Source organism: Schistocerca gregaria, unplaced genomic scaffold (genome assembly GCF_023897955.1).
Source record: "Schistocerca gregaria isolate iqSchGreg1 unplaced genomic scaffold, iqSchGreg1.2 ptg000049l, whole genome shotgun sequence".
Lineage (NCBI taxonomy): Eukaryota > Metazoa > Arthropoda > Insecta > Orthoptera > Acrididae > Schistocerca > Schistocerca gregaria.
Window position 1 is genome coordinate 1,909,158 of NW_026061705.1, and position 72,089 is coordinate 1,981,246.

Genomic DNA, 72,089 nt, shown 5'->3' on the forward strand with positions numbered 1-72,089 from the left:
ATCGATACGTAAAACTTGAATTGTACTACTTCTTACTGGCTATTACATCAACTTAGAAGCTTCATCTGTGTTCTACTATGGTGCTTTTAGTGTCTCCGCATACCGCAGCACGCGACATAGCTTTGAAGACGATAAGTATAACCGTTTCAGAGAGAAGAGCGGCCAATGTGACGATCTGGCTTTAAGTCGATTCGATAACAAATGACGAAAACGGAAGTATTTCTCAGGTTTTTACTACATATGAACACTTTTCACATTCTCCTATCCAACGCGGCTGCTAGTCCTCCTTTCATGCAGAATCTTAAGGTCCTAGCTCATGTCCAAGGCACCAAAGCCAGCTAAAAAGTCAATAATCGATACCTAAAACTTGAATTGTACTACTTCTTACTGGCTATTACATCATCATAGAAGCTTCATCTGTGTTCTACTATGGTGCTTTTAGTGTCTCCGCATACCGCAGCACGCGACATAGCTTTGCAGACGATAAGTACAACCGTTTCAGAGAGAAGAGCGGAAAATGTGACGATCTGGCTTTAAGTCGATTCGATATCAAATGACGAAAACGGACGGATTTCTCAGGTTTTTACTACATATGAACACTTTTCACATTCTCCCGTGCAACTCGGCTGCTCGTCCCCCTTTCATGCAGAATCTTAAGGTCCTAGCTCATGTCCAAGGCACCAAAGCCAGCTAAAAAGTCAATAATAAGCACCTAAAACTTGAATTATACTACTTCTTACTGGCTATTACATCGACTTAGAAGCTTCATCTGTGTTCTGCTATGGTGATTTTATTGTCTCCGCATACCGCAGCAAGCGACATAGCTTTGCAGACGATAAGTACAACCGTTTCAGAGAGAAGAGCGGCCAATGTGACGATCTGGCTTTAAGTCGATTCGATAACAAATGACGAAAACGGACGGATTTTTCAGGTTTTTACTACATATGAACACTTTTCACATTCTCCCGTGCAACTCGGCTGCTAGTCCTCCTGTCATGCAGAATCTTAAGGTCCTAGCTCATGCAAAAGGCACCAAAGCCAGCTAAAAAGTCAATAATCGATACCTAAAACTTGAATTGTACTACTTCTTACTGGCTATTACATCATCATAGAAGCTTCGTCTGTGTTCTACTATGGTGCTTTTAGTGTCACCGCATACCGCAGCACGCGACATAGCTTTCCAGACGATAAGTACAACCGTTTCAGAGAGAAGAGCGGCCAATGTGACGATCTGGCTTTAAGTCGCATCGATAACAAATGACGAAAACGGACGGATTTCTCAGGTTTTTACTACATATGAACACTTTTCACATTCTCCCGTGCAACTCGGCTGCTAGTCCCCCTTTCATGCAGAATCTTAAGGTCCTAGCTCATGTCCAAGGCACCAAAGCCAGCTAAAAAGTCAATAATCGATACCTAAAACTTGAATTGTACTACTTCTTACTGGCTATTACATCAACTTAGAAGCTTCATCTGTGTTCTACCATGGTGCTTTTAGTGTCTCCGCACACCGCAGCACGCGACATAGCTTTGCAGACGATAAGTACAACAGTTTCAGAGAAAAGAGGGGCCAATGTGACGATCTGGCTTTAAGTCGATTCGATAACAAATGACGAAAACGGACGGATTTCTCAGGTTTTTACTACATATGAACACTATTCACATTCTCCCGTGCAACTCGGCTGCTAGTCCTCCTTTCATGCAGAATCTTAAGGTCCTAGCTCATGTCCAAGGCACCAAAGCCAGCTAAAAAGTCAATAATCGATACCTAAAACTGGAATTGTACTACTTCTTACTGGCTATCACATCAACTTAGAAGCTTCATCTGTGTTTTACTATGGTGCTTTTAGTGTCTCCGCATACCGCAGCACGCGACATAGCTTTGCAGACGATAAGTACAACCGTTTCAGACAGAAGAGCGGCCAATGTGACGATCTGGCTTTAAGTCGATTCGATAACAAATGACGAAAACGGACGGATTTCTCAGGTTTTTACTACATATGAACACTTTTCACATTCTCCCGTGCAACTCGGCTGCTCGTCCTCCTTTCATGCAGAATCTTAAGGTCCTAGCTCATGTCCAAGGCACCAAAGCCAGCTAAAAAGTCAATAATCAGTACCTGAAACTTGAATTGTACTATTTCCGACTGGCTATTACATCGACTTAGAAGCTTCATCTGTGTTCTACTATGGTGATTTTATTGTCTCCGCATACCGCAGCACGCGACATAGCTTTGAAGACGATAAGTACAACCGTTTCAGAGAGAAGAGCGGCCAATGTGTCGATCGGGCTTTAAGTCGATTCGATAACAAATGACGAAAACGGACGGATTTCTCAGGTTTCTACTACATATGAACACATTTCACACTCTCCCGTGCAACGCGGCTGCTAGTCCTCCTTTCATGCAGAATCTTAAGGTCCTAGCTCATGTCCAAGGCACCAAAGCCAGCTAAAAAGTCAATAATCGATACCTAAAACTTGAACTGTACTACTTCTTACTGGTTATTACATCAACTTAGAAGCTTCATCTGTGTTCTACTACGGTGCTTTTAGTTTCTCCGCATACCGCAGCACGCGACATAGTTTTGCAGACGATAAGTACAACCGTTTCAGAGAGAAGAGCGGCCAATGTGACGATCTGGCTTTAAGTCGATTCGATAACAAATGACGAAAACGGACGGATTTCTCAGGTTTTTACTACATATGAACACTTTTCACATTGTCCCGTGCAACTCGGCTGCTAGTCCTCCTTTTGATGCAGAATCTTAAGGTCTTAGCTCATGTCCAAGGCACCAAAGCCAGCTAAAAAATCAATAATCAATACCTAAAACTTGAATTGTAGTTCTTCTTACTGGCTATTACATCAACTTAGAAGCTTCATCTGTGTTCTACTATGGTGCTTTTAGTGTCTCCGCATACCGCAGCACGCGACATAGCTTTGAAGACGATAAGTACAACCGTTTCAGAGAGTAGAGCGGCCAATGTGACGATCTGGCTTTAAGTCGATTCGATAACAAATGACGAAAACGGACGGATATCTCAGGTTTTTACCACATATGAATACTTTTCACATTCTCCCGTGCAACTCGGCTGCTAGTTCTCCTTTAATGCAGAATCTTAAGGTCCTAGCTCATGTCCAAGACACCAAAGCCAGCTGAAAAGTCAATAATCGATACCTAAAACTTGAATTGTACTACTTCTTACTGGCTATTACATCAACTTAGAAGCTTCATCTGTGTTCTACTATGGTGCTTTTAGTGTCTCCGCATACCGCATCACGCGACATAGCTTTGCAGGCGATAAGTACAACCGTTTCAGAGAGAAGAGCGGCCAATGTGACGATCTGGCTTTAAGTCGATTCGATAACAAATAAAGAAAACGGACGGATTTCTCAGGTTTTTACTACATATGAACACTTTTCACATTCTCCTATCCAACGCGGCTGCTAGTTCTCCTTTCATGCAGAATCTTAAGATCCTAGCTCATGTCCAAGGCACCAAAGCCAGCTAAAAAGTCAATAATCGATACCTAAAACTTGAATTGTACTACTTCTTACTGGCTATTAAATCATCATAGAAGTTTCATCTGTGTTCTACTATGGTGCTTCTAGTGTCTCCGCATACCGCAGCACGCGACAAAGCTTTGCAGACGATAAGTACAACCGTTTCAGAGAGAAGAGCGGCCAATGTGACGATCTGGCTTTAAGTCGATTCGATAACAAATGACGAAAACGGACGGATTTCTCAGGTTTTTACTACATATGAACACTTTTCACATTCTCCCGTGCAACTCGGCTGCTAGTCCTCCTTTCATGCAGAATCTTAAGGTCCTAGCTCATGTCCAAGGCACCAAAGCCAGCTAAAAAGTCAATAATCAGTACCTAAAACTTGAATTGTACTACTTCCTACTGGCTATTACATCGACTTAGAAGCTTCATCTGTGTTCTACTATGGTGATTTTATTGTCTCCGCATACCGCAGCACGCGACATAGCTTTGAAGACGATAAGTACAACCGTTTCAGAGAGAAGAGCGGCCAATGTGACGATCGGGCTTTAAGTCGATTCGATAACAAATGACGAAAACGGACGGATTTCTCAGGTTTCTACTACATATGAACACATTTCACATTCTCCCGTGCAACGCGGCTGCTAGTCCTCCTTTCATGCAGAATCTTAAGGTCCTAGCTCATGTCCAAGGCACCAAAGCCAGCTAAAAAGTCAATAATCGATACCTAAAACTTGAACTGTACTACTTCTTACTGGTTATTACATCAACTTAGAAGCTTCATCTGTTTTCTACTACGGTGCTTTTAGTTTCTCCGCATAATGCAGCACGCGACATAGTTTTGCAGACGATAAGTACAACCGTTTCAGAGAGAAGAGCGGCCAATGTGACGATCTGGCTTTAAGTCGATTCGATAACAAATGACGAAAACGGACGGATTTCTCAGGTTTTTACTACATATGAACACTTTTCACATTGTCCCGTGCAACTCGGCTGCTAGTCCTCATTTTGATGCAGAATCTTAAGGTCCTAGCTCATGTCCAAGGCACCAAAGCCAGCTAAAAAATCAATTATCGATACCTAAAACTTGAATTGTACTACTTCTTACTGGCTACTACATCAACTTAGAAGCTTCATCTGTGTTCTACTATGGTGCTTTTAGTGTCTCCGCATACCGCAGCACGCGACATAGCTTTGAAGACGATAAGTACAACCGTTTCAGAGAGAAGAGCGGCCAATGTGACGATCTGGCTTTAAGTCGATTCGATAACAAATGACGAAAACGGACGGATTTCTCAGGTTATTACTACACATGAATACTTTTCACATTCTCCCTTGCAACTCGGCTGCTAGTCCTCCATTCATGCAGAATCTTAAGGTCCTAGCTCATGTCCAAGGCACCAAAGCCAGCTAAAAAGTCAATAATCGATACCTAAAACTTGAATTGTACTACTTCTTACTGGCTATTACATCATCATAGAAGCTTCATCTGTGTTCTAATATGGTGCTTTTAGTGTCTCCGCATACCGCAGGACGCGACATAGCTTTGCAGACGATAAGTACAACCGTTTCAGAGAGAAGAGCGGCCAATGTGACGATCTGGCTTTAAGTCGATTCGATAACAAATGACGAAAACGGACGGATTTCTCAGGTTTTTACTACATATGAACACTTTTCACATTCTCCCGTGCAACTCGGCTGCTAGTCCTCCTTTCATGCAGAATCTTAAGGTCCTAGCTCATGGACAAGTCATCAAAGCCAGCTAAAAAGTCAATAATCAGTACCTAAAACTTGAATTGTACTACTTCTTACTGGCTATTACATCGACTTAGAAGCTTCATCTGTGTTCTACTATGGTGATTTTATTGTCTCCGCATACCGCAGCACGCGACATAGCTTTGCAGACGATAAGTACAACCGTTTCAGAGAGAAGAGCGGCCAATGTGACGATCGGGCTTTAAGTCGATTCGATAACAAATGACGAAAACGGACGGATTTCTCAGGTTTCTACTACATATGAACACATTTCACATTCTCCCGTGCAACGCGGCTGCTAGTCCTCCTTTCATGCAGAATCTTAAGGTCCTAGCTCATGTCCAAGGCACCAAAGCCAGCTAAAAAGTCAATAATCGATACCTAAAACTTGAATTGTACTACTTCTTACTGGCTATTACATCAACTTAGAAGCTTCATCTGTGTTCTACCATGGTGCTTTTAGTGTGTCCGCACACCGCAGCACGCGACATAGCTTTGCAGACGATAAGTACAACCGTTTCAGAGAAAAGAGGGGCTAATGTGACGATCTGGCTTTAAGTCGATTCGATAACAAATGACGAAAACGGACGGATTTCTCAGGTTTTTACTACATATGAACACTTTTCACATTCTCCCGTGCAACTCGGCTGCTAGTCCCCCTTTCATGCAGAATCTTAAGGTCCTAGCTCATGTCCAAGGCACCAAAGCCAGCTAAAAAGTCAATAATCAGTACCTAAAACTTGAATTGTACTACTTCTTACTGGCTATTACATCGACTTAGAAGCTTCATCTGTGTTCTACTATGGTGATTTTATTGTCTCCGCATACCGCAGCACGCGACATAGCTTTGCAGACGATAAGTACAACCGTTTCAGAGAGAAGAGCGGCCAATGTGACGATCGGGCTTTAAGTCGATTCGATAACAAATGACGAAAACCGGCGGATTTCTCAGGTTTCTACTACATATGAACACATTTCACATTCTCCCGTGCAACGCGGCTGCTAGTCCTCCTTTCATGCAGAATCTTAAGGTCCTAGCTCATGTCCAAGGCACCAAAGCCAGCTAAAAAGTCAATAATCGATACCTAAAACTTGAGTGTACTACTTCTTACTGGATATTACATCAACTTAGAAGCTTCATCTGTGTTCTACCATGGTGCTTTTAGTGTCTCCGCACACCGCAGCACGCGACATAGCTTTGCAGACGATAAGTACAACCGTTTCAGAGAGAAGAGCGGCCAATGTGACGATCTGGCTTTAAGTCGATTCGATAACAAATGACGAAAACGGACGGATTTCTCAGGTTTTTACTACATATGAACACTTTTCACATTCTCCCGTGCACCTCGGCTGCTAGTCCTCCTTTCATGCAGAATCTTAAGGTCCTAGCTCATGTCCAAGGCACCAAAGCCAGCTAAAAAGTCAATAATCGATACCTAAAACTTGAATTGTACTATTTCTTACTGGCTATTACATCATCTTAGAAGCTTCATCTGTTTTCTACTATGGTGCTTTTAGTGTCTCCGCATACCGCAGCACGCGGAAAAGCTTTCCAGACGATAAGTACAACCGTTTCAGAGAAAAGAGGAGCCAATGTGACGATCTGGCTTTAAGTCGATTCGATAACAAATGACGAAAACGGACGGATTTCAAAGGTTTCTACTATATATGAACACTTTTCACATTCTCCCGTGCAACTCGCCTGCTATTCCTCCTTTCATGCAGAATATTAAGGTAATAGCTCATGTCCAAGGCACCAAAGCCAGCTAAAAAGTCAATAATCAGTACCTCAAACTTGAATTGTACTACTTCTTACTGGCTATTACATCAAATTAGAAGCTTCATCTGTGTTCTACTATGGTGCTTTTAGTGTCTCCGCATACCGCAGCACGCGACGTAGCTTTGTAGACGATAAGTACAACCGTTTCAGAGAGAAGAGCGGCCAATGTGACGATCTGGCTTTAAGTCGATTCGATAACAAATGACGAAAACGGACTTATTTCTAAGGTTTTTATTACATATGAACACTTTTCACATTCTCCCGTGCAACTCGGTTGCTAGTCCTCCTTTCATGCAGAATCTTAAGGTCCTAGCTCATGTCCAAGTCACCAAAGCCAGCTAAAAAGTCAATAATCGATACCTAAATTTGAGTTGGACTACTTCTTACTGGCTATTACATCAACTTAGATGCTTCATCCGTGTTCTACTATGGTGATTTTAGTGTCTCCGCATACCGCAGCACGCGAAATAGCTTTGCAGACGATAAGTACTACCGTTTCAGAGAGAAGAGCGGCCAATGTGACGATCGGGCTTTAAGTCGATTCGATAACAAATGACGAAAACGGACGGATATCTCAGGTTTCTACTACTCATGAACACATTTCACATTCTCCCGTGCAACGCGACTGCTAGTCCTCCTTTCATGCAGAATCTTAAGGTCCTAGCTCATGTCCAAGGCACCAAAGCCAGCTAAAAAGTCAATAATCGATACCTAAAACTTGAATTGTACTACTTCTTACTGGCTATTACATCAACTTAGAAGCTTCATCTGTGTTCTACCATGGTGCTTTTAGTGTCTCCGCACACCGCAGCACGCGACATAGCTTTGCAGACGATAAGTACAACCGTTTCAGAGAAAAGAGGGGCCAATGTGACGATCTGGCTTTAAGTCGATTCGATAACAAATGACGAAAACGGACGGATTTCTCAGGTTTTTACTACATATGAACACTTTTCACATTCTCCCGTGCAACTCGGCTGCTAGTCCTCCTTTCATGCAGAATCTTAAGGTCCTAGCTCATGGACAAGTCATCAAAGCCAGCTAAAAAGTCAATAATCAGTACCTAAAACTTGAATTGTACTACTTCTTACTGGCTATTACATCGACTTAGAAGCTTCATCTGTGTTCTACTATGGTGATTTTATTGTCTCCGCATACCGCAGCACGCGACATAGCTTTGCAGACGATAAGTACAACCGTTTCAGAGAGAAGAGCGGCCAATGTGACGATCGGGCTTTAAGTCGATTCGATAACAAATGACGAAAACGGACGGATTTCTCAGGTTTCTACTACATATGAACACATTTCACATTCTCCCGTGCAACGCGGCTGCTAGTCCTCCTTTCATGCAGAATCTTAAGGTCCTAGCTCATGTCCAAGGCACCAAAGCCAGCTAAAAAGTCAATAATCGATACCTAAAACTTGAATTGTACTACTTCTTACTGGCTATTACATCAACTTAGAAGCTTCATCTGTGTTCTACCATGGTGCTTTTAGTGTGTCCGCACACCGCAGCACGCGACATAGCTTTGCAGACGATAAGTACAACCGTTTCAGAGAAAAGAGGGGCTAATGTGACGATCTGGCTTTAAGTCGATTCGATAACAAATGACGAAAACGGACGGATTTCTCAGGTTTTTACTACATATGAACACTTTTCACATTCTCCCGTGCAACTCGGCTGCTAGTCCCCCTTTCATGCAGAATCTTAAGGTCCTAGCTCATGTCCAAGGCACCAAAGCCAGCTAAAAAGTCAATAATCAGTACCTAAAACTTGAATTGTACTACTTCTTACTGGCTATTACATCGACTTAGAAGCTTCATCTGTGTTCTACTATGGTGATTTTATTGTCTCCGCATACCGCAGCACGCGACATAGCTTTGCAGACGATAAGTACAACCGTTTCAGAGAGAAGAGCGGCCAATGTGACGATCGGGCTTTAAGTCGATTCGATAACAAATGACGAAAACCGGCGGATTTCTCAGGTTTCTACTACATATGAACACATTTCACATTCTCCCGTGCAACGCGGCTGCTAGTCCTCCTTTCATGCAGAATCTTAAGGTCCTAGCTCATGTCCAAGGCACCAAAGCCAGCTAAAAAGTCAATAATCGATACCTAAAACTTGAGTGTACTACTTCTTACTGGATATTACATCAACTTAGAAGCTTCATCTGTGTTCTACCATGGTGCTTTTAGTGTCTCCGCACACCGCAGCACGCGACATAGCTTTGCAGACGATAAGTACAACCGTTTCAGAGAGAAGAGCGGCCAATGTGACGATCTGGCTTTAAGTCGATTCGATAACAAATGACGAAAACGGACGGATTTCTCAGGTTTTTACTACATATGAACACTTTTCACATTCTCCCGTGCACCTCGGCTGCTAGTCCTCCTTTCATGCAGAATCTTAAGGTCCTAGCTCATGTCCAAGGCACCAAAGCCAGCTAAAAAGTCAATAATCGATACCTAAAACTTGAATTGTACTATTTCTTACTGGCTATTACATCATCTTAGAAGCTTCATCTGTTTTCTACTATGGTGCTTTTAGTGTCTCCGCATACCGCAGCACGCGGAAAAGCTTTCCAGACGATAAGTACAACCGTTTCAGAGAAAAGAGGAGCCAATGTGACGATCTGGCTTTAAGTCGATTCGATAACAAATGACGAAAACGGACGGATTTCAAAGGTTTCTACTATATATGAACACTTTTCACATTCTCCCGTGCAACTCGCCTGCTATTCCTCCTTTCATGCAGAATATTAAGGTAATAGCTCATGTCCAAGGCACCAAAGCCAGCTAAAAAGTCAATAATCAGTACCTCAAACTTGAATTGTACTACTTCTTACTGGCTATTACATCAAATTAGAAGCTTCATCTGTGTTCTACTATGGTGCTTTTAGTGTCTCCGCATACCGCAGCACGCGACGTAGCTTTGTAGACGATAAGTACAACCGTTTCAGAGAGAAGAGCGGCCAATGTGACGATCTGGCTTTAAGTCGATTCGATAACAAATGACGAAAACGGACTTATTTCTAAGGTTTTTATTACATATGAACACTTTTCACATTCTCCCGTGCAACTCGGTTGCTAGTCCTCCTTTCATGCAGAATCTTAAGGTCCTAGCTCATGTCCAAGTCACCAAAGCCAGCTAAAAAGTCAATAATCGATACCTAAATTTGAGTTGGACTACTTCTTACTGGCTATTACATCAACTTAGATGCTTCATCCGTGTTCTACTATGGTGATTTTAGTGTCTCCGCATACCGCAGCACGCGAAATAGCTTTGCAGACGATAAGTACTACCGTTTCAGAGAGAAGAGCGGCCAATGTGACGATCGGGCTTTAAGTCGATTCGATAACAAATGACGAAAACGGACGGATATCTCAGGTTTCTACTACTCATGAACACATTTCACATTCTCCCGTGCAACGCGACTGCTAGTCCTCCTTTCATGCAGAATCTTAAGGTCCTAGCTCATGTCCAAGGCACCAAAGCCAGCTAAAAAGTCAATAATCGATACCTAAAACTTGAATTGTACTACTTCTTACTGGCTATTACATCAACTTAGAAGCTTCATCTGTGTTCTACCATGGTGCTTTTAGTGTCTCCGCACACCGCAGCACGCGACATAGCTTTGCAGACGATAAGTACAACCGTTTCAGAGAAAAGAGGGGCCAATGTGACGATCTGGCTTTAAGTCGATTCGATAACAAATGACGAAAACGGACGGATTTCTCAGGTTTTTACTACATATGAACACTTTTCACATTCTCCCGTACAACGCGGCTGCTAGTCCTCCTTTCATGCACAATCTTAAGGTCCTAGCTCATGTCCATGGCACCAAAGCCAGCTAAAAAGTCAATAATCAATACCTAAAACTTGAATTGTACTACTTATTACGGGCTATCAAATCAACTTAGAAGCTTCATCTGTGTTCTAGTATGGTGATTTTATTGTCTCCGCATACCGCAGCACGCGACATAGCTTTGCAGACGATAAGTACAACCGTTTGAGAGAGAAGAGCGGCCAATGTGACGATCGGGCTTTAAGTCGATTCGATAACAAATGACGAAAACGGACGGATTTCTCAGGTTTTTACTACATATGAACACTTCTCACATTCTCCCGTGCAACGCGGCTGCTAGTCCTCCTTTCATGCCGAATCTTAAGGTCCTAGCTCATGTCCAAGGCACCAAAGCCAGCTAAAAAGTCAATAATCGATACCTAAAATTTGAATTGTACTACCTCTTACTGGCTATTACATCAACTTAGAAGCTTCATCTGTGTTCTACTATGGTGCTTTTAGTGTCTCCGCATACCGCAGCACGCGACATAGCTTTGCAGACGATAAGTAGAACCGTTTCAGGGAGAAGAGCGGCCAATGTGACGATCTGGCTTTCAGTCGATTCGATAACAAATGTCGAAAACGGACGGATTTCTCAGGTTTTTACTACATATGAACACTTTTCACATTCTCCCGTGCAACTCGGCTGCTAGTCCTCCTTTCATGCAGAATCTTAAGGTCCTAGCTCATGTATAAGGCACCAAAGCCAGCTAAGAAGTCAATAATCGATACCTGAAACTTGAATTGTACTACTTCTTACTGGCTATTACATCAACTTAGAAGCTTCATCTGTGTTCTACTATGGTGCTTTCAGTGTCTCCGCATACCGCAGCACGCGACATAGCTTTGAAGACGATAAGTACAACCGTTTCAGAGAGACGAGCGGCCAATGTGACGATCTGGCTTTAAGTCGATTCGATAACAAATGACGAAAACGGACGGATTTCTCAGGTTTTTACTACATATGAACACTTTTCACATTCTCCCCTGCAACTCGGCTGCTAGTCCTCCTTTCATGCAGAATCTTAAGGTCGTAGCTCATGTCCAAGGCACCAAAGCCAGCTAAAAAGTCAATAATCGATACCTAAAACTTGAATTGTACTACTTCTTACTGGCTACTACATCATCTTAGAAGCTTCATCTGTGTTCTACTATGGTGCTTTTAGTGTCTCCGCATACCGCAGCACGCGACAAAGCTTTCCAGACGATAAGTACAACCGTTTCAGAGAGAAGAGCAGCCAATGTGACAATCTGGCTTTAAGTCGATTTGATAACAAATGACGAAAACGGACGGATTTCTCAGGTTTTTACTACATATGAACACATTTCACATTCTCCCGTACAATGCGGCTGCTAGTCCTCCTTTTCATGCAGAATCTTAAGATCCTAGCTCATGTCCAAGGCACCAAAGCCAGCTAAAAAATCAATAATCGATACCTAAAACTTGAATTGTACTACTTCTTACTGGCTATTACATCAACTTAGAAGCTTCATCTGTGTTCTACTATGGTGCTTTTAGTGTCTCCGCATACCGCAGCACGCGACATAGCTTTGAAGACGATAAGTACAACCGTTTCAGAGAGAAGAGCGGCCAATGTGACGATCTGGCTTTAAGTCGATTCGATAACAAATGACGAAAACGGACGGATTTCTCAGGTTTTTACTACATATGAGCACTTTTCACATTGTCCCGTGCAACTCGGCTGCTAGTCCTCCTTTCATGCAGAATCTTAAGGTCCTAGCTCATGTCCAAGGCATCAAAGCCAGCTTAAAAGTCAATAATCATTACCTAAAACTGGAATTGTACTACTTCTTACTGGCTATTACATCAAATTAGAAGCTTCATCTGTGTTCTACTGTGGTGGTTTTAGTGTCTCCGCCTACCGCAGCATACGACATAGCTTTGCAGACGATAAGTACAACCGTTTCAGAGAGAAGAGCGGCCAATATGACGATCTGGCTTTAAGTCGATTCGATAACAAATGACGAAAACGGACGGATTTCTCAGGTTCTTACTACATATGAACACTTGTCACATTCTCCCGTGCAACTCGGCTGCTAGTCCTCCTTTCATGCAGAATCTTAAGGTCCTAGCTCATGTCCAAGGCACCAAAGCCAGCTAAAAAGTCAATAATCGATACCTAAAACTTGAATTGTACTACTTCTTACTGGCTATTACATCAACTTAGATGCTTAATCTATGTTCTACTATGGTGCTTTCAGTGTCTCCGCATACCGCAGCACGCGACATAGCTTTGCAGACGATAAGTACAACCGTTTCAGAGAGAAGAGCGGCCAAGTGACGATCTGGCATTAAGGCGATTCGATAACAAATGACGAAAACGGACGGATTTCTTAGGTTTTTACTACATATGAACACTTTTCATATTGTCCCATGCAACTCGGCAGCAAGTCCTCTTTTCATGCAGAATCTTTAAGTCCTAGCTCATGTCCAAGGCACCAAATCCATCTAAGAAGTCGATAATCGATACCTTAAACTTGAATTGTACTACTTCTTACTGGCTATTACATCATCATAGAAGCTTCATATGTGTTCTACTATGGTGCTTTTAGTGTCTCCGCATACCGCAGCACGCGACATAGCTTTGCAGACGATAAGTACAACCGTTTCAGAGAGAAGAGCGGCCAATGTGACGATCTGGCTTTAAGTCGATTCGATAACAAATGACGAAAAGGGACGGATTTCTCAGGTTTTTACTACGTATGAACACGTTTCACATTGTCCCGTGCAACTCGGCTGCTAGTCCTCCTTTTCATGCAGAATCTTATGATCCTAGCTCATGTCCAAGGCACCAAAGCCAGCTAAAAAATCAATAATCGATACCTAAAACTTGAATTGTACTACTTCTTACTGGCTATTACGTCAACTTAGAAGCTTCATCTGTGTTCTACTATGGTGCTTTTAGTGTCTCCGCATACCGCAGCACGCGACATAGCTTTGCAGACGATAAGTAGAACCGTTTCAGGGAGAAGAGCGGCCAATGTGACGATCTGGCTTTAAGTCGATTCGATAACAAATGACGAAAACGGACGGATTTCTCAGGTTTTTACTACATATGAACACTTTTCACATTCTCCCGTGCAACTCGGCTGCTAGTCCTCCTTTCATGCAGAATCTTAAGGTCCTAGCTCATGTCCAAGGCACCAAAGCCAGCTAAGAGGTCAATAATCGATACCTAAAACTTGAATTGTACTACTTCTTACTGGCTATTACATCAACTTAGAAGCTTCATCTGTGTTCTACTATGGTGCTTTCAGTGTCTCCGCATACCGCAGCACGCGACATAGCTTTGAAGACGATAAGTACAACCGTTTCAGAGAGACGAGCGGCCAATGTGACGATCTGGCTTTAAGTCGATTCGATAACAAATGACGAAAACGGACGGATTTCTCAGGTTTTTACTACATATGAACACTTTTCACATTCTCCCCTGCAACTCGGCTGCTAGTCCTCCTTTCATGCAGAATCTTAAGGTCCTAGCTCATGTCCGAGGCACCAAAGCCAGTCAAAAAGTCAATAATCGATACCTAAAACTTGAATTGTACTACTTCTTACTGGCTACTACATCATCTTAGAAGCTTCATCTGTGTTCTACTATGGTGCTTTTAGTGTCTCCGCATACCGCAGCACGCGACATAGCTTTGCAAACGATAAGGACAACCGTTTCAGAGAGAAGAGCGGCCAATGTGACGATCTGGCTTTAAGTCGATTCGATAACAAATGACGAAAAGGGACGGATTTCTCAGGTTTTTACTACGTATGAACACTTTTCACATTGTCCCGTGCAACTCGGCTGCTAGTCCTCCTTTTCATGCAGAATCTTAAGATCCTAGCTCATGTCCAAGGCACCAAAGCCAGCTAAAAAATCAATAATCGATACCTAAAACTTGAATTGTACTACTTCTTACTGGCTATTACATCAACTTAGAAGCTTCATCTGTGTTCTACTATGGTGCTTTTAGTGTCTCCGCATACCGCAGCACGCGACATAGCTTTGCAGACGATAAGTACAACCGTTTCAGAGAGAAGAGCGGCCAAGTGACGATCTGGGTTTAAGGCGATTCGATAACAAATGACGAAAACGGACGGATTTCTCAGGTTTTTTACTACATATGAACACTTTTCATATTCTCCCATCCAACGCGGCTGCTAGTCCTCCTTTCATGCAGAATCTTAAGGTCCTAGCTCATGTCCAAGGCACCAAAGCCAGCTAAGAAGTCAATAATCGATACCTAAAACTTGAATTGTACTACTTCTTACTGGCTATTACATCAACTTAGAAGCTTCATCTGTGTTCTACTATGGTGCTTTCAGTGTCTCCGCATACCGCAGCACGCGACATAGCTTTGAAGACGATAAGTACAACCGATTCAGAGAGACGAGCGGCCAATGTGACGATCTGGCTTTAAGTCGATTCGATAACAAATGACGAAGACGGACGGATTTCTCAGGTTTTTACTACATATGAACACTTTTCACATTCTCCCCTGCAACTCGACTGCTAGTCCTCCTTTCATGCAGAATCTTAAGGTCCTAGCTCATGTCCAAGGCACCAAAGCCAGCTAAAAAGTCAATAATCGATACCTAAAACTTGAATTGTACTACTTCTTACTGGCTACTACATCATCTTAGAAGCTTCATCTGTGTTCTACTATGGTGCTTTTAGTGTCTCCGCAGACCGCAGCACGCGACAAAGCTTTCCAGACGATAAGTACAACCGTTTCAGAGAGAAGAGCAGCCAATGTGACGATCTGGCATAAGTCGATTTGATAACAAATGACGAAAACGGACGGATTTCTCAGGTTTTTACTACATATGAACACATTTCACATTCTCCCGTACAACGCGGCTGCTAGTCCTCCTTTCATGCAGAATCTTAAGGTCCTAGCTCATGTCCAAGGCACCAAAGCCAGCTAAAAAGTCAATAATCAATACCTAAAACTTGAATTGTACTACTTCTTACTGGCTATCACATCAACTTAGAAGCTTCATCTGTGTTGCACTATGGTGCTTTTAGTGTCTCCGCATACCGCAGCACGCGACATAGCTTTGAAGACGATAAGTACAACCGTTTCAGAGAGAAGAGCGGCCAATGTGACGATCTGGCTTTAAGTCGATTCGATAACAAATGACGAAAAGGGACGGATTTCTCAGGTTTTTACTACATATGAACACATTTCACATTCTCCCGTACAACGCGGCTGATAGTCCTCCTTTCATGCAGAATCTTAAGGTCCTAGCTCATGTCCAAGGCAACAAATCCATCTAAGAAATCAATAATCGATACCTTTAACTTGAATTGTACTACTTTTTACTGGCTATTACATCAAATTAGAAGCTTCATCTGTGTTTTACTGTGGTGGTTTTAGTGTCTCCGCCTACCGCAGCATACGACATAGCTTTGCAGACGATAAGTACAACCGTTTCAGAGAGAAGAGCGGCCAATGTGATGATCTGGCTTTAAGTCGATTCGATAACAAATGACGAAAACGGACGGATTTCTCAGGTTCTTACTACATATGAACACTTTTCACATTCTCCCGTGCAACTCGGCTGCTACTCCTCCTTTCATCCAGAATCTTAAGGTCCAAGCTCATCTCCAAGGCACCAAAGCCAGCAAAAAAGTCAATAATCGATACCTAAAACTTGAACTGTCCTACTTCTTACTGGCTATTACATCATCTTAGAAGCTTCATATGTGTTCTACTATGGTGGTTTTAGTGTCTCCGCATACCGCAGCATACGACATACCTTTGAAGACGATAAGTACAACCGTTTCAGAGAGAAGAGCGGCCAATATGACGATCTGGCTTGAAGTCGATTCGATAACAAATGACGAAAACGGACGGATTTCTCAGGTTTTTACTACATATGAACAATTTTCACATTCTCCCGTGCAACTCGGCTGCTAGTCCTCCTTTCATGCAGAATCTTAAGGTCGTAGCTCATGTCCAAGGCACCAAAGCCAGCTAAAAAGTCAATAATCAGTAGCTAAAACTTGAATTGTACTACATCTTACTGGCTATTACATCAACTTAGAAGCTTCATCTGTGTTGTACTATGGTGCTTTTAGTGTCTCCGCATACCGCAGCATGCGACATAGCTTTGCAGACGATAAGTACAACCGTTTCGGAGGGAAGAGCGGCAAATGTGACGATCTGGCTTTAAGTCGATTCGATAACAAATGACGAAAACGGACGGATTTCTCAGGTTTTTACTACATATAAACACTTTTCACATTCTCCTGTGTAACTCGGCTGCTAGTCCTCCTTTCATGCAGAATCTTAAGGTCCTAGCTCATGTCCAAGGCACCAAGGCCTGCTAAAAAGTCAATAATCGATACCTAAAACTTGAATTGTACTACTTCTTACTGGCTATTACATCAACTTAGAAGCTTCATCTGTGTTCTACTATGGTGCTTTTAGTGTCTCCGCATACCGCAGCACGCGACATAGCTCTGCACACGATAAGTACAACCGTTTCAGAGAGAAGAGCGGCCAATGTGACGATCTGGCTTTAAGTCGTTTCGATAACAAATGACGAAAACGGACGGATTTCTCAGGTTTTTACTACATATGAACACTTTACACATTCTCCCGTGCAACTCGGCTGATAGTCCTCCTGCATGTAAAATCTTAAGTTCCTAGCTCATGTCCAAGGCACCAAACAAGGGTAAAAAGTCAATAACCGATTCCTAAAACTTGAATTGTACTATTTCTTACTGGCTATTACATCATCTTAGAAGCTACATCTGTGTTCTACTATGGTGCTTTTAGTGTCTCCGAATACCGCCGTTCGCGACATAGCTTTTAGACGATAAGTACAACTGTTTCAGAGAGCAGAGCGGCCAATGTGACGATTTGGCTTTAAGTCGATTCGATAAAAATGACGAAAATGGACGGATTTCTCAGGTTTTTAATCTATTTGAACACTTTTCACATTCTCCCGTGCAACTCGGCTGCTAGTCCTCCTTCTATGCAGAATCTTAAGGTCCTAGCTCATGTCCAAGGCAACAAAGCCGGCTAAAAAGTCAATAATCAATACCTAAAACTACAATTGTACTACTTCTTACTGGCTATTACATCAAATTAGAAGCTTCATCTGTGTTCTACTGTGGTGGTTTTAGTGTCTCCGCCTACCGCAGCATACGACATAGCTTTGCAGACGATAAGTACAACCGTTTCAGAGAGAAGAGTGGCCAATGTGACGATCTGGCTTTAAGTCGATTCTATAACAAATGACGAAAACGGACGGATTTCTCAGGTTTTTACTACATATGAACACTTTTCACATTCTCCCGTGCAACTCGGCTGCTAGTCCTCCTTTCATGCAGAATCTTAAGGTCCTAGCTCATGTCCAAGGCACCAAAGCCAGCTAAAAAGTCAATAATCGATACCTAAAACTTGAATTGTACTACTTCTTACTGGCTATTACTTCAACTTAGAAGCTTCATCTGTGTTCTACAATGGTGCTTTTAGTCTCTCCGCATACCGCAGCACGCGACATAGCTTTGAAGACGATAAGTACAACCGTTTCAGAGAGAAGAGCGGCCAATGTGACGATCTGGCTTTAAGTCGATTCGATAACAAATGACGAAAACGGACGGATTTCTCAGGTTTTTACTACATATGAACACTTTTCACATTCTCCCGTGCAACTCGGCTGCTAGTCCTCCTTTCATGCAGAATCTTAAGGTCCTAGCTCATGTCCAAGGCACCAAAGCCAGCTAAAAAGTCAATAATCGATACCTAAAACTTGAATTGTACTACTTCTTACTGGCTATTACATCATCTTAGAAGCTTCATCTGTGTTCTACTATGGTGCATTTAGTGTCTCCGCATACCGCAGCACGCGACAAAGCTTTCCAGACGATAAGTACAACCGTTTCAGAGAGAAGAGCAGCCAATGTGACGATCTGGCTTTAAGTCGATTTGATAACAAATGACGAAAACGGACGGATTTCTCAGGTTTTTACTACATATAAACACTTTTCACATTCTCCTGTGTAACTCGGCTGCTAGTCCTCCTTTCATGCAGAATCTTAAAGTCCTAGCTCATGTCCAAGGCACCAATGCCAGCTAAAATGTCAATAATCAGTAACTAAAACTTGAATTGTACTACTTCTTACTGGCCATTACATCAACTTGGAAGTGTCATCTGTGTTCTACTATGTTGCTTTTAGTGTCTCTGCATACCGCAGCACGCGACATAGCTCTGCTCACGATAAGTACAACGGTTTCAGAGAGAAGAGCGGCCAATGTGACGATCTGGCTTTAAGTCGATTCGATAACAAATGACGAAAACGGACGGATTTCTCAGGTTTTTACTACATATGAACACTTTTCACATTCTCCCGTGCAACTCGGCTGCTAGTCCTCCTTCTATGCAGAATCTTAAGGTCCTAGCTCATGTCCAAGGCATCAAAGCCAGCTAAAAAGCCAATAATCAATACCTAAAACTTCAATTGTACTAATTCTTACTGGCTATTACATCAAATTAGAAGCTACATCTGTGTTCTACTGTGGTGGTTTTAGTGTCTCCGCCTACCGCAGCATACGACATAGCTTTGCAGACGATAAGTACAACCGTTTCAGAGAGAAGTGTGGCCAATGTGACGATCTGGCTTTAAGTCGATTCGATAACAAATGACGAAAACGGACGGATTTCTCAGGTTTTTACTACATATGAACACTTTTCACATTCTCCCGTGCAACTCGGCTGCTAGTCCTCCTTTCATGCAGAATCTTAAGGTCCTAGCTCATGTCCAAGGCACCAAAGCCAGCTAAAAAGTCAATAATCGATACTTAAAACTTGAATTGTACTACTTCTTACTGGCTATTACATCAACTTAGAAGCTTCATCTGTGTTCTACTATGGTGCTTTTCGTGTCTCCGCATACCGCAGCACGCGACATAGCTTTGAAGACGATAAGTACAACCGTTTCAGAGAGAAGAGCGGCCAATGTGACGATCTGGCTTTAAGTCGATTCGATAACAAATGACGAAAACGGACGGATTTCTCAGGTTTTTACTACATATGAACTCTTTTCACATTCTCCCCTGCAACTCGGCTGCTAGTCCTCCTTTCATGCAGAATCTTAAGGTCCTAGCTCATGTCCAAGGCACCAAAGTCAGCTAAAAAGTCAATAGTCGATACCTAAAACTTGAATTGTACTACTTCTTACTTTCTATTACATCATCTTAGAAGCTTCATCTGTGTTCTACTATGGTGCTTTTAGTGTCTCCGCATACCGCAGCACGCAACAAAGCTTTCCAGACGATAAGTACATCCGTTTCAGAGAGAAGAGCAGCCAATGTGACGATCTGGCTTTAAGTCGATTTGATAACAAATGACGAAAACGGACGGATTTCTCAGGTTTTTACTACATATGAACACATTTCACATTCTCCCGTACAACGCGGCTGCTAGTCCTCCTTTCATGCAGAATCTTAAGGTCCTAGCTCATATCCAAGTCACCAAAGCCAGTTAAAAAGTCAATAATCGATACTTAAAACTTGAATTGTACTACTTCTTACTGGCTATTACATCAACTTAGAAGCTTCATCTGTGTTCTACTATGGTGCTTTTAGTGTCTCCGCATACCGCAGCACGCGACATAGCTTTGAAGACGATAAGTACAACCGTTTCAGAGAGAAGAGCGGCCATCGTGACGATCTGGCTTTAAGTCGATTCGATAACAAATGACGAAAACGGACGGATTTCTCAGGTTTTTACTACATATGAACACTTTTCACATTCTCCCGTGCAACTCGGCTGCTAGTCCTCCTTTCATGCAGAATCTTAAGGTCCTAGCTCATGTCCAAGGCACCAAAGCCAGCTAAAAAGTCTATAATCGATACCTAAAACTTGAATTGTACTACTTCTTACTGGCTATTACATCAACTTAGAAGCTTAATCTGTGTTCTGCTATGGTGCTTTTAGTGTCTCCGCATACCGCAGCACGCGACATAGCTTTCAAGACGATAAGTACAACCGTTTCAGAGAGAAGAGCGGCCAATGTGACGATCTGGCTTTAAGTCGATTCGATAACAAATGACGAAAACGGACGGATTTCTCAGGTTTTTACTACATATGAACACTTTTCACATTCTCCCGTGCAACTCGGCTGCTAGTCTTACTTTCATGCAGAATCTTAAGGTCCTAGCTCATGTCCAAGGCACCAAAGCCAGCTAAAAAGTCAATAATCGATACCTAAAACTTGAATTGTACTACTTCTTACTGGCTATTACATCATCATAGAAGCTTCATCTGTGTTCTACTATGGTGCTTTTAGTGTCTCCGCATACCGCTGCACGCGACATAGCTTTGCAGACGATAAGTACAACCGTTTCAGAGAGAAGAGCGGCCAAGTGACGATCTGGCTTTAAGGCGATTCGATAACAAATGACGAAAACGGACGAATTTCTCAGGTTGTTACTACATATGAACACTTTTCACATTCTCCCGTGCAACTCGGCAGCTAGTCCTCTTTTCATGCAGAATCTTAAAGTCCTAGCTCATGTCCAAGTCACGAAATCCATCTAAGAAGTCGATAAGATACCTTAAACTTGAATTGTACTACTTCTTACTGGCTATTACATCATCAGAGAAGCTTCATATGTGTTCTACTATGGTGCTTTTAGTGTCTCCGCATACCGCAGCACGCGACATAGCTTTGCAGACGGTAAGTACAACCGTTTCAGAGAGAAGAGCGGCCAATGTGACGATCTGGCTTTAAGTCGATTCGATAACAAATGACGAAACCGGACGGATTTCTCAGGTTTTTACTACATATGAACACTTCTCACATTCTCCCGTGAAACTCGGCTGCTAGTCCTCCTTTCATGCACAATCTTAAGGTCCTAGCTCATGTCCAAGGCACCAAAGCCAGCTAAAAAGTCAATAAACTATACCTAAAACTTGAATAGTACTACTTCTTACTGGCTATTACATCAACTTAGAAGCTTCATCTGTGTTCTACTATGGTGCTTTTAGTTTATCCGCATACCGCAGCACGCGACACAGCTTTGCAGACGATAATTACAACCGTTTCAGAGATAAGAGCGGCCAATGTGACAATCAGGCTTTAAGTCGATTCGATAACAAATGACGAAAACGGACGGATTTCTCAGGTTTTTACTACATATGAACACTTTTCACATTCTCCCGTGCAACTCGGCTGCTACTCCTCCTTTCATCCAGAATCTTAAGGTCCTACCTCATCTCCGAGGCACCAAAGCCAGCTAAAAAGTCAATAATCGATACCTAAAACTTGAACTGTCCTACTTCTTACTGGCTATTACATCATCTTAGAAGCTTCATATGTGTTCTACTATGGTGCTTTTAGTGTTTCCGCATACCGCAGCACGCGACATAGCTTTGCAGACGATAAGTACAACCGTTTCAGAGAGAAGAGCGGCCAATGTGACGATCTGGCTTTAAGTCGATTCGATAACAAATGACGAAAACGTACGGATTTCTCAGGTTTTTCCTACATATGAACACTTTACACATTGTCCCGTGCAACTCGGCTGCTAGTCCTCTTGCATGTAAAATCTTAAGTTCCTAGCTCATGTCCAAGGCACCAAACAAGGGTAAAAAGTCAATAACCGATTCCTAAAACTTGAATTGTACTATTTCTTACTGGCTATTACATCATCTTAGAAGCTACATCTGTGTTCTACTATGGTGCTTTTAGTGTCTCCGCATAGCGCAGCACGCGACATAGCATTGCAGACGATAAGTACAACCGTTTCAGAGAGAAGAGCGGCCAATGTGACAATCTGGCTTTAAGTCGATTCGATAACAAATGACGAAAACGGACGGATTTCTCAGGTTTTTACTACATATGAACACTTTTCAAATTCTCCCGTGCAACTCGGCTGCTAGTCCTCCTTTCATGCAGAATCTTAAGGTCCTAGCTCATGTCCAAGGCATCAAAGCCAGCTAAAAAGTCAATAATCGATACCAAAACTTGAATTGTACTACTTCTTACTGGCTATTACATCAACTTAGAAGCTTCATCTGTGTTCCACTAGGGTTATTTTAGTGTCCCCGCATGCCGCAGCACGCGACATAGCTTTGCAGACGGTAAGTACAACCGTTTCAGAGAGAAGAGCAGCCAATGTGACGATCTGGCCTTAAGTCGATTCGATAACAAATGACGAAAACGGACGGATTTCTCAGGTTTTTACTACATATGATCACTTTTCACATTCTCCCGTGCAACTCGGCTGCTAGTCCTCCCTTCATGCAGAATCTTAAGGTCCTAGCTCATGTCCAAGGCACCAAAGCCAGCTAAAAACTCAATAATCAGTACCTAAAACTTGAATTGTACTACTTCTTACTGGCTATTACATCAACTTAGAAGCTTAATCTGTGTTCTACTATGGTGCTTTCAGTGTCTCCGCATACCGCAGCACGCGACATAGCTTTGCAGACGATATGTACAACCGTTTCAGATAGAAGAGCGGCCAAGTGACGATCTGGCTTTAAGGCGATTCGATAACAAATGACGATAACGGACGGATTTCTCAGGTTGTTACTACATATGAACACTTTTCATATTGTCCCGTGCAACTCGGCAGCTAGTCCTCTTTTCATGCAGAATCTTAAAGTCCTAGCTCATGTCCAAGTCACCAAATCCATCTAAGAAGTCGATACGATACCTTAAACTTGAATTGTACTACTTCTTACTGGCTATTACATCATCATAGAAGCTTCATATGTGTTCTACTATGGTGCTTTTAGTGTCTCCGCATACCGCAGCACGCGACATAGCTTTGCAGACGGTAAGTACAACCGTTTCAGAGAGAAGAGCGGCCAATGTGACGATCTGGCTTTAAGTCGATTCGATAACAAATGACGAAAACGGACGGATTTCTCAGGTTTTTACTACATATGAACACTTCTCACATTCTCCCGTGAAACTCGGCTGCTAGTCCTCCTTTCATGTAGAATCTTAAGGGCCTAGCTCATGTCCAAGGCATCAAAGGCAGCTTAAATGTCAATAATCGGTACCTTTAACTTGAATTGTACTACTTCTTACTGGCTAATACATCAACTTAGAAGTTTCATCTGTGTTCTACTATGGTGCTTTTAGTGTCTTCGCATACCGCAGCACGCGACATTGCTTTGCAGACTATAAGTACAACCGTTTCAGAGAGAAGAGCGGCCAATGTGACGATCTGGCTTTAAGTCGATTCGATAACAAATGACGAAAACGGACGGATTTCTCAGGTTTTTACTACATATGAACACTTTTCACATTCTCCCGTGCAACTCGGCTGCTACTCCTCCTTTCATCCAGAATCTTAAGGTCCAAGCTCATATCCAAGGCACCAAAGCCAGCTACAAAGTCAATAATCGATACCTAAAACTTGAACTGTCCTATTTCTTACTGGCTATTACATCATCTTAGAAGCTTCATATGTGTTCTACTATGGTGCTTTTAGTGTCTCCGCATACCGCAGCACGCGACATAGCTTTGCAGACGATAAGTACAACCGTTTCAGAGAGAAGAGCGGCCAATGTGACGATGTGGCTTTAAGTCGATTCGATAACAAGTGACGAAAACAAACGGATTTCTCAGGTTGGTTTTTACTACATATGGACACTTTTCACATTCTCCCGTGCAACGCGGCTGCTAGTCCTCCTTTCATGCAGAATCTTAAGGTCCTAGCTCATGTCCAAGGCACCAAAGCCAGCTAAAAAGTCAATAAACGATACCTAAAACTTGAATTGTACTACTTCTTACTGGCTATTACATCAACTTAGAAGCTTCATCTGTGTTCTACTATGGTGCTTTTAGTTTCTCCGCATACCGCAGCACGCGACACAGCTTTGCAGACGATAATTACAACCGTTTCAGAGAGAAGAGCGTCCAATGTGACAATCAGGCTTTAAGTCGATTCGATAACAAATGACGAAAACGGACGGATTTCTCAGGTTTTTACTACATATGAACACTTTTCACATTCTCCCGTGCAACTCGGCTGCTACTCCTCCTTTCATCCAGAATCTTAAGGTCCTAGCTCATGTCCAAGGCACCAAAGCCAGCTAAAAAGTCAATAATCGATTCCTAAAACTTGAACTGTCCTACTTCTTACTGGCTATTACATCATCTTAGAAGCTTCATATGTGTTCTACTATGGTGCTTTTAGTGTCTCCGCATACCGCAGCATGCGACATAGCTTTGCAGACGATAAGTACAACCGTTTCGGAGGGAAGAGCGGCCAATGTGACGATCTGGCTTTAAGTCGATTCGATAACAAATGACGAAAACGGACGGATTTCTCAGGTTTTTACTACATATGAACACTTTTCACATTCTCCTGGGCAACTCGGCTGCTAGTCCTCCTTTCATGCAGAATCTTAAGGTCCTAGCTCATGTCCAAGGCACCAAATCCATCTAAGAAGTCAATAATCGATACCTTAAACTTGAATTGTACTACTTCTTACTGGTTATTACATCAACTTAGAAGCTTCATCTATGTTCCAATATGGTGCTTTTAATGTCTCCGCATACCGCAGCACGCGACATAGCTTTGCAGACGATAAGTACAACCGTTTCAGAGAGAAGACCGGCCTATGTGACGATCTAGCTTTAAGTCGATTCGATAACAAATGACGAAAATGGACGGATTTCTCAGGTTTTTACTACATATGAACACTTTTCACATTCTCCCGTGCAACTCGGCTGCTAGTTCTCCTTTCATGCAGAATCTTAAGGTCCTAGCTCATGTCCAAGTCACCAAATCCATCTAAGAAGTCGATACGATACCTTAAACTTGAATTGTACTACTTCTTACTGGCTATTACATCAACTTAGAAGCTTAATCTGTGTTCTGCTATGGTGCTTTTAGTGTCTCCGCATACCGCAGCACGCGACATAGCTTTCAAGACGATAAGTACAACCGTTTCAGAGAGAAGAGCGGCCAATGTGACGATCTGGCTTTAAGTCGATTCGATAACAAATGACGAAAACGGACGGATTTCTCAGGTTTTTACTACATATGAACACTTTTCACATTCTCCCGTGCAACTCGGCTGCTAGTCTTACTTTCATGCAGAATCTTAAGGTCCTAGCTCATGTCCAAGGCACCAAAGCCAGCTAAAAAGTCAATAATCGATACCTAAAACTTGAATTGTACTACTTCTTACTGGCTATTACATCATCATAGAAGCTTCATCTGTGTTCTACTATGGTGCTTTTAGTGTCTCCGCATACCGCTGCACGCGACATAGCTTTGCAGACGATAAGTACAACCGTTTCAGAGAGAAGAGCGGCCAAGTGACGATCTGGCTTTAAGGCGATTCGATAACAAATGACGAAAACGGACGAATTTCTCAGGTTGTTACTACATATGAACACTTTTCACATTCTCCCGTGCAACTCGGCAGCTAGTCCTCTTTTCATGCAGAATCTTAAAGTCCTAGCTCATGTCCAAGTCACGAAATCCATCTAAGAAGTCGATAAGATACCTTAAACTTGAATTGTACTACTTCTTACTGGCTATTACATCATCAGAGAAGCTTCATATGTGTTCTACTATGGTGCTTTTAGTGTCTCCGCATACCGCAGCACGCGACATAGCTTTGCAGACGGTAAGTACAACCGTTTCAGAGAGAAGAGCGGCCAATGTGACGATCTGGCTTTAAGTCGATTCGATAACAAATGACGAAAACGGACGGATTTCTCAGGTTTTTACTACATATGAACACTTCTCACATTCTCCCGTGAAACTCGGCTGCTAGTCCTCCTTTCATGCACAATCTTAAGGTCCTAGCTCATGTCCAAGGCACCAAAGCCAGCTAAAAAGTCAATAAACTATACCTAAAACTTGAATAGTACTACTTCTTACTGGCTATTACATCAACTTAGAAGCTTCATCTGTGTTCTACTATGGTGCTTTTAGTTTATCCGCATACCGCAGCACGCGACACAGCTTTGCAGACGATAATTACAACCGTTTCAGAGATAAGAGCGGCCAATGTGACAATCAGGCTTTAAGTCGATTCGATAACAAATGACGAAAACGGACGGATTTCTCAGGTTTTTACTACATATGAACACTTTTCACATTCTCCCGTGCAACTCGGCTGCTACTCCTCCTTTCATCCAGAATCTTAAGGTCCTACCTCATCTCCGAGGCACCAAAGCCAGCTAAAAAGTCAATAATCGATACCTAAAACTTGAACTGTCCTACTTCTTACTGGCTATTACATCATCTTAGAAGCTTCATATGTGTTCTACTATGGTGCTTTTAGTGTTTCCGCATACCGCAGCACGCGACATAGCTTTGCAGACGATAAGTACAACCGTTTCAGAGAGAAGAGCGGCCAATGTGACGATCTGGCTTTAAGTCGATTCGATAACAAATGACGAAAACGTACGGATTTCTCAGGTTTTTCCTACATATGAACACTTTACACATTGTCCCGTGCAACTCGGCTGCTAGTCCTCTTGCATGTAAAATCTTAAGTTCCTAGCTCATGTCCAAGGCACCAAACAAGGGTAAAACGTCAATAACCGATTCCTAAAACTTGAATTGTACTATTTCTTACTGGCTATTACATCATCTTAGAAGCTACATCTGTGTTCTACTATGGTGCTTTTAGTGTCTCCGCATAGCGCAGCACGCGACATAGCATTGCAGACGATAAGTACAACCGTTTCAGAGAGAAGAGCGGCCAATGTGACAATCTGGCTTTAAGTCGATTCGATAACAAATGACGAAAACGGACGGATTTCTCAGGTTTTTACTACATATGAACACTTTTCAAATTCTCCCGTGCAACTCGGCTGCTAGTCCTCCTTTCATGCAGAATCTTAAGGTCCTAGCTCATTTCCAAGGCATCAAAGCCAGCTAAAAAGTCAATAATCGATACCAAAACTTGAATTGTACTACTTCTTACTGGCTATTACATCAACTTAGAAGCTTCATCTGTGTTCCACTAGGGTTATTTTAGTGTCCCCGCATGCCGCAGCACGCGACATAGCTTTGCAGACGGTAAGTACAACCGTTTCAGAGAGAAGAGCAGCCAATGTGACGATCTGGCCTTAAGTCGATTCGATAACAAATGACGAAAACGGACGGATTTCTCAGGTTTTTACTACATATGATCACTTTTCACATTTTCCCGTGCAACTCGGCTGCTAGTCCTCCCTTCATGCAGAATCTTAAGGTCCTAGCTCATGTCCAAGGCACCAAAGCCAGCTAAAAACTCAATAATCAGTACCTAAAACTTGAATTGTACTACTTCTTACTGGCTATTACATCAACTTAGAAGCTTAATCTGTGTTCTACTATGGTGCTTTCAGTGTCTCCGCATACCGCAGCACGCGACATAGCTTTGCAGACGATATGTACAACCGTTTCAGATAGAAGAGCGGCCAAGTGACGATCTGGCTTTAAGGCGATTCGATAACAAATGACGATAACGGACGGATTTCTCAGGTTGTTACTACATATGAACACTTTTCATATTGTCCCGTGCAACTCGGCAGCTAGTCCTCTTTTCATGCAGAATCTTAAAGTCCTAGCTCATGTCCAAGTCACCAAATCCATCTAAGAAGTCGATACGATACCTTAAACTTGAATTGTACTACTTCTTACTGGCTATTACATCATCATAGAAGCTTCATATGTGTTCTACTATGGTGCTTTTAGTGTCTCCGCATACCGCAGCACGCGACATAGCTTTGCAGACGGTAAGTACAACCGTTTCAGAGAGAAGAGCGGCCAATGTGACGATCTGGCTTTAAGTCGATTCGATAACAAATGACGAAAACGGACGGATTTCTCAGGTTTTTACTACATATGAACACTTCTCACATTCTCCCGTGAAACTCGGCTGCTAGTCCTCCTTTCATGTAGAATCTTAAGGGCCTAGCTCATGTCCAAGGCATCAAAGGCAGCTTAAATGTCAATAATCGGTACCTTTAACTTGAATTGTACTACTTCTTACTGGCTAATACATCAACTTAGAAGTTTCATCTGTGTTCTACTATGGTGCTTTTAGTGTCTTCGCATACCGCAGCACGCGACATTGCTTTGCAGACTATAAGTACAACCGTTTCAGAGAGAAGAGCGGCCAATGTGACGATCTGGCTTTAAGTCGATTCGATAACAAATGACGAAAACGGACGGATTTCTCAGGTTTTTACTACATATGAACACTTTTCACATTCTCCCGTGCAACTCGGCTGCTACTCCTCCTTTCATCCAGAATCTTAAGGTCCAAGCTCATATCCAAGGCACCAAAGCCAGCTACAAAGTCAATAATCGATACCTAAAACTTGAACTGTCCTATTTCTTACTGGCTATTACATCATCTTAGAAGCTTCATATGTGTTCTACTATGGTGCTTTTAGTGTCTCCGCATACCGCAGCACGCGACATAGCTTTGCAGACGATAAGTACAACCGTTTCAGAGAGAAGAGCGGCCAATGTGACGATGTGGCTTTAAGTCGATTCGATAACAAGTGACGAAAACAAACGGATTTCTCAGGTTGGTTTTTACTACATATGGACACTTTTCACATTCTCCCGTGCAACGCGGCTGCTAGTCCTCCTTTCATGCAGAATCTTAAGGTCCTAGCTCATGTCCAAGGCACCAAAGCCAGCTAAAAAGTCAATAAACGATACCTAAAACTTGAATTGTACTACTTCTTACTGGCTATTACATCAACTTAGAAGCTTCATCTGTGTTCTACTATGGTGCTTTTAGTTTCTCCGCATACCGCAGCACGCGACACAGCTTTGCAGACGATAATTACAACCGTTTCAGAGAGAAGAGCGTCCAATGTGACAATCAGGCTTTAAGTCGATTCGATAACAAATGACGAAAACGGACGGATTTCTCAGGTTTTTACTACATATGAACACTTTTCACATTCTCCCGTGCAACTCGGCTGCTACTCCTCCTTTCATCCAGAATCTTAAGGTCCTAGCTCATGTCCAAGGCACCAAAGCCAGCTAAAAAGTCAATAATCGATTCCTAAAACTTGAACTGTCCTACTTCTTACTGGCTATTACATCATCTTAGAAGCTTCATATGTGTTCTACTATGGTGCTTTTAGTGTCTCCGCATACCGCAGCATGCGACATAGCTTTGCAGACGATAAGTACAACCGTTTCGGAGGGAAGAGCGGCCAATGTGACGATCTGGCTTTAAGTCGATTCGATAACAAATGACGAAAACGGACGGATTTCTCAGGTTTTTACTACATATGAACACTTTTCACATTCTCCTGGGCAACTCGGCTGCTAGTCCTCCTTTCATGCAGAATCTTAAGGTCCTAGCTCATGTCCAAGGCACCAAATCCATCTAAGAAGTCAATAATCGATACCTTAAACTTGAATTGTACTACTTCTTACTGGTTATTACATCAACTTAGAAGCTTCATCTATGTTCCAATATGGTGCTTTTAATGTCTCCGCATACCGCAGCACGCGACATAGCTTTGCAGACGATAAGTACAACCGTTTCAGAGAGAAGACCGGCCTATGTGACGATCTAGCTTTAAGTCGATTCGATAACAAATGACGAAAATGGACGGATTTCTCAGGTTTTTACTACATATGAACACTTTTCACATTCTCCCGTGCAACTCGGCTGCTAGTTCTCCTTTCATGCAGAATCTTAAGGTCCTAGCTCATGTCCAAGTCACCAAATCCATCTAAGAAGTCGATACGATACCTTAAACTTGAATTGTACTACTTCTTACTGGCTATTACATCATCATAGAAGCTTCATATGTGTTCTACTATGGTGGTTTTAGTGTCTCCGCATACCGCAGCACGCGACATAGCTTTGCAGACGGTAAGTACAACCGTTTCAGAGAGAAGAGCGGCCAATGTGACGATCTGGCTTTAAGTCGATTCGATAACAAATGACGAAAACGGACGGATTTCTCAGGTTTTTACTACATATGAACACATCTCACATTCTCCCGTGAAACTCGGCTGCTAGTCCTCCTTTCATGTAGAATCTTAAGGGCCTAGCTCATGTCCAAGGCATCAAAGCCAGCTTAAAAGTCAATAATCGGTACCTTTAACTTGAATTGTACTACTTCTTACTGGCTAATACATCAACTTAGAAGTTTCATCTGTGTTCTACTATGGTGCTTTTAGTGTCTTCGCATACCGCAGCACATGACATTGCTTTGCAGACGATAAGTACAACCGTTTCAGAGAGAAGAGCGGCCAATGTGACAATCTGGCTTTAAGTCGATTCGATAACAAATGACGAAAACGGACGGATTTCTCAGGTTTTTACTACATATGAACACTTTTCACATTCTCCCGTGCAACTCGGCTGCTACTCCTCCTTTCATCCAGAATCTTAAGGTCCAAGCTCAAGTCCAAGGCACCAAACAAGGGTAAAAAGTCAATAACCGATTCCTAAAACTTGAATTGTACTATTTCTTACTGGCTATTACATCATCTTAGAAGCTACATCTGTGTTCTACTATGGTGCTTTTAGTGTCTCCGCATAGCGCAGCACGCGACATAGCATTGCAGACGATAAGTACAACCGTTTCAGAGAGAAGAGCGGCCAATGTGACAATCTGGCTTTAAGTCGATTCGATAACAAATGACGAAAACGGACGGATTTCTCAGGGTTTTACTACATATGAACACTTTTCAAATTCTCCCGTGCAACTCGGCTGCTAGTCCTCCTTTCATGCAGAATCTTAAGGTCCTAGCTCATGTCCAAGGCATCAAAGCCAGCTAAAAAGTCAATAATCGATACCAAAACTTGAATTGTACTACTTCTTACTGGCTATTACATCAACTTAGAAGCTTCATCTGTGTTCCACTAGGGTTATTTTAGTGTCCCCGCATGCCGCAGCACGCGACATAGCTTTGCAGACGATAAGTACAACCGTTTCAGAGAGAACAGCGGCCAATGTGACGATCTGGCTTTAAGTCGATTCGATAACAAATGACGAAAACGGACGGATTTCTCAGGTTTTTACTACATATAAACACTTTTCACATTCTCCTGTGTAACTCGGCTGCTAGTCCTCCTTTCATGCAGAATCTTAAGGTCCTAGCTCATGTCCAAGGCTCCAAGGCCAGCTAAAAAGTCAATAATCAGTAGCTAAAACTTGAATTGTACTACATCTTACTGGCTATTACATCAACTTAGAAGCTTCATCTGTGTTCTACTTTGGTGCTTTTAGTGTCTCCGCATACCGCAGCATGCGACATAGCTTTGCAGACGATAAGTACAAGCGTTTCGGAGGGAAGAGCAGCCAATGTGACGATCTGGCTTTAAGTCGATTCGATAACAAATGACAAAAACGGACGGATTTCTCAGGTTTTTACTACATATGATCACTTTTCACATTCTCCCGTGCAACTCGGCTGCTAGTCCTCCCTTCATGCAGAATCTTAAGGTCCTAGCTCATGTCCAAGGCACCAAAGCCAGCTAAAAACTCAATAATCAGTACCTAAAACTTGAATTGTACTACTTCTTACTGGCTATTACATCAACTTAGAAGCTTAATCTGTGTTCTACTATGGTGCTTTCAGTGTCTCCGCATACCGCAGCACGCGACATAGCTTTGCAGACGATATGTACAACCGTTTCAGATAGAAGAGCGGCCAAGTGACGATCTGGCTTTAAGGCGATTCGATAACAAATGACGATAACGGACGGATTTCTCAGGTTGTTACTACATATGAACACTTTTCATATTGTCCCGTGCAACTCGGCAGCTAGTCCTCTTTTCATGCAGAATCTTAAAGTCCTAGCTCATGTCCAAGTCACCAAATCCATCTAAGAAGTCGATACGATACCTTAAACTTGAATTGTACTACTTCTTACTGGCTATTACATCATCATAGAAGCTTCATATGTGTTCTACTATGGTGCTTTTAGTGTCTCCGCATACCGCAGCACGCGACATAGCTTTGCAGACGGTAAGTACAACCGTTTCAGAGAGAAGAGCGGCCAATGTGACGATCTGGCTTTAAGTCGATTCGATAACAAATGACGAAAACGGACGGATTTCTCAGGTTTTTACTACATATGAACACTTCTCACATTCTCCCGTGAAACTCGGCTGCTAGTCCTCCTTTCATGTAGAATCTTAAGGGCCTAGCTCATGTCCAAGGCATCAAAGGCAGCTTAAATGTCAATAATCGGTACCTTTAACTTGAATTGTACTACTTCTTACTGGCTAATACATCAACTTAGAAGTTTCATCTGTGTTCTACTATGGTGCTTTTAGTGTCTTCGCATACCGCAGCACGCGACATTGCTTTGCAGACTATAAGTACAACCGTTTCAGAGAGAAGAGCGGCCAATGTGACGATCTGGCTTTAAGTCGATTCGATAACAAATGACGAAAACGGACGGATTTCTCAGGTTTTTACTACATATGAACACTTTTCACATTCTCCCGTGCAACTCGGCTGCTACTCCTCCTTTCATCCAGAATCTTAAGGTCCAAGCTCATATCCAAGGCACCAAAGCCAGCTACAAAGTCAATAATCGATACCTAAAACTTGAACTGTCCTACTTCTTACTGGCTATTACATCATCTTAGAAGCTTCATATGTGTTCTACTATGGTGCTTTTAGTGTCTCCGCATACCGCAGCACGCGACATAGCTTTGCAGACGATAAGTACAACCGTTTCAGAGAGAAGAGCGGCCAATGTGACGATGTGGCTTTAAGTCGATTCGATAACAAGTGACGAAAACGGACGGATTTCTCAGGTTGGTTTTTACTACATATGGACACTTTTCACATTCTCCCGTGCAACGCGGCTGCTAGTCCTCCTTTCATGCAGAATCTTAAGGTCCTAGCTCATGTCCAAGGCACCAAAGCCAGCTAAAAAGTCAATAAACGATACCTAAAACTTGAATTGTACTACTTCTTACTGGCTATTACATCAACTTAGAAGCTTCATCTGTGTTCTACTATGGTGCTTTTAGTTTCTCCGCATACCGCAGCACGCGACACAGCTTTGCAGACGATAATTACAACCGTTTCAGAGAGAAGAGCGTCCAATGTGACAATCAGGCTTTAAGTCGATTCGATAACAAATGACGAAAACGGACGGATTTCTCAGGTTTTTACTACATATGAACACTTTTCACATTCTCCCGTGCAACTCGGCTGCTACTCCTCCTTTCATCCAGAATCTTAAGGTCCTAGCTCATGTCCAAGGCACCAAAGCCAGCTAAAAAGTCAATAATCGATTCCTAAAACTTGAACTGTCCTACTTCTTACTGGCTATTACATCATCTTAGAAGCTTCATATGTGTTCTACTATGGTGCTTTTAGTGTTTCCGCATACCGCAGCACGCGACATAGCTTTGCAGACGATAAATACAACCGTTTCAGAGAGAAGAGCGGCCAATGTGACGATCTGGCTTTAAGTCGATTCGATAACAAATGACGAAAACGGACGGATTTCTCAGGTTTTTACTACATATAAACACTTTTCACATTCTCCTGTGTAACTCGGCTGCTAGTGCTCTTTCATGTAGAATCTTAAGGTCTTAGCTGATGTCCAAGGCTCCAAAGCCAGCTAAAAAGTCAATAATCAGTAGCTAAAACGTGAATTGTACTACATCTTACTGGCTATTCCATCAACTTAGAAGCTTCATCTGTGTTCTACTATGGTGCTTTTAGTGTCTCCGCATACCGCAGCATGCGACATAGCTTTGCAGACGATAAGTACAACCGTTTCGGAGGGAAGAGCGGCCAATGTGACGATCTGGCTTTAAGTCGATTCGATAACAAATGACGAAAACGGACGGATTTCTCAGGTTTTTACTACATATGAACACTTTTCACATTCTCCTGGGCAACTCGGCTGCTAGTCCTCCTTTCATGCAGAATCTTAAGGTCCTAGCTCATGTCCAAGGCACCAAATCCATCTAAGAAGTCAATAATCGATACCTTAAACTTGAATTGTACTACTTCTTACTGGTTATTACATCAACTTAGAAGCTTCATCTATGTTCCAATATGGTGCTTTTAATGTCTCCGCATACCGCAGCACGCGACATAGCTTTGCAGACGATAAGTACAACCGTTTCAGAGAGAAGACCGGCCTATGTGACGATCTAGCTTTAAGTCGATTCGATAACAAATGACGAAAATGGACGGATTTCTCAGGTTTTTACTACATATGAACACTTTTCACATTCTCCCGTGCAACTCGGCTGCTAGTTCTCCTTTCATGCAGAATCTTAAGGTCCTAGCTCATGTCCAAGTCACCAAATCCATCTAAGAAGTCGATACGATACCTTAAACTTGAATTGTACTACTTCTTACTGGCTATTACATCATCATAGAAGCTTCATATGTGTTCTACTATGGTGCTTTTAGTGTCTCCGCATACCGCAGCACGCGACGTAGCTTTGTAGACGATAAGTACAACCGTTTCAGAGAGAAGAGCGGCCAATGTGACGATCTGGCTTTAAGTCGATTCGATAACAAATGACGAAAACGGACGGATTTCTCAGGTTTTTACTACATATGAACACATCTCACATTCTCCCGTGAAACTCGGCTGCTAGTCCTCCTTTCATGTAGAATCTTAAGGGCCTAGCTCATGTCCAAGGCATCAAAGCCAGCTTAAAAGTCAATAATCGGTACCTTTAACTTGAATTGTACTACTTCTTACTGGCTAATACATCAACTTAGAAGTTTCATCTGTGTTCTACTATGGTGCTTTTAGTGTCTTCGCATACCGCAGCACATGACATTGCTTTGCAGACGATAAGTACAACCGTTTCAGAGAGAAGAGCGGCCAATGTGACAATCTGGCTTTAAGTCGATTCGATAACAAATGACGAAAACGGACGGATTTCTCAGGTTTTTACTACATATGAACACTTTTCACATTCTCCCGTGCAACTCGGCTGCTACTCCTCCTTTCATCCAGAATCTTAAGGTCCAAGCTCATCTCCAAGGCACCAAAGCCAGCTACAAAGTCAATAATCGATACCTAAAACTTGAACTGTCCTACTTCTTACTGGCTATTACATCATCTTAGAAGCTTCATATGTGTTCTACTATGGTGCTTTTAGTGTCTCCGAATACCGCAGCACGCGACATAGCTTTGCAGACGATAAGTACAACCGTTTCAGAGAGAAGAGCGGCCAATGTGACGATGTGGCTTTAAGTCGATTCGATAACAAGTGACGAAAACGGACGGATTTCTCAGGTTGGTTTTTACTACATATGGACACTTTTCACATTCTCCCGTGCAACGCGGCTGCTAGTCCTCCTTTCATGCAGAATCTTAAGGTCCTAGCTCATGTCCAAGGCACCAAAGCCAGCTAAAAAGTCAATAAACGATACCTAAAACTTGAATTGTACTACTTCTTACTGGCTATTACATCAACTTAGAAGCTTCATCTGTGTTCTACTATGGTGCTTTTAGTTTCTCCGCATACCGCAGCACGCGACACAGCTTTGCAGACGATAATTACAACCGTTTCAGAGAGAAGAGCGTCCAATGTGACAATCAGGCTTTAAGTCGATTCGATAACAAATGACGAAAACGGACGGATTTCTCAGGTTTTTACTACATATGAACACTTTTCACATTCTCCCGTGCAACTCGGCTGCTACTCCTCCTTTCATCCAGAATCTTAAGGTCCTAGCTCATCTCCAAGGCACCAAAGCCAGCTAAAAAGTCAATAATCGATACCTAAAACTTGAACTGTCCTACTTCTTACTGGCTATTACATCATCTTAGAAGCTTCATATGTGTTCTACTATGGTGCTTTTAGTGTTTCCGCATACCGCAGCACGCGACATAGCTTTGCAGACGATAAATACAACCGTTTCAGAGAGAAGAGCGGCCAATGTGACGATCTGGCTTTAAGTCGATTCGATAACAAATGACGAAAACGGACGGATTTCTCAGGTTGGTTTTTACTACATATGGACCCTTTTCACATTCTCCCGTGCAACTCGGCTGCTAGTCCTCCTTTCATGCAGAATCTTAAGGTCCTAGCTCATGTCCAAGGCACCAAAGCCAGCTAAAACGTCAATAAACGATACCTAAAACTTGAATTGTACTACTTCTTACTGGCTATTACATCAACTTAGAAGCTTCATCTGTGTTCTACTATGGTGCTTTTAGTTTCTCCGCATACCGCAGCACGCGACACAGCTTTGCAGACGATAATTACAACCGTTTCAGAGAGAAGAGCGTCCAATGTGACAATCAGGCTTTAAGTCGATTCGATAACAAATGACGAAAACGGACGGGTTTCTCAGGTTTTTACTACATATGAACACTTTTCACATTCTCCCGTGCAACTCGGCTGCTACTCCTCCTTTCATCCAGAATCTTAAGGTCCTACCTCATCTCCAAGGCACCAAAGCCAGCTAAAAAGTCAATAATCGATACCTAAAACTTGAACTGTCCTACTTCTTACTGGCTATTACATCATCTTAGAAGCTTCATATGTGTTCTACTATGGTGCTTTTAGTGTTTCCGCATACCGCAGCACGCGACATAGCTTTGCAGACGATAAGTACAACCGTTTCAGAGAGAAGAGCGGCCAATGTGACGATCTGGCTTTAAGTCGATTCGCTAACAAATGACGAAAACGAACGGATTTCTCAGGTTTTTACTACATATGAACACTTTACTCATTGTCCCGTGCAACTCGGCTGCTAGTCCTCCTGCATGTAATATCTTAAGTTCCTAGCTCATGTCCAAGGCACCAAACAAGGGTAAAAAGTCAATAACCGATTCCTAAAACTTGAATTGTACTATTTCTTACTGGCTATTACATCATCTTAGAAGCTACATCTGTGTTCTACTATGGTGCTTTTAGTGTCTCCGAATACCGCAGTACGCGACATAGTTTTGCAGACGATAAATACAACCGTTTCAGAGAGCAGAGCGGCCAATGTGACGATTTGGCTTTAAGTCGATTCGATAAAAATGACGAAAACGGACGGATTTCTCAGGTGTTTCCTCTATTTGAACACTTTTCACATTCTCCCGTGCAACTCGGCTGCTTGTCCTCCTTTCATGCAGAATCTTAAGGTCCTAGCTCATGTCCAAGGCACCAAAGCCAGCTAAAAAGTCAATAATCGATACCTAAAACTTGAATTGTACTACTTCTTACTGGCTATTACATCAACTTAGAAGCTTCATCTGTGTTCTACTATGGTGCTTTTAGTGTCACCGCATAGCGCAGCACGCGACATAGCATTGCAGACGATAAGTACAACCGTTTCAGAGAGAAGAGCGGCCAATGTGACAATCTGGCTTTAAGTCGATTCGATAACAAATGACAAAAACGGACGGATTTCTCAGGTTCTTACTACATATGAACACTTTTCAAATTCTCCCATGCAACTCGGCTGCTAGTCCTCCTTTCATGCAGAATCTTAAGGTCCTAGCTCATGTCCAAGGCATCAAAGCCAGCTAAAAAGTCAATAATCGATACCTAAAACTTGAATTGTACTACTTCTTACTGGCTATTACATCAACTTAGAAGCTTCATCTGTGTTCCACTAGGGTGATTTTAGTGTCCCCGCATGCCGCAGCACGCGACATAGCTTTGCAGACGATAAGTACAACCGTTTCAGAGAGAAGAGCAGCCAATGTGACGATCTGGCTTTAAGTCGATTCGATAACAAATGACGAAAACGGACGGATTTCTCAGGTTTTTACTACATATAAACACTTTTCACATTCTCCTGTGTAACTCGGCTGCTAGTCCTCCTTTCATGCAGAATCTTAAGGTCCTAGCTCATGTCCAAGGCTCCAAGGCCAGCTAAAAAGTCAATAATCAGTAGCTAAAACTTGAATTGTACTACATCTTACTGGCTATTACATCAACTTAGAAGCTTCATCTGTGTTCTACTATGGTGCTTTTAGTGTCTCCGCATACCGCAGCATGCGACATAGAATTGCAGACGATAAGTACAACCGTTTCGGAGGGAAGAGCAGCCAATGTGACAATCTGGCTTTAAGTCGATTCGATAACAAATGACGAAAACGGACGGATTTCTCAGGTTTTTACTACATATCAACACTTTTCACATTCTCCTGTGTAACTCGGCTGCTAGTCCTCTTTTCATGCAGAATCTTAAGGTCCTAGCTCATGTCCAAGGCACCAAAGCCAGCTAAAAAGTCAATAATCAGTAACTAAAACTTGAATTGTACTACTTCTTACTGGCTATTACATCAACTTGGAAGTGTCATCTGTGTTCTACTATGTTTCTTTTAGTGTCTCTGCATAGCGCAGCACGCGACATAGCACTGCACACGATAAGTACAACCGTTTCAGAGATAAGAGTGGCCAATGTGACGATCTGGCTTTAAGTCGATTCGATAACAAATGACGAAAACGGACGGATTTCTCAGGTTGTTACTACATATGAACACTTTTCATATTGTCGCGTGCAACTCGGCAGCTAGTCCTCTTTTCATGCAGAATCTTAAAGTCCTAGCTCATGTCCAAGTCACCAAATCCATCTAAGACGTCGATACGATACCTTAAACTTGAATTGTACTACTTCTTACTGGCTATTACATCATCATAGAAGCTTCATATGTGTTCTACTATGGTGCTTTTAGTGTCTCCGCATACCGCAGCACGCGACATAGCTTTGCAGACGGTAAGTACAACCGTTTCAGAGAGAAGAGCGGCCAATGTGACGATCTGGCTTTAAGTCGATTCGCTAACAAATGACGAGAACGAACGGATTTCTCAGGTTTTTACTACATATGAACACTTTACACATTGTCCCGTGCAACTCGGCTGCTAGTCCTCCTGCATGTAAAATCTTAAGTTCCTAGCTCATGTCCAAGGCACCAAACAAGGGTAAAAAGTCAATAACCGATTCCTAAAACTTGAATTGTACTATTTCTTACTGGCTATTACATCATCTTAGAAGCTACATCTGTGTTCTACTATGGTGCTTTTAGTGTCTCCGAATACCGCAGTACGCGACATAGTTTTGCAGACGATAAATACAACCGTTTTAGAGAGCAGAGCGGCCAATGTGACGATTTGGCTTTAAGTCGTTTCGATAAAAATGACGAAAACGGACGGATTTCTCAGGTTTTTACTCTATTTGAACACTTTTCACATTCTCCCGTGCAACTCGGCTGCTTGTCCTCCTTTCATGCAGAATCTTAAGGTCCTAGCTCATGTCCAAGGCACCAAAGCCAGCTAAAAAGTCAATAATCGATACCTAAAACTTGAATTGTACTACTTCTTACTAGCTATTACATCAACTTAGAAGCTTCATCTGTGTTCTACTATGGTGCTTTTAGTGTCACCGCATAGCGCAGCACGCGACATAGCATTGCAGACGATAAGTACAACCGTTTCAGAGAGAAGAGCGGCCAATGTGACAATCTGGCTTTAAGTCGATTCGATAACAAATGACAAAAACGGACGGATTTCTCAGGTTCTTACTACATATGAACACTTTTCAAATTCTCCCATGCAACTCGGCTGCTAGTCCTCCTTTCATGCAGAATCTTAAGGTCCTAGCTCATGTCCAAGGCATCAAAGCCAGCTAAAAAGTCAATAATCGATACCTAAAACTTGAATTGTACTACTTCTTACTGGCTATTACATCAACTTAGAAGCTTCATCTGTGTTCCACTAGGGTGATTTTAGTGTCCCCGCATGCCGCAGCACGCGACATAGCTTTGCAGACGATAAGTACAACCGTTTCAGAGAGAAGAGCGGCCAATGTGACGATCTGGCTTTAAGTCGATTCGATAACAAATGACGAAAACGGACGGATTTCTCAGGTTTTTACTACATATAAACACTTTTCACATTCTCCTGTGTAACTCGGCTGCTAGTCCTCCTTTCATGCAGAATCTTAAGGTCCTAGCTCATGTCCAAGGCTCCAAGGCCAGCTAAAAAGTCAATAATCAGTGGCTAAAACTTGAATTGTACTACATCTTACAGGCTATTACATCAACTTAGAAGCTTCATCTGTGTTCTACTATGGTGCTTTTAGTGTCTCCGCATACCGCAGCATGCGACATAGCATTGCAGACGATAAGTACAACTGTTTCGGAGGGAAGAGCAGCCAATGTGACGATCTGGCTTTAAGTCGATTCGATAACAAATGACGAAAACGGACGGATTTCTCAGGCTTTTACTACATATAAACACTTTTCACATTCTCCTGTGTAACTCGGCTGCTAGTCCTCTTTTCATGCAGAATCTTAAGGTCCTAGCTCATGTCCAAGGCACCAAAGCCAGCTAAAAAGTCAATAATCAGTAACTAAAACTTGAATTGTACTACTTCTTACTGGCTATTACATCAACTTGGAAGTGTCATCTGTGTTCTACTATGTTTCTTTTAGTGTCTCTGCATAGCGCAGCACGCGACATAGCACTGCACACGATAAGTACAACCGTTTCAGAGAGAAGAGTGGCCAATGTGACGATCTGGCTTTAAGTCGATTCGATAACAAATGACGAAAACAGACGGATTTCTCAGGTTGTTACTACATATGAACACTTTTCATATTGTCGCGTGCAACTCGGCAGCTAGTCCTCTTTTCATGCAGAATCTTAAAGTCCTAGCTCATGTCCAAGTCACCAAATCCATCTAAGACGTCGATACGATACCTTAAACTTGAATTGTACTACTTCTTACTGGCTATTACATCATCATAGAAGCTTCATATGTGTTCTACTATGGTGCTTTTAGTGTCTCCGCATACCGCAGCACGCGACATAGCTTTGCAGACGGTAAGTACAACCGTTTCAGAGAGAAGAGCGGCCAATGTGACGATCTGGCTTTAAGTCGATTCGATAACAAATGACGAAAACGGACGGATTTCTCAGGTTTTTACTACATATGAACACTTCTCACATTCTCCCGTGAAACTCGGCTGCTACTCCTCCTTTCATGTAGAATCTTAAGGGCCTAGCTCATGTCCAAGGCATCAAAGCCAGCTTAAAAGTCAATAATCGGTACGTTTAACTTGAATTGTACTACTTCTTACTGGCTAATACATCAACTTAGAAGTTTCATCTGTGTTCTACTATGGTGCTTTTAGTGTCTCCGCATACCGCAGCACGCGACATTGCTTTGCAGACGATAAGTACAACCGTTTCAGAGAGAAGAGCGGCCAATGTGACGATCTGGCTTTAAGTCGATTCGATAACAAATGACGAAAACGGACGGATTTCTCAGGTTTTTACTACATATGAACACTTTTCACATTCTCCCGTGCAACTAGGCTGCTACTCCTCCTTTCATCCAGAATCTTAAGGTCCAAGCTCATCTCCAAGGCACCAAAGCCAGCTAAAAAGTCAATAAACGATACCTAAAACTTGAATTGTACTACTTCTTACTGGCTATTACATCAACTTAGAAGCTTCATCTGTGTTCTACTATGGTGCTTTTAGTTTCTCCGCATACCGCAGCACGCGACACAGCTTTGCAGACGATAATTACAACCGTTTCAGAGAGAAGAGCGGCCAATGTGACAATCAGGCTTTAAGTCGATTCGATAACAAATGACGAAATCGGACGGATTTCTCAGGTTTTTACTACATATGAACACTTTTCACATTCTCCCGTGCAACTCGGCTGCTACTCCTCCTTTCATCCAGAATCTTAAGGTCCTACATCATCTCCAAGGCACCAAAGCCAGCTAAAAAGTCAATAATCGATACCTAAAACTTGAACTGTCCTACTTCTTACTGGCTATTACATCATCTTAGAAGCTTCATAAGTGTTCTACTATGGTGCTTTTAGTGTTTCCGCATACCGCAGCACGCGACATAGCTTTGCAGACGATAAGTACAACCGTTTCAGAGAGAAGAGCGGCCAATGTGACGATCTGGCTTTAAGTCGATTCGATAACAAATGACGAAAACGGACGGATTTCTCAGGTTTTTACTACATATAAACACTTTTCACATTCTCCTGTGTAACTCGGCTGCTAGTCCTCCTTTCATGCAGAATCTTAAGGTCCTAGCTCATGTCCAAGGCTCCAAGGCCAGCTAAAAAGTCAATAATCAGTAGCTAAAACTTGAATTGTACTACATCTTACTGGCTATTACATCAACTTAGAAGCTTCATCTGTGTTCTACTATGGTGCTTTTAGTGTCTCCGCATACCGCAGCATGCGACATAGCTTTGCAGACGATAAGTACAACCGTTTCGGAGGGAAGAGCAGCCAATGTGACGATCTGGCTTTAAGTCGATTCGCTAACAAATGACGAAAACGGACGGATTTCTCAGGTTTTTACTACATATAAACACTTTTCACATTCTCCTGTGTAACTCGGCTGCTAGTCCTCTTTTCATGCAGAATCTTAAGGTCCTAGCTCATGTCCAAGGCACCAAAGCCAGCTAAAAAGTCAATAATCAGTAACTAAAACTTGAATTGTACTACTTGTTACTGGCTATTACATCAACTTGGAAGTGTCATCTGTGTTCTACTATGTTGCTTTTAGTGTCTCTGCATAGCGCAGCACGTGACATAGCTCTGCACACGATAAGTACAACCGTTTCAGAGAGAAGAGTAGCCAATGTGACGATCTGGCTTTAAGTCGATTCGATAACAATTGACGAAAACGGACGGATTTCTCAGGTTTTTACTACATATGAACACTTTTCACATTCTCCCGTGCAACTCGGCTGCTAGTCCTCCTTTCATGCCGAATCTTAAGGTCCTAGCTCATGTCCAAGGCACCAAAGCCAGCTAAAAAGTCAATAATCGATACCTAAAACTTGAAGTGTACTACTTCTTACTGGCTATTACACCAACTTAGAAGCTTCATCTGTGTTCTACGATGGTGCTTTTAGTGTCTCCGCATACCGCATCACGCGACATAGCTTTGCAGACGATAAGTACAACCGTTTCAGAGAGAAGAGCAGCCAATGTGACGATCTGGCTTTAAGTCGATTCGATAACAAATGACGAAAACGGACGGATTTCTCAGGTTTTTACTACATATGAACACTTTTCACATTCTCCCGTGCAACTCGGCTGCTAGTCCTCCTTTCATGCAGAATCTTAAGGTAACAGCTCATGTCCAAGGCACCAAAGCCAGCTATAAAGTCAATAATCGATACCTAAAACTTGAATTGTACTACTTCTTACTGTCTATTACATCATCATAGAGGCTTCATCTGTGTTCTACTATGGTGCTTTTAGTGTCTCCGCATACCGCAGCACGCGACATAGCTTTGCAGACGATAAGTACAACCGTTTCAGAGAGAAGAGCTTCCAATGTGACGATCTGACGAGTCGATAACAAATGACGAAAACGGACGGATTTCTCGGGTTTTTACTACATATGAACACTTTCCACATTCTCCCGTGCAACTCGGCTGCTACCCCTCCTTTCATGCAGAAACTTATGTTCCAAGCTCATCTCCAAGGCACCAAAGCTAGCTAAAAATTCAATAATCGATACCTAAAACTTGAATTGTACTACTTCTTACTATCTATTACATCATCTTAGAAGCTTCATATGTGTTCTACTATGGTGCTTTTAGTGTTTCCGCATACCGCAGCACGCGACATAGCTTTGCAGACGATAAGTACAACCGTTTCAGAGAGCAGAGCGGCCAATGTGACGATTTGGCTTTAAGTCGATTCGATAAAAATGACGAAAACGGACGGATTTCTCAGGTTTTTACTCTATTTGAACACTTTTCACATTCTCCCGTGCTACTCGGCTGCTTGTCCTCCTTTCATGCAGAATCTTAAGGTCCTAGCTCATGTCCAAGGCACCAAAGCCAGCTAAAAAGTCAATAATCGATACCTAAAACTTGAATTGTACTACTTCTTACTGGCTATTACATCAACTTAGAAGCTTCATCTGTGTTCTACTATGGTGCTTTTAGTGTCACCGCATAGCGCAGCACGCGACATAGCATTGCAGACGATAAGTACAACCGTTTCAGAGAGAAGAGCGGCCAATGTGACGATCTGGCTTTAAGTCGATTCGATAACAAATGACGAAAACGGACGGATTTCTCAGGTTTTTACTACATATGAACACTTTTCAAATTCTCCCATGCAACTCGGCTGCTAGTCCTCCTTTCATGCAGAATCTTAAGGTCCTAGCTCATGTCCAAGGCATCAAAGCCAGCTAAAAAGTCAATAATCGATACCTAAAACTTGAATTGTACTACTTCTTACTGGCTATTACATCAACTTAGAAGCTTCATCTGTGTTCCACTAGGGTGATTTTAGTGTCCCCGCATGCCGCAGCACGCGACATAGCTTTGCAGACGATAAGTACAACCGTTTCAGAGAGAAGAGCGGCCAATGTGACGATCTGGCTTTAAGTCGATTCCATAACAAATGACGAAAACGGACGGATTTCTCAGGTTTTTACTACATATAAACACTTTTCACATTCTCCTGTGTAACTCGGCTGCTAGTCCTCCTTTCATGCAGAATCTTAAGGTCCTAGCTCACGTCCAAGGCTCCAAGGCCAGCTAAAAAGTCAATAATCAGTAGCTAAAACTTGAATTGTACTACATCTTACTGGCTATTACATCAACTTAGAAGCTTCATCTGTGTTCTACTATGCGCTTTTACTGTCTCCGCATACCGCAGCATGCGACATAGCTTTGCAGACGATAAGTACAACCGTTTCGGAGGGAAGAGCAGCCAATGTGACGATCTGGCTTTAAGTCGATTCGATAACAAATGACGAAAACGGACGGATTTCTCAGGTTTTTACTACATATAAACACTTTTCACATTCTCCTGTGTAACTCGGCTGCTAGTCCTCTTTTCATGCAGAATCTTAAGGTCCTTGCTCATGTCCAAGGCACCAAAGCCAGCTAAAAAGTCAATAATCGATACCTAAAACTTGAAGTGTACTACTTCTTACTGGCTATTACACCAACTTAGAAGCTTCATCTGTGTTCTACTATGGTGCTTTTAGTGTCTCCGCATACCGCATCACGCGACATAGCTTTGCAGACGATAAGTACAACCGTTTCAGAGAGAAGAGCAGCCAATGTGACGATCTGGCTTTAAGTCGATTCGATAACAAATGACGAAAACGGACGGATTTCTCAGGTTTTTACTACATATGAACACTTTTCATATTCTCCCGTGCAACTCGGCTGCTAGTCCTCCTTTCATGCAGAATCTTAAGGTCCTAGCTCATGTCCAAGGCTCCAAAGCCAGCTATAAAGTCAATAATCGATACCTAAAACTTGAATTGTACTACTTCTTACTGGCTATTACATCATCATAGAGGCTTCATCTGTGTTCTACTATGGTGCTTTTAGTGTCTCCGCATACCGCAGCACGTGACATAGCTTTGCAGACGATAAGTACAACCGTTTCAGAGAGAAGAGCTTCCAATGTGACGATCTGGCGAGTCGATAACAAATGACGAAAACGGACGGATTTCTCAGGTTTTTACTACATATGAACACTTTCCACATTCTCCCGTGCAACTCGGCTGCTACTCCTCCTTTCATGCAGAATCTTATGTTCCAAGCTCATCTCCAAGGCACCAAAGCTAGCTAAAAAGTCAATAATCGATACCTAAAACTTGAATTGGACTACTTCTTACTGGCTATTACATCTTCTTAGAAGCTTCATATGTGTTCTACTATGGTGCTTTTAGTGTCTCCGCATACCGCAGCACGCGACATAGCTTTGCAGACGATAAGTACAACCGTTTCAGAGAGAAGAGCGGCCAATGTGACGATCTGGCTTTAAGTCGATTCGATAACAAATGACGAAAACGTACGGATTTCTCAGGTTTTTAGTACATATAAACACTTTTCACATTCTCTTGTGTAACTCGGCTGCTAGAGCTCTTTCATGTAGAATCTTAAGGTCCTAGCTCATGTCCAAGGCTCCAAAGCCAGCTAAAAAGTCAATAATCAGTAGCTAAAACTTGAATTGTACTACATCTTACTGGCTATTACATCAACTTAGAAGCTTCATCTGTGTTCTACTATGGTGCTTTTAGTGTCTCCGCATACCGCAGCATGCGACATAGCTTTGCAGACGATAAGTACAACCGTTTCGGAGGGAAGAGCGGCCAATGTGACGATCTGGCTTTAAGTCGATTCGATAACAAATGACGAAAACGGTCGGATTTCTCAGGTTTTTACTACATATGAACACTTTTCACATTCTCCTGGGCAACTCGGCTGCTAGTCCTCCTTTCATGCAGAATCTTAAGGTCCTAGCTCATGTCCAAGGCACCAAATCCATCTAAGAAGTCAATAATCGATACCTTAAACTTGAAGTGTACTACTTCTTACTGGCTATTACATCAAGTTAGAAGCTTCATTTGTGTTCTACTATGGTGCTTTTAGTGTCTCCGCATACCGCATCACGCGACATAGCTTTGCAGGCGATAAGTACAACCGTTTCAGAGAGAAAAGCGGCCAATGTGACGATCGGGCTTTAAGTCGATTCGATAACAAATGACGAAAACGGACGGATTTCTCAGGTTTTTACTACATATGAACACATTTCACATTCTCCCGTGCAACGCGACTTCTAGTCCTCCTTTCATGCAGAATCCTAAGGTCCTAGCTCATGTCCAAGGCACCAAATCCATCTAAGAAGTCAATAATCGATACCTTAAACTTGAAGTGTACTACTTCTTACTGGCTATTACATCAACTTAGAAGCTTCATCTGTGTTCTACTATGGTGCTTTTAGTTTCTCCGCATACCGCAGCACGCGACACAGCTTTGCAGACGATAAGTACAACCGTTTCAGAGAGAAGAGCGGCCAATGTGACAATCAGGCTTTAAGTCGATTCGATAACAAATGACGAAAACGGACGGATTTCTCAGGTTTTTACTACATATAAACACTTTTCACATTCTCCTGTGTAACTCGGCTGCTAGTCCTCCTTTCATGCAGAATCTTAAGGTCCTAGCTCATGTCCAAGTCTCCAAGGCCAGCTAAAAAGTCAATAATCAGTAGCTAAAACTTGAATTGTACTACATCTTACTGGCTATTACATCAACTTAGAAGTTTCATCTGTGTTCTACTATGGTGCTTTTAGTGTCTCCGCATACCGCAGCATGCGACATAGCTTTGCAGACGATAAGTACAACCGTTTCGGAGGGAAGAGCAGCCAATGTGACGATCTGGCTTTAAGTCGATTCGATAACAAATGACGAAAACGGACGGATTTCTCAGGTTTTTACTACATATAAACACTTTTCACATTCTCCTGTGTAACTCGGCTGCTAGTCCTCTTTTCATGCAGAATCTTAAGGTCCTAGCTCATGTCCAAGGCACCAAAGCCAGCTAAAAAGTCAATAATCGATACCTAAAACTTGAAGTGTACTACTTCTTACTGGCTATTACACCAACTTAGAAGCTTCATCTGTGTTCTACGATGGTGCTTTTAGTGTCTCCGCATACCGCATCACGCGACATAGCTTTGCAGACGATAAGTACAACCGTTTCAGAGAGAAGAGCAGCCAATGTGACGATCTGGCTTTAAGTCGATTCGATAACAAATGACGAAAACGGACGGATTTCTCAGGTTTTTACTACATATGAACACTTTTCACATTCTCCCGTGCAACTCGGCTGCTAGTCCTCCTTTCATGCAGAATCTTAAGGTAACAGCTCATGTCCAAGGCACCAAAGCCAGCTATAAAGTCAATAATCGATACCTAAAACTTGAATTGTACTACTTCTTACTGGCTATTACATCATCATAGAGGCTTCATCTGTGTTCTACTATGGTGCTTTTAGTGTCTCCGCATACCGCAGCACGCGACATAGCTTTGCAGACGATAAGTACAACCGTTTCAGAGAGAAGAGCTTCCAATGTGACGATCTGGCGAGTCGATAACAAATGACGAAAACGGACGGATTTCTCGGGTTTTTACTACATATGAACACTTTCCACATTCTCCCGTGCAACTCGGCTGCTACCCCTCCTTTCATGCAGAATCTTATGTTCCAAGCTCATCTCCAAGGCACCAAAGCTAGCTAAAAAGTCAATAATCGATACCTAAAACTTGAATTGTACTACTTCTTACTGGCTATTACATCATCTTAGAAGCTTCATATGTGTTCTACTATGGTGCTTTTAGTGTTTCCGCATACCGCAGCACGCGACATAGCTTTGCAGACGATAAGTACAACCGTTTCAGAGAGAAGAGCGGCCAATGTGACGATCTGGCTTTAAGTCGATTCGCTAACAAATGACGAAAACGAACGGATTTCTCAGGTTTTTACTACATATGAACACTTTACACATTGTCCCGTGCAACTCGGCTGCTAGTCCTCCTGCATGTAAAATCTTAAGTTCCTAGCTCATGTCCAAGGCACCAAACAAGGGTAAAAATTCAATAACCGATTCCTAAAACTTGAATTGTACTATTTCTTACTGGCTATTACATCATCTTAGAATTACATCTGTGTTCTACTATGGTGCTTTTAGTGTCTCCGAATACCGCAGTACGCGACATAGTTTTGCAGACGATAAATACAACCGTTTCAGAGAGCAGAGCGGCCAATGTGACGATTTGGCTTTAAGTCGATTCGATAAAAATGACGAAAACGGACGGATTTCTCAGGTTTTTACTCTATTTGAACACTTTTCACATTCTCCCGTGCTACTCGGCTGCTTGTCCTCCTTTCATGCAGAATCTTAAGGTCCTAGCTCATGTCCAAGGCACCAAAGCCAGCTAAAAAGTCAATAATCGATACCTAAAACTTGAATTGTACTACTTCTTACTGGCTATTACATCAACTTAGAAGCTTCATCTGTGTTCTACTATGGTGCTTTTAGTGTCACCGCATAGCGCAGCACGCGACATAGCATTGCAGACGATAAGTACAACCGTTTCAGAGAGAAGAGCGGCCAATGTGACGATCTGGCTTTAAGTCGATTCGATAACAAATGACGAAAACGGACGGATTTCTCAGGTTTTTACTACATATGAACACTTTTCAAATTCTCCCATGCAACTCGGCTGCTAGTCCTCCTTTCATGCAGAATCTTAAGGTCCTAGCTCATGTCCAAGGCATCAAAGCCAGCTAAAAAGTCAATAATCGATACCTAAAACTTGAATTGTACTACTTCTTACTGGCTATTACATCAACTTAGAAGCTTCATCTGTGTTCCACTAGGGTGATTTTAGTGTCCCCGCATGCCGCAGCACGCGACATAGCTTTGCAGACGATAAGTACAACCGTTTCAGAGAGAAGAGCGGCCAATGTGACGATCTGGCTTTAAGTCGATTCCATAACAAATGACGAAAACGGTCGGATTTCTCAGGTTTTTACTACATATAAACACTTTTCACATTCTCCTGTGTAACTCGGCTGCTAGTCCTCCTTTCATGCAGAATCTTAAGGTCCTAGCTCATGTCCAAGGCTCCAAGGCCAGCTAAAAAGTCAATAATCAGTAGCTAAAACTTGAATTGTACTACATCTTACTGGCTATTACATCATCATAGAGGCTTCATCTGTGTTCTACTATGGTGCTTTTAGTGTCTCCGCATACCGCAGCACGTGACATAGCTTTGCAGACGATAAGTACAACCGTTTCAGAGAGAAGAGCTTCCAATGTGACGATCTGGCGAGTCGATAACAAATGACGAAAACGGACGGATTTCTCAGGTTTTTACTACATATGAACACTTTCCACATTCTCCCGTGACACTCGGCTGCTACTCCTCCTTTCATGCAGAATCTTATGTTCCAAGCTCATCTCCAAGGCACCAAAGCTAGCTAAAAAGTCAATAATCGATACCTAAAACTTGAATTGTACTACTTCTTACTGGCTATTACATCTTCTTAGAAGCTTCATATGTGTTCTACTATGGTGCTTTTAGTGTCTCCGCATACCGCAGCACGCGACATAGCTTTGCAGACGATAAGTACAACCGTTTCAGAGAGAAGAGCGGCCAATGTGACGATCTGGCTTTAAGTCGATTCGATAACAAATGACGAAAACGGACGGATTTCTCAGGTTTTTAGTACATATAAACACTTTTCACATTCTCTTGTGTAACTCGGCTGCTAGAGCTCTTTCATGTAGAATCTTAAGGTCCTAGCTCATGTCCAAGGCTCCAAAGCCAGCTAAAAAGTCAATAATCAGTAGCTAAAACTTGAATTGTACTACATCTTACTGGCTATTACATCAACTTAGAAGCTTCATCTGTGTTCTACTATGGTGCTTTTAGTGTCTCCGCATACCGCAGCATGCGACATAGCTTTGCAGACGATAAGTACAACCGTTTCGGAGGGAAGAGCAGCCAATGTGACGATCTGGCTTTAAGTCGATTTGATAACAAATGACGAAAACGGTCGGATTTCTCAGGTTTTTACTACATATGAACACTTTTCACATTCTCCTGTGCAACTCGGCTGCTAATCCTCCTTTCATGCAGAATCTTAAGGTCCTAGCTCATGTCCAAGGCACCAAATCCATCTAAGAAGTCAACAATCGATACCTTAAACTTGAAGTGTACTACTTCTTACTGGCTATTACATCAAGTTAGAAGCATCATCTGTGTTCTACTATGGTGCTTTTAGTGTCTCCGCATACCGCATCACGCGACATAGCTTTGCAGGCGATAAGTACAACCGTTTCAGAGAGAAAAGCGGCCAATGTGACGATCGGGCTTTAAGTCGATTCGATAACAAATGACGAAAACGGACGGATTTCTCAGGTTTTTACTACATATGAACACATTTCACATTCTCCCGTGCAACGCGACTTCTAGTCCTCCTTTCATGCAGAATCCTAAGGTCCTAGCTCATGTACAAGGCACCAAATCCATCTAAGAAGTCAATAATCGATACCTTAAACTTGAAGTGTACTACTTCTTACTGGCTATTACATCAACTTAGAAGCTTCATCTGTGTTCTACTATGGTGCTTTTAGTTTCTCCGCATACCGCAGCACGCGACACAGCTTTGCAGACGATAAGTACAACCGTTTCAGAGAGAAGAGCGGCCAATGTGACAATCAGGCTTTAAGTCGATTCGATAACAAATGACGAAAACGGACGGATTTCTCAGGTTTTTACTACATATGAACACTTTTCAAATTCTCCCGTGCAACTCGGCTGCTAGTCCTCCTTTCATGCAGAATATTAAGGTCCTAGCTCATGTCCAAGGCATCAAAGCCAGCTAAAAAGTCAATAATCGATACCTAAAACTTGAATTGTACTAGTTCTTACTGGCTATTACATCAACTTAGAAGCTTCATCTGTGTTCCAATATGGTGCTTTTAGTGTCTCCGTATACCGCAGCACGCGACATAGCTTTGCAGACGATAAGTACAACCGTTTCAGAGAGGAGAGCGGCCAATGTGACGATCTGGCTTTAAGTCGATTCGATAACAAATGACGAAAACGGACGGATTTCTCAGGTTTTTACTACATATGAACACTTTTCACATTCTCCCGTGCAACTCGGCTGCTAGTCCTCCTTTCATGCAGAATCTTAAGGTAATAGCTCATGTCCATGGCACCAAAGCCAGCTAAAAATTCAATAATCAGAAGCTAAAACTTGAATTGTACCACATCTTACTGGCTATTACATCAACTTAGATACTTCATCGGTGTTCTACTACGGTGCTTTTAGTGTCTCCGCATACCGCAACATGCGACATAGCTTTGCAGACGATAAGTACAACCGTTTCGGAGGGAAGAGCGGCCAATGTGACGATCTGGCTTTAAGTCGATTCGATAACAAATGACGAAAACGGACGGATTTCTTAGGTTTTTACTACATATGAACACTTTTCAAATTCTCCCGTGCAACTCGGATGCTAGTCCTCCTTTCATGCAGAATCTTAAGGTCCTAGCTGATGTCCAAGGCGTCAAAGCCAGCTAAAAAGTCAATAATCGATACCTAAAACTTGAATTGTACTACTTCTTACTGGCTATTACATCAACTTAGAAGCTTCATCTGTGTTCCACTATGGTGCTTTTAATGTCTCCGCATACCGCAGCACGCGACATAGCTTTGCAGACGATAAGTACAACCGTTTCAGAGAGGAGAGCGGCCAATGTGACGATCTGGCTTTAAGTCGATTCGATAACAATTGACGAAAACGGACGGATTTCTCAGGTTTTTACTACATATGAACACTTTTCACATTCTCCCATGCAACTCGGCTGCTAGTCCTCATTTCATGCAGAATCTTAAGGTAATAGCTCATGTCCAAGGCACCAAAGCCAACTAAGAAGTCAATAATCGATACCTAAAACTTGAATTGTACTACTTCTTACTGGCTATTACATCAACTTAGAAGCTTCATCTGTGTTCTACTATGGTGATTTTAGTGTCCCCGCATACCGCAGCACGCGACATAGCTTTGCAGAGGATAAGTACAACCGTTTCAGAGAGAAGAGCGGCCAATGTGACGATTTGGCTTTAAGTCGATTCGATAACAAATGACGAAAACGGACGGATTTCTCAGGTTTTTACTGCATATGAACACATTTCACATTCTCCTGTGCAACTCGGCTGCTAGTCCTCCTTTCATGCAGAATCTTAAGGTCCTAGCTCATGTCCAAGGCTCCAAAGCCAGCTAAAAAGTCAATAACCAGTAGCTAAAACTTGAATTGTACTACATCCTACTGGCTATTACATCAACTTAGAAGCTTCATCGGTGTTTTACTATGGTGCTTTTAGTGTCTCCGCATACCGCAGCATGCGACATAGCTTTGCAGACGATAAGTACAACCGTTTCAGAGAGAAGAGTGGCCAGTGTGACGATCTGCCTTTAAGTCGATTCGATAACAAATGACAAAGACGGACGGATTTCTCACGTTTTTACTACATATGAACACTTTTCACATTCTCCCGTGCAACTCGGCTGCTAGTCCTCCTTTCATGCAGAATCTTAAGGTCCTAGCTCATGTCCAAGGTACCATAGCCAACAAAAAAGTCAATAATCGATACCAAAAACTTGAATTGTACTACTTCTTACTGGCTATTACATCAACTTGGAAGTGTCATCTGTGTTCTACTATGGTGCTTTTAGTGTCTCTGCATACCGCAGCACGCGACATAGCTCTGCAGACGATAAGTACAACCGTTTCAGAGAGAAGAGCGGCCAATGTGACGATCTGGCTTTAAGTCGATTCGATAACAATTGACGAAAACGGACGGATTTCTCAGGTTTTTACTACATATGAACACTTTTCACATTCTCCCGTGCAACTCGGCTGCTAGTCCTCCTTTCATGCAGAATCATAAGGTAATAGCTCATGTCCAAGGCACCAAAGCCAGCTAAAAAGTCAATAATCGATACCTAAAACTTGAATTGTACTACTTCTTACTGGCTATTACATCAACTTAGAAGCTTCATCTGTGTTCTACTATGGTGCTTTTAGTGTCTCCGCATAGCGCAGCACGCGACATAGCATTGCAGACGATAAGTACAACCGTTTCAGAGAGAAGAGCGGCCAAAGTGACAATCTGGCTTTAAGTCGATTCGATAACAAATGACGAAAACGGACGGATTTCTCAGGTTTTTACTACATATGAACACTTTTCAAATTCTCCCGTGCAACTCGGCTGCTAGTCCTCCTTTCATGGAGAATCTTAAGGTCCTAGCTCATGTCCAAGGCATCAAAGCCAGCTAAAAAGTCAATAATCGATACCTAAAACTTGAATTATACTACTTCTTACTGGCTATTACATCAACATAGAAGCTTCATCTGTGTTCCACTATGGTGATTTTAGTGTCCTCGCATGCCGCAGCACGCGACATAGCTTTGCAGACGATAAGTACAACCGTTTCAGAGAGAAGAGCGGCCAATGTGACGATCTGGCTTTAAGTCGATTCGATAACAAATGACGAAAACTGACGGATTTCTCAGGTTTTTACTACATATGAACACTTTTCACATTCTCCTGGGCAACTCGGCTGCTAGTCCTCCTTTCATGCAGAATCTTAAGGTCCTAGCGCATGTCCAAGGCACCAAAGCCAGCTAAAATGTCAATAATCAGTAACTAAAACTTGAATTGTACTACTTCTTACTGGCTATTACATCAACTTGGAAGAGTCATCTGTGTTCTACTATGGTGCTTTTAGTGTCTCTGCATACCGCAGCACGCGACATAGCTCTGCAGACGATAAGTACAACCGTTTCCGAGAGAAGAGCGGCCAATGTGACGATCTGGCTTTAAGTCGATTCGATAACAAATGACGAAAACGGACGGATTTCTCAGGTTTTTACTACATATGAACACTTTTCACATTCTCCCGTGCAACTCGACTGCTAGTCCTCCTGTAATGCAGAATCTTAAGGTCCTAGCTCATCACCAAGGCACCAAAGCCAGCTAAAAAGTAAATAATCGATACCTAAAACTTGAATTGTATTACTTCTTACTGGCTATTACATCATCTTAGAAGCTTCATATGTGTTCTACTATGGTGCTTTTAGTGTCTCCGCATACCGCAGCATGCGACATAGCTTTGCAGACGATAAGTACAACCGTTTCGGAGACAAGAGCGGCCAATGTGACGATCTGGCTTTAAGTCGATTCGATAACAAATGACGAAAACGAACGGATTTCTCAGGTTTTTACTACATATGAACACTTTTCACATTCTCCCGTGCAACTCGGATGCTAGTCCTCCTTTCATGCAGAATCTTAAGGTCCTAGCTGATGTCCAAGGCGTCAAAGCCAGCTAAAAAGTCAATAATCGATACCTAAAACTTGAATTGTACTACTTCTTACTGGCTATTACATCAACTTAGAAGCTTCATCTGTGTTCCATAATGGTGCTTTTAGTGTCTCCGCATACCGCAGCACGCGACATAGCTTTGCAGACGATAAGTACAACCGTTTCAGAGAGGAGAGCGGCCAATGTGACGATCTGGCTTTAAGTCGATTCGATAACAATTGACGAAAACGGACGGATTTCTCAGGTTTTTACTACATATGAACACTTTTCACATTCTCCCGTGCAACTCGGCTGCTAGTCCTCCTTTCATGCAGAATCATAAATTATAGATCATGTCCAAGGCGCCAAAGCCAGCTAAAAAGTCAATAATCGATACCTAAAACTTGAATTGTACTACTTCCTACTGGCTATTACATCATCTTAGAAGCTTCATATGTGTTCTATTATGGTGCTTTTAGTGTCTCCGCATACCGCAGCTCGCGACATAGCTTTGCAGACGATAAGTACAACCGTTTCAGAGAGAAGAGCGGCCAATGTGACAATCTGGCTTTAAGTCGATTCGATAACAAATGACGAAAACGGACGGATTTCTCAGGTTGGTTTTTACTACATATGAACACTTTTCACATTCTCCCGTGCAACGCGGCTGCTAGTCCTCCTTTCATGCAGAATCTTAAGGTCCTAGCTCATGTCCAAGGCACCAAAGCCAGCTAAAAAGTCAATAATCGATACCTAAAACTTGAATTCTACTACTTCTTACTGGCTATTACATCAACTTAGAAGCTTCATCTGTGTTCTACTATGGTGCTTTTAGTTTCTCCGCATACCGCAGCACGCGACACAACTTTGCAGACGATAAGTACAACCGTTTCAGAGAGAAGAGCGGCCAATGTGACAATCAGGCTTTAAGTCGATTCGATAACAAATGACGAAAACGGACGGATTTCTCAGGTTTGTACTACATATGACCACTTTTCACATTCTCCTGGGCAACTCGGCTGCTACTCCTCCTTTCATGCAGAATCTTAAGGTCCTACCTCATGTCCAAGGCACCAAAGCCAGCTAAAAAGTCAATAATCAGTAACTAAAACTTGAATTGTACTACTTCTTACTGGCTATTACTTCAACTTGGAAGTGTCATCTGTGTTCTACTATGGTGCTTTTACTGTCTCTTCATACCGCAGCACGCGACGTAGCTCTGCAGACGATAAGTACAACCGTTTCAGAGAGAAGAGCGGCCAATGTGACGATTTGGCTTTAAGTCGATTCGATAAAAATGATGAAAACGGACGGATTTCTCAGGTTTTTACTCTATTTGAACACTTTTCACATTCTCCCGTGCAACTCGGCTGCTAGTCCTCCTTTCATGCAGAATCTTAAGGTCCTAGCTCATTATCCAAGGCACCAAAGCCACATAAAAATTCAATAATCGATACCTAAAACTTGAATTGTACTACTTCTTACTGGCTATTACATCAACTTAGAAGCTTCATCTGTGTTCTACTATGGAGATTTTAGTGTCTCCGCATACCGCAGCACGCAACATAGCATTGCAGACGATAAGTACAACCGTTTCAGAGAGAAGAGCGGCCAATGTGACGATCGGGCTTTAAGTCGATTCGATAACAAATGACGAAAACGGACGGATTTCTCAGGTTTTTACTACATATGAACACTTTTCACATTCTCCCATGCAACTCGGCTGCTAGTCCTCATTTCATGCAGAATCTTAAGGTAATAGCTCATGTCCAAGGCACCAAAGCCAACTAAGAAGTCAATAATCGATACCTAAAACTTGAATTGTACTACTTCTTACTGGCTATTACATCAACTTAGAAGCTTCATCTGTGTTCTACTATGGTGATTTTAGTGTCCCCGCATACCGCAGCACGCGACATAGCTTTGCAGAGGATAAGTACAACCGTTTCAGAGAGAAGAGCGGCCAATGTGACGATTTGGCTTTAAGTCGATTCGATAACAAATGACGAAAACGGACGGATTTCTCAGGTTTTTACTGCATATGAACACATTTCACATTCTCCTGTGCAACTCGGCTGCTAGTCCTCCTTTCATGCAGAATCTTAAGGTCCTAGCTCATGTCCAAGGCTCCAAAGCCAGCTAAAAAGTCAATAACCAGTAGCTAAAACTTGAATTGTACTACATCCTACTGGCTATTACATCAACTTAGAAGCTTCATCGGTGTTTTACTATGGTGCTTTTAGTGTCTCCGCATACCGCAGCATGCGACATAGCTTTGCAGACGATAAGTACAACCGTTTCAGAGAGAAGAGGGGCCAGTGTGACGATCTGCCTTTAAGTCGATTCGATAACAAATGACAAAGACGGACGGATTTCTCACGTTTTTACTACATATGAACACTTTTCACAATCTCCCGTGCAACTCGGCTGCTAGTCCTCCTTTCATGCAGAATGTTAAGGTCCTAGCTCATGTCCAAGGTACCATAGCCAACAAAAAAGTCAATAATCGATACCAAAAACTTGAATTGTACTACTTCTTACTGGCTATTACATCAACTTGGAAGTGTCATCTGTGTTCTACTATGGTGCTTTTAGTGTCTCTGCATACCGCAGCACGCGACATAGCTCTGCAGACGATAAGTACAACCGTTTCAGAGAGAAGAGCGGCCAATGTGACGATCTGGCTTTAAGTCGATTCGATAACAATTGACGAAAACGGACGGATTTCTCAGGTTTTTACTACATATGAACACTTTTCACATTCTCCCGTGCAACTCGGCTGCTAGTCCTCCTGCATGTAAAATCTTAAGTTGCTAGCTCATGTCCAAGGCACCAAACAAGGGTAAAAAGTCAATAACCGGTTCCCAAAACTTGAATTGTACTACTTCTTACTGGCTATTACTTCAACTTGGAAGTGTCATCTGTGTTCTACTATGGTGCTTTTAGTGTCTCTGCATACCGCAGCACGCGACGTAGCTCTGAAGACGATAAGTACAACCTTTTCAGAGAGAAGAGCGGCCAATGTGACGATTTGGCTTTAAGTCGATTCGATAAAAATGACGAAAACGGACGGATCTCTCAGGTTTTTACTCTATTTGAACACTTTTCACATTCTCCCGTGCAACTCGGCTGCTAGTCCTCCTTTCATGCAGAATCTTAAGGTCCTAGCTCATGTCCAAGGCACCAAAGCCACATAAAAATTCAATAATCAATACCTAAAACTTGAATTGTACTACTTCTTACTGGCTATTACATCAACTTAGAAGCTTCATCTGTGTTCTACTATGGAGATTTTCGTGTCTCCGCATACCGCAGCACGCGACATAGAATTGCAGACAAATAAGTACAACCGTTTCAGAGAGAAGAGCGGCCAATGTGACGATCGGGCTTTAAGTCGATCCAATAACAAATGACGAAAACGGACGGATTTCTCAGGTTTTTACTACATATGAACACTTTTCACATTCTCCCGTGCAACTCGGCTGCTAGTCCTACTTTCATGCAGAATCTTAAGGTAATAGCTCATGTCCAAGGCACCAAAGCCAACTAAGAAGTCAATAATCGATACCTAAAACTTGAATTGTACTACTTCTTACTGGCTATTACATCAACTTAGAAGCTTCATCTGTGTTCTACTATGGAGATTTTAGTGTCTCCGCATACCGCAGCACGCGACATAGCATTGCAGATGATAAGTACAACCGTTTCAGAGAGAAGAGCGGCCAATGTGACGATCGGGCTTTAAGTCGATTCGATAACAAATGACGAAAACGGACGGATTTCTCAGGTTTTTACTACATATGATCACTTTTCACATTATCCCGTGCAACTCGGCTGCTAGTCCTCCTTTCATGCAGAATCTTAAGGTAATAGCTCATGTCCAAGTCACCAAACAAGGGTAAAAAGACAATAACCGATTCCTAAATCTTGAATTGTACTATTTCTTACTGCCTATTACATCATCTTAGAAGCTTCATCTGTGTTCTACTATGGTGCTTTTAGTGTCTCCGAATACCGCAGTACGCGACATAGCTTTGCAGACGATAAGTACAACCGTTTCAGAGAGAAGAGCGGCCAATGTGACGATTTGGCTTTAAGTCGATTCGATAACAAATGACGAAAACGAACGGATTTTTCAGGTTTTTACTACATATGAACACTTTTCACATTCTCCCGTGCAATTAGGCTGCTAGTCCTCCTTTCATGCAGAATCTTAAGGTCCTAGCTCATGTCCAAGGCACCAAAGCCAGCTAAAAATTCAATAATCAGTACCTAAAAGTTGAATTTTACTATTTCTTACTGGCTATTACATTAACTTGGAAGTATCATCTGTGTTCTACTATGGTGCTTTTAGTGTCTCTGCATACCGCAGCACGCGACATAGCTCTGCAGACGGTAAGTACAACCGTTTCAGAGAGAAGAGCGGCCAATGTGACCATCTGGCTGTAAGTCGATTCGATAACAAATGACGAAAACGAACGGATTTCTCAGGTTTTTACTACATATGAACACTTTTCACATTCTCCCGTCCAACTCAGCTGCTAGTCCTCCTTTTATGCAGAATCTTAAGGTCCTAGCTCATGTCCAAGGCACCAAAGCCAGCTAAAAAGTCAATAATCAGTACCTAAATTTTGAATTTTACTACTTCTTACTGGCTATTACATCAACTTGGAAGTATCATCTGTGTTCTACTATGGTGCTTTTAGTGTCTCCGCATACCGCAGCACGCGACATAGCTCTGCAGACGGTAAGTACAACCGTTTCAGAGAGATGAGCGGCCAACGTGACCATCTGGCTTTAAGTCGATTCGATAACAAATGACGAAAACGAACGGATTTCTCAGGTTTTTACTCTATATTAACACTTTTCACATTCTCCCGTGCAATTAGGCAGCTAGTCCTCCTTTCATGCAGAATCTTAAGGTCCTAGCTCATGTCCAAGGCACCAAAGCCAGCTAAAAAGTCAATAATCGATACCTAAAACTTGAATTGTACTAGTTCTTACTGGCTATTACATCAACTTAGAAGCTTCATCTGTGTTCTATTATGATGATTTTCGTGTCTCCGCATACCGCAGCACGCGACATAGTTTTGCAGACGATCAGTACAACCGTTTCAGAGAGAAGAGCGGCCTATGTGACGATCTGGCTTTAAGTCGATTCGATAACAAATGACGAAAACGGACGGATATCTCAGGTTTTTACTACATATGAACACTTTTCACATTCTTCCGTGCAACTCGGCTGCTAGTCCTCCTTTCATGCAGAATCTTAAGGTCCTAGCTCATGTCCAAGGCACCAAAGCCAGCTAAAAAGTCAATAATCAGTACATAAAAATTGAATTTTACTACTTCTTACTGGCTATTACATCAACTTGGAAGTATCATCTGTGTTCTACAATGGTGCTTTTAGTGTCTCTGCATACCGCAGCACGCGACATAGCTCTGCAGACGGTAAGTAGAAAAGTTTCAGAGAGAAGTGCGGCCAATGTGACCATCTGGCTTTAAGTCGATTCGATAACAAATGACGAAAACGAAGGGATTTCTCAGGTTTTTACTACATATGAACACTTTACACATTCTCCCGTGCAACTCGGCTGCTAGTCCTCCTTTCATGCAGAATCTTAAGGTGCTAGCTCATGTCCAAGTCACCAAACAAGGGTAAAAAGTCAATAACCGATTCCTAAAACTTGAATTGTACTATTTCTTACTGCCTATTACATCATCTTAGAAGCTTCATCTGTGTTCTACTATGGTGCCTTTAGTGTCTCCGAATACCGCAGTACGCGACATAGCTTTGCAGACGATAAGTACAACCGTTTCAGAGAGAAGAGCGGCCAATGTGACGATTTGGCTTTAAGTCGATTCGATAACAAATGACGAGAACGAACGGATTTCTCAGGTTTTTACTACATATGAACACTTTTCACATTCTCCCGTGCAACTCGGCTGCTAGTCCTCCTTTTATGCAGAATCTTAAGGTCCTAGCTCATGTCCACCAAAGCCAGCTAAAAAGTCAATAATCAGTACCTAAAACTTGAATTTTACTACTTCTTACTGGCTATTACATCAACTTGGAAGTATCATCTGTGTTCTACTATGGTGCTTTTAGTGTCTCTGCATACCGCAGCACGCGACATAGCTCTGCAGACGGTAAGTACAACCGTTTCAGAGAGAAGAGCGGCCAATGTGACCATCTGGCTTTAAGTCGATTCGATAACAAATGACGAAAACGAACGGATTTCTCAGGTTTTTACTACATATGAACACTTTTCACATGCTCCCGTGTAACTCGGCTGCTAGTCCTCCTTTCATGCAGAATCTTAAGGTCCTAGCTCATGTCCAAGGCACCAAAGCCAGCTAAAGAGTCAATAATCAGTACCTAAAACTTGAATTTTACTACTTCTTACTGGCTATTACATCAACTTGGAAGTATCATCTGTGTTCTACTATGGTGCTTTTAGTGTCTCTGCATACCGCAGCACGCGACATAGCTCTGCAGTCGGTAAGTACAACCGTTTCAGAGAGAAGAGCGGCCAATGTGACCATCTGGCTTTAAGTCGATTCGATAACAAATGACGAAAACGAACGGATTTCTCAGGTTTTTACTCTATATTAACACTTTTCACATTCTCCCGTGCAATTAGGCAGCTAGTCCTCCTTTCATGCAGAATCTTAAGGTCCTAGCTCATGTCCAAGAAACCAAGGCCAGCTAAAAAGTCAATAAACGATACCTAAAACTTGAATTGGACTACTTCTTACTGGCTATTACATCAACTTAGAAGCTTCATCTGTGTTCTACTATGATGATTTTCGTGTCTCCGCATACCGCAGCACGCGACATAGTTTTGCAGACGATAAGTACAACCGTTTCAGAGAGAAGAGCGGCCAATGTGACGATCTGGCTTTAAGTCGTTTCGATAACAAATGACGAAAACGGACGGGTTTCTCAGGTTTTTACTACATATAAACACTTTTACATTCTCCCGTGCAACTCGGCTGCTAGTCCTCCTTTCATGCAGAATCTTAAGGTCCTAGCTCATGTCCAAGGCACCAAAGCCAGCTAAAAAGTCAATAACCGGTACGTAAAACTTGAATTGTACTACTTAATACTGGCTATTACATCAACTTAGAAGCTTCATCTGTGTTCTACTATGGTGCTTTTAGTGTCTCCGCATAGCGCAGCACGCGACATAGCTTTGCAGACGATAAGTACAACCGTCTCAGAGAGAAGAGCGGCCAATGTGACGATCTGGCTTTAAGTCGATTCGATAACAATTGACGAAAACGGACGGTTTCCTCAGGTTTTTACTACATATGAACAGTTTTCACATTCTCCCGTGCAACTCGGCTGCTAGTCCTCCTTTCATGCAGAATCTTAAGGTCCTAGCTCATGTCCAAGGCACCAAAGCCAGCTAAAAAGTCAATAACGATACCTAAAACTTGAATTGTACTATTTCTTACTGGCTATTACATCAACTTGGAAGTATCATCTGTGTTCTACTATGGTGCTTTTAGTGTCTCCGCATACCGCAGCACGCGACATAGCTTTGCAGACGATAAGTACATCGGTTTCAGAGAGAAGAGCGGCCAATGTGACGATCTGGCTTTAAGTCGATTCGATAACAAATGACGAAAAAGCACGGATGTCTCAGGTTTTTACTACATATGAACACCTTTCATATTCTCCCGTGCAACTGGGCTGCTAGTCCTGCTTTTATGCAGAATCTTAAGGTCCTAGCTCATGTCCAAGGCACCAAAGACAGCTAAAAAGTCAATAATCGATTCCTAAAACTTGAATTGGACTACTTCTTACTGGCTATTACATCAACTTAGAAGCTTCATCTGTGTTCTACTATGGTGCTTTTAGTGTCTCTGCATACCGCAGCACGCGACATAGCTTTGCAGACGATAAGTACAACCGTTTCAGAGAGAAGAGCAACCAATGTAACGATCTGGCTTTAAGTCGATTCGATAACAAATCACGAAAACGGACGGATATCTCAGGTTTTTACTACATATGAACACTTTTCACATTCTCCCGTGCAACTCGGCTGCTACTCCTCCTTTCATGAAGAATCTTAAGGTCCTAGCTCATGTCCAAGGCACCAAAGCCAGCTAAAAAGTCAATAATCAATACCTAAAACTTGAATTGTACAACTTATTACTTTCTATTACATCATCTTAGAAGCTTCATCTGTGTTCTACTATGGTGCTTTTAGTGCCTCCGCACACCGCAGCACGCGACATAGCTTTGCAGACGATAAGTACAACCGTTTCACAGAGAAGAGCGGCCAATGTGACGATCTGGCTTTAAGTCGATTCGATAACAAATGACGAAAACGGACGGATTTCTCAGGTTTTTACTACATATGAACACTTTTCACATTGTCCCGTGCAACTCGGCTGCTAGTCCTCCTTTCATGTAGAATCTCAAGGTCCTAGCTCATGTCCAAGGCACCAAAGCCAGCTAAAAAGTCAATAATCGATACCTAAAACTTGAATTGTGCTACTTCTTACTGGCTATTACATCAACTTAGAAGCTTCATCTGTGTTCTACTATGGTGATTTAAGTGTCTCCACATACCGCAGCATGCGACATAGCTTTGCAGACGATAAGTACAACCGTTTCAGAGAGAAGAGCGGCCAATGTGACCATCTGGCTTTCAGTCGATTCGATAACAAATGACGAAAACGGACGGATATCTCAGGTTTTGACTACATATGAACACTTTTCACATTCTCCCGTGCAACTCGGCTGCTAGTCCTCCTTTCATGCAGAATCTTAAGGTCCTAGCTCATGTCCAAGGCTCCAAAGCCACCTAAAAAGTCAATAATCGATACCTAAAACTTGAATTCTACTACTTCTTACTGGCTATTACATCAACTTAGAAGATTCATCTGTGTTCTACTATGGTGCTTTTAGTGTCTCCGAATACCGCAGTACGCGACATAGCTTTAAAAGACGATAAGAACAACCGTTTCAGAGAGCAGAGCTGCCAATGTGATGATTTGGCTTTAAGTCGATTCGATAACAAATGACGAAAACGGACCGATTTCTCAGGTTGGTTTTTACTACATATGAACACTTTTCACATTCTCCCGTGCAACTCGGCTGCTAGTCCTTCTTTCATGCAGAATCTTAAGGTCCTAGATCATGTCCAAGGCACCAAAGCCAGCTAAAAAGTCAATAATCAATATCTAACACTTGAATTGTACTACTTCTTACTGGCTATTACATCAACTTAGAAGTTTCATCTGTGTTCTACTATGGTGCTTTTAGTGTCTCCGCATACCGCAGCACGCGACATAGCTTTGCAGACGATAAGTACAACGGATTCAGAGAGAAGAACGGCAAATGTGACGATCTGGCTTTAAGTCGATTCGATAACAAATGACGAAAACGGACGGATTTCTGAGGTTTTTACTACATATGAACACTTTTCACATTCTCCCGTGCAACTCGAGTGCTAGTCCTCCTTTCATGCTGAATCTTAAGGTCATAGCTCATGTCCAAGGCACCAAACAAGGGTAAAAAGACAATAACCGATTCCTAAAACTTGAATTGTACTATTTCTTACTGCCTATTACATCATCTTAGAAGCTTCATCTGTGTTCTACTATGGTGCTTTTAGTGTCTCCGAATACCGCAGTACGCGACATAGCTTTGCAGACGATAAGTACAACTGTTTCAGAGAGAAGAGCGGCCAATGTGACGATTTGGCTTTAAGTCGATTCGATAACAAATGACGAAAACGAACGGATTTCTCAGGTTTTTACTCTATATGAACACTTTTCACATTCTCCCGTGCAATTAGGCTGCTAGTCCTCCTTTCATGCAGAATCTTAAGGTCCTAGCTCATGTCCAAGGCACCAAAGCCAGCTAAAAAGTCAATAATCAGTACCTAAAAGTTGAATTTTACTATTTCTTACTGGCTATTACATTAACTTGGAAGTATCATCTGTGTTCTACTATGGTGCTTTTAGTGTCTCTGCATACCGCAGCACGCGACATAGCTCTGCAGACGGTAAATACAACCGTTTCAGAGAGAAGAGCGGCCAATGTGACCATCTGGCTTTAAGTCGATTCGATAACAAATGACGAAAACGAACGGATTTCTCAGGTTTTTACTACATATGAACACTTTTCACATTCTCCCGTGCAACTCGGCTGCTAGTCCTCCTTTTATGCAGAATCTTAAGGTCCTAGCTCATGTCCACCAAAGCCAGCTAAAAAGTCAATAATCAGTACCTAAAACTTGAATTTTACTACTTCTTACTGGCTATTACATCAACTTGGAAGTATCATCTGTGTTCTACTATGGTGCTTTTAGTGTCTCTGCATACCGCAGCACGCGACATAGCTCTGCAGACGGTAAGTACAACCGTTTCAGAGAGAAGAGCGGCCAATGTGACCATCTGGCTTTAAGTCGATTCGCTAACAAATGACGAAAACGAACGGATTTCTCAGGTTTTTACTCTATATTAACACGTTTCACATTCTCCCGTGCAATTAGGCAGCTAGTCCTCCTTTCATGCAGAATCTTAAGGTCCTAGCTCATGTCCAAGGCACCAAAGCCAGCTAAATAGTCAATAATCGATACCTAAAACTTGAATTGTACTAGTTCTTACTGGCTATTACATCAACTTAGAAGCTTCATCTGTGTTCTACTATGATGATTTTCGTGTCTCCGCATACCGCAGCACGCGACATAGTTTTGCAGACGATAAGTACAACCGTTTCAGAGAGAAGGGCGGCCAATGTGACGATCTGGCTTTAAGTCGATTCGATAACAAATGACGAAAACGGACGGGTTTCTCAGGTTTTTACTACATTTGAACACTTTTACATTCTCCCGTGCAACTCGGCTGCTAGTCCTCCTTTCATGCAGAATCTTAAGGTCCTAGCTCATGTCCAAGGCACCAAAGCCAGCTAAAAAGTCAATAACCGGTACCTAAAACTTGAATTGTACTACTTAATACTGGCTATTACATCAACTTAGAAGCTTCATCTGTGTTCTACTATGGTGCTTTTAGTGTCTCCGCATAGCGCAGCACGCGACATAGCTTTGCAGACGATAAGTACAACCGTCTCAGAGAGAAAAGCGGCCAATGTGACGATCTGGCTTTAAGTCGATTCGATAACAAATGACGAAAACGAACGGTTTTCTCAGGTTTTTACTACATATGAACAGTTTTCACATTCTCCCGTGCAACTCGGCTGCTAGTCCTCCTTTCACGCAGAATCTTAAGGCCCTAGCTCATGTCCAAGGCACCAAAGCCAGCTAAAAAGTCAATAGCGATACCTAAAACTTGAATTGTACTATTTCTTACTGGCTATTACATCAACTTAGAAGCTTCATCTGTGTTCTACTATGGTGCTTTTAGTGTCTCCGCATACCGCAGCACGCGACATAGCTTTGCAGACGATAAGTACAACGGTTTCAGAGAGAAGAGCGGCCAATGTGACGATCTATCTTTAAGTCGATTCGAAACAAATGACGAAAAAGGACGGATGTCTCAGGTTTTTACTACATATGAACACTTTTCACATTCTCCCGTGCAACTCGGCTGCTACTCCTCCTTTCATGAAGAATCTTAAGGTCCTAGCTCATGTCCAAGGCACCAAAGCCAGCTAAAAAGTCAATAATCGATACCTAAAACTTGAATTGTACATCTTATTACTTTCTATTACATCATCTTAGAAGCTTCATCTGTGTTCTACTATGGTGCTTTTAGTGCCTCCGCACACCGCAGCACGCGACATAGCTTTGCAGACGATAAGTACAACCGTTTCACAGAGAAGAGCGGCCAATGTGACGATCTGGCTTTAAGTCGATTCGATAACAAATGACGAAAACGGACGGATTTCTCAGGTTTTTACTACATATGAACACTTTTCACATTGTCCCGTGCAACTCGGCTGCTAGTCCTCCTTTCATGTAGAATCTCAAGGTCCTAGCTCATGTCCAAGGCACCAAAGCCAGCTAAAAAGTCAATAATCGATACCTAAAACTTGAATTGTACTACTTCTTACTGGCTATTACATCAACTTAGAAGCTTCATCTGTGTTCTACTATGGTGATTTAAGTGTCTCCACATACCGCAGCATGCGACATAGCTTTGCAGACGATAAGTACAACCGTTTCAGAGAGAAGAGCGGTCAATGTGACCATCTGGCTTTAAGTCAATTCGATAACAAATGACGAAAACTGACGGATGTCTCAGGTTTTTATTACATATGAACACTTTTCACATTCTCCCGTGCAACTCGGCTGCTAGTCCGCCTTTTTTGCAGAATCTTAAGGTCCTAGCTCATGTCCAAGGCACCAAAGCCAGCTAAAAAGTCAATAATCGATACCTAAAACTTGAATTGGACTACTTCTTACTGGCTATTACATCAACTTAGAAGCTTCATCTGTGTTCTACTATGGTGCTTTTAGTGTCTCCGCATACCGCAGCACACGACATAGCTTTGCAGACGATAAGTACAACGGTTTCAGAGAGAAGAACGGCAAATGTGACGATCTGGCTTCAAGTCGATTCGATAACAAATGACGAATACGGACGGATTTCTCAGGTTTTTACTACATATGAACACTTTTCACATTCTCCCGTGCAACTCGGGTGCTAGTCCTCCTTTCATGCAGAATCTTAAGGTCATAGCTCATGTCCAAGGCACCAAAGCCAGCTAAAAAGCCAATAAGTATACCTAAAACTTGAATTCTACTATTTCTTACTGGCTATTATATCACCTTAGAAGCTTCATCTGTGTTCTACTATGGTGCGTTTAGTGTCTCCGAATACAACAGTACGCGCCATAGCTTTGCAGACGATAAGTACAACCGTTTCAGAGAGAAGAGCGGCCAATGTGACGATCTGGCTATAAGTCGATTCGATAACAAATGACGAAAACGGACCGATTTCTCAGGTTTTTACTACATATGAACACCTTTCACATTCTCCCGTGCAACTCGGCTGCTAGTCCTAATTTCATGCAGAATCTTAAGGTCCTAGCTCATGTCCTAGGCACCGAAGCCAGCTAAAAAGTCAATAATCGATACCTAGAACTTGAATTGTACTACCTCTTACTGGCTATTACATCAACTTAGAAGCTTCATCTGTGTTCTACTATGGTGATTTTAGTGTCCCCACATACCGCAGCACGCGACATAGCTTTGCAGACGATAAGTACAACCGTTTCAGAGAGAAGAGCGGCCAATGTGACCATCTGGCTTTAAGTCGATTCGATAACAAATGACGAAAACGGACGGATATCTCAGGTTTTTACTACATATGAACACTTTTCACATTCTCCCGTGCAACTCGGCTGCTAGTCCTCCTTTCATGCAGAATCTTAAGGTCCTAGCTCATGTCCAAGGCTCCAAAGCCACCTAAAAAGTCAATAATCGATACCTAAAACTTGAATTCTACTACTTCTTACTGGCTATTACATCAACTTAGAAGCTTCATCTGTGTTCTACTATGGTGCTTTTAGTGTCTCCGAATAACGCAGTACGCGACATACCTTTGCAGACGATAAGAACAACCGTTTCAGAGAGCAGAGCTGCCAATGTGATGATTTGGCTTTAAGTCGATTCGATAACAAATGACGAAAACGGACCGATTTCTCAGGTTGGTTTTTACTACATATGAACACTTTTCACATTCTCCCGTGCAACTCGGCTGCTAGTCCTCCTTTCACGCAGAATCTTAAGGTCCTAGCTCATGTCCAAGGCACCAAAGCCAGCTATAAAGTCAATAGCGATACCTAAAACTTGAATTGTACTATTTCTTACTGGCTATTACATCAACTTAGAAGCTTCATCTGTGTTCTACTATGGTGCTTTTAGTGTCTCCGCATACCACAGCACGCGACATAGCTTTGCAGACGATAAGTACAACGGTTTCAGAGAGAAGAGCGGCCAATGTGACGATCTGGCTTTAAGTCGATTCGATAACAAATGACGAAAAAGGACGGATGTCTCAGGTTTTAACTACATATGAACACCTTTCATACTCTCCCGTGCAACTGGGCTGCTAGTCCTCCTTTTATGCAGAATCTTAAGGTCCTAGCTCATGTCCAAGGCACCAAAGACAGCTAAAAAGTCAATAATCGATACCTAAAACTTGAATTGGACTACTTCTTACTGGCTATTACATCAACTTAGAAGCTTCATCTGTGTTCTACTATGGTGCTTTTAGTGCCTCCGCACACCGCAGCACGCGACATAGCTTTGCAGACGATAAGTACAACCGTTTCAGAGAGAAGAGCGGCCAATGTGACGATCCGGCTTTAAGTCGATTCGATAAGAAATGACGATAACGGACGGATTTCTCAGGTTTTTACTACATGTGAACACTTTTCACATTGTCCCGTGCAACTCGGCTGCTAGTCCTCCTTTCATGTAGAATCTCAAGGTCCTAGCTCATGTCCAAGGCACCAAAGCCAGCTAAAAAGTCAATAATCGATACCTAAAACTTGAATTGTACTACTTCTTACTGGCTATTACATCAACTTAGAAGCTTCATCTGTGTTCTACTATGGTGATTTAAGTGTCTCCACATACCGCAGCATGCGACATAGCTTTGCAGACGATAAGTACAACCGTTTCAGAGAGAAGAGCGGTCAATGTGACCATCTGGCTTTAAGTCAATTCGATAACAAATGACGAAAACTGACGGATGTCTCAGGTTTTTATTACATATGAACACTTTTCACATTCTCCAGTGCAACTCGGCTGCTAGTCCGCCTTTTTTGCAGAATCTTAAGGTCCTAGCTCATGTCCAAGGCACCAAAGCCAAGCTAAAAAGTCAATAATCGATACCTAAAACTTGAATTGGACTACTTCTTACTGGCTATTACATCAACTTAGAAGCTTCGTCTGTGTTCTACTATGGTGCTTTTAGTGTCTCCGCATACCGCAGCACGCGACATAGCTTTGCAGACGATAAGTACAACGGTTTCAGAGAGTAGAACGGCAAATGTGACGATCTGGCTTTAAGTCGATTCGATAACAAATGACGAATACGGACGGATTTCTCAGGTTTTTACTACATATGAACACTTTTCACATTCTCCCGTGCAACTCGGGTGCTAGTCCTCCTTTCATGCAGAATCTTAAGGTCATAGCTCATGTCCAAGGCACCAAAGCCAGCTAAAAAGTCAATAAGTATACCTAAAACTTGAATTCTACTATTTCTTACTGGCTATTATATCATCTTAGAAGCTTCATCTGTGTTCTACTATGGTGCGTTTAGTGTCTCCGAATACAACAGTACGCGACATAGCTTTGCAGACGATAAGTACAACCGTTTCAGAGAGAAGAGCGGCCAATGTGACGATCTGGCTATAAGTCGATTCGATAACAAATGACGAAAACGGACCGATTTCTCAGGTTTTTATTACATATGAACACCTTTCACATTCTCCCGTGCAACTCGGCTGCTAGTCCTAATTTCATGCAGAATCTTAAGGTCCTAGCTCATGTCCTAGGCACCGAAGCCAGCTAAAAAGTCAATAATCGATACCTAGAACTTGAATTGTACTACCTCTTACTGGCTATTACATCAACTTAGAAGCTTCATCTGTGTTCTACTATGGTGATTTTAGTGTCTCCACATACCGCAGCACGCGACATAGCTTTGCAGACGATAAGTACAACCGTTTCAGAGAGAAGAGCGGACAATGTGACCATCTGGCTTTAAATCGATTCGATAACAAATGACGAAAACGGACGGATATCTCAGGTTTTGACTACATATGAACACTTTTCACTTTCTCCCGTGCAACTCGGCTGCTAGTCCTCCTTTCATGCAGAATCTTAAGGTCCTAGCTCATGTCCAAGGCTCCAAAGCCATCTAAAAAGTCAATAATCGATACCTAAAACTTGAATTCTACTACTTCTTACTGGCTATTACATCAACTTAGAAGCTTCATCTGTGTTCTACTATGGTGCTTTTAGTGTCTCCGAATACCGCAGTACGCGACATAGCTTTGCAGACGATAAGAACAACCGTTTCAGAGAGCAGAGCTGCCAATGTGATGATTTGGCTTTAAGTCGATTCGATAACAAATGACGAAAACGGACTGATTTCTCAGGTTGGTTTTTACTACATATGAACACTTTCACATTCTCCCGTGCAACTCGGCTGCTAGTCCTTCTTTCATGCAGAACCTTAAGGTATTAGATCATGTCCAAGGCATCAAAGCCAGCTAAAAAGTCAATAATCAATATCTAAAACTTGAATTGTACTACTTCTTACTGGCTATTACATCAACTTAGAAGTTTCATCTGTGTTCTACTATGGTGCTCTTAGTGTCTCCGCATACCGCAGCACGCGACATAGCTTTGCAGACGATAAGTACAACGGATTCAGAGAGAAGAACGCAAATGTGACGATCTGGCTTTAAGTCGATTCGATAACAAATCATGAAAACGGACGGATTTCTCAGGTTTTTACTACATATGAACACTTTTCACATTCTCCCGTGCAACTCGGCTGCTACTCCTCCTTTCATGAAGAATCTTAAGGTCGTAGCTCATGTCCAAGGCACCAAAGCCAGCTAAA